This window comes from Mustelus asterias, chromosome 10 (assembly GCF_964213995.1).
Source record: "Mustelus asterias chromosome 10, sMusAst1.hap1.1, whole genome shotgun sequence".
NCBI classification, from domain to species: Eukaryota; Metazoa; Chordata; class Chondrichthyes; order Carcharhiniformes; family Triakidae; genus Mustelus; species Mustelus asterias.
Window position 1 is genome coordinate 73,552,668 of NC_135810.1, and position 59,980 is coordinate 73,612,647.

The window sequence follows — 59,980 nt, forward strand, 5'->3', positions numbered from 1 at the left end:
GGGGCCAGTGATTGGGGGTTGGGGCCAGCGTTAGGGGTTGGAGCCAGCGATCCCAGGTTGGGGGTTGGCAAAAGATTTGGGACCAATGATCAGGTGTTGGGGCTGGTGATCTGGGGTTGAGGCCAGCGATCGGGGATTGGGGCCGGCGATCAGGGGCTGGAGCCGGCGATCGGATGTTGGGGCTGACGATTGGGGGTTGGAGCTGGCGATCAGGGGTTAGGACCGGTGATCGGGGTGCGGCTGCCGATCAGGGGTTAGGGCCAGCGATCGGGAATGCGGCTGGCGATCCGAGATTGGGACCGGCAATCCAGGGAGGGGTCCATGGGCGGGGGGGGGGGGGGGCTGTGGTGATCAGGGGGATGATGTCTGTGGGGAGTGGGGGGGTGGTTTGACAGATCTTCCAGTATACCGTGTAAACAGTACACTTGAAGACTGGCGCCCCTAGCAGTCTTTGGCCAGCTTCCCGGCATGAATAGGCTCTGCCCACTCCCTCTGCTGGCGGGAATCACATTACAGCCTCTGTATTGCACAGAGTGCCATAAATTACCACTGCTTACCTTGTTGGAAAAACGGGTGAGTTTTCTATCCATCTCAATACACCACCCCCAATCCAAGAGCTTTAATTTTACATGCTTAGCTCTAATGTGGGACCTTATCAAAAGACTTCTGAAAGTCTAAATAAACCATATCCACAGACTCCCCTTCACCAAGTCTATTTAGAATTATATTTGCACCATCATTAGGACTGTCTATTTCTACCAGCAAAGCATCGCTCATATTGTCCCTGTCTCACCTCATCTGATTCTAAAACCCTCAGGCATGCCTTTGGGCCCGATTTTACCAAAATTCCGCGCCCGTTTTCGGGCGCGAAATCATGGTAAAGTTGGGCGTCGGGCCTAAAACGCGGTCCAGACCCGACCCAAGGCCAATCGCGCCTTTACCAACGGCCGATCCGGGCGCCGATCCGGCGTGCGCCCGAATCGGCCAGCGGGCCGATATAAATGCATTTGCATGCATTTAAATCAGTATAATGAAGCCCGCGCCCAACTTACCCAAGGATTCCGACTTTACGAGGCTCGGATCCGATCGGCGCCCGCGCATTTACCGTGTTGTTGAATTCAGGTCCGATAGGGGTTCAACTCAGCAACTGAACCGCCGAATCGCCCCCGACCACCCTTCGCAGACCGCCCCCACGAACTGCCCCGGCAGACCACCACCACCCCCCCCCCCCCAACTCAGGGAAGAGATGTCACATCCCCTCCCTACCGTGCACCCCCCCCCCACACTCAGGGAAGAGATGTCAGATTCCCCCCCCTACACCCCCCCCTCTCAGGGAAGAGACGTCACATCCCCCCCCCCCCCCCACCCAGGGAAGAGACATCACATCCCCCCCCCTAGCCCCCCTCAGGGAAGAGGTGTCGGATCCCCCCCCCCCAACACCCCCCCCCCCCCAGGGAAGAGATGTCAGATCCCCCCCCCCTCAGGGAAGAGATGTCACATACCCCCCCACCCCCACCCCCCCCCTCAGGGAAGAGATGTCAGATCCCCCCCCCCTACCCCTCCCCCCCCTCAGGGAAGAGACATCACATCCCCCTCCCTACAACCCCCCCCCCCCCCCCCCCCCACCTCAGGGAAGAGACGTCAGATTCCACCCCCACCCCCCCCCCAGGGAAGAGATGTCACATCCCACCTACCCCCCCCCCACCCCCCGCCCCCCCCCCCACCCCCACGCCCCCCCCCCCCCCCCCCCCCCCCCCCCCCCCCCCCCCCCACCCCCCCCCACCCCAGGAAAGTCAAAGGTCAGCGCTGCCTTTGACTTTCGCGCTCAGGCGCACTGAGTGCTGTCGGTGAACTGCGCATGCGCAGTTCGGTGCTCCGACAGATGCAAATGCGCTAGTCCCCGCCCACTGGACCCGTGCCGAAAAAAGGCGTATGGGGGCGCTGGCGGCTGCCGGGGGCGGGTCTGACTTACGACCGCACCCGGCACTTCGAGCCGATTTGGTAAAATTGGCCCCTTTGTTTTCTTCAGACTCAATTATTGCAACATACCCCTGGCTGCTCTCTCGCAATCTATCCCCCATAAACCTGAGGTCATCCAAAACACTGCTGCTGTGTCTTAACTCACAGCAAGTCCCATTCCCCATCACCCCTGTGCTCATTGACCTACATTGGCTTCCAGTCAAGCAACATCTTGATTTTAAAATTGTCATCCTTGTTTTCAAATCCCTCCAAGCCTTTGCCCCTGCCTATCTTTGCAATCTCATCCAGCGTCACAACTCTCTGAGACATCTACACTCCTCCAACTCTAGCCTTTAGTGCACTCCAAATTATAATTGCTCCACTATTGGTGCCTGTGCCTTCAGTTGCCTCAGCCCCAAGCTCTGGAATTCCCTCCCTAACACCTCGTCACCTTACTCCTGTAACACTTACAAAATCAAATTCTTTGACCAAGCTTTTGGTCATCTGACCTGTTATTTCCTTATATTGCTCAGTGTCATACTTTGTTTTACAAAGCACCTTGGGGCGTTTCATTACATTAAAGGTGCTATATAGATAGAAGTTGTTTTTGAAGGGTGACCAATTTTGAATAATAGACTCATAGAATCCTACAGTGCAGCAGGAGGCCATTCGGCCCATCGAGTCTGCACTGATCACAATCCCACCCAGGCCCTATCCCCATAACCCCATGCATTTAGCCTGGCTAGTCCCCCTGACACTAAGGGGCAGTTTAGCATGGCCAATCCACCTAACCTGCATATCTTTGGACTGTGGAAGGAAACTGGAGCACCCAGAGGAAACACAAGCAGACATGGGGACAATGTGGAAACTCAACATTGACAGTGACCCAAGCCAGGAATCGAACCCGGGTCCCTGGCGCTGTGAGGCAACAGTGCTAACCGCTATGCCACCATGCTGCCCCATTTTCTCACATTTTTATGCACTCAAAACTAGAACTGGTCTCGTAAAATACAAATATTTGTGGAGAGGCAGACTAAGATCTTAAGATGAATCTGAGACCATGTTGACAATTTCTCTGTTTTCTCCACTGATCTTTGTGATTTTATTGGTTTGTCTAAGGCATGTGTTCTGTTGTAGTTCCATTGAGTTATCAGTGATTAATGTGGATCACAGCATGAAAAAGTTGTTTCCAACATGTACAATTATTGATCAGTCTTTTATTTACTAGACTAATTTTAATATTATGCCTCATGATTCTGAAATGAATATGTATACTTTGTTGGTTTTAACTTAGAAAATGTATCAATGCTAATGTATTCTATTTCCTATACACAAAGGAAAAGGATCATTTCAATTAACATATGTTATTCACAGACTTATGGTACCTTAGAGATCTGTTTGTCAAACACATTTTAATCCATTGCAGTATTTCCATATGAAAGCTTTTTACATTAACTCTATAATTCCTGTAACATCGTGGGGTTATCATTGACCAGAAACTAAACTGGACTAGCCATATAAATACTGTGGCTACAAGAGCAGATCAGAGACTAGGAATCCTACTATAAGTAACTCACTTCCTGACATCCAGTCTGTCCACCATCAACAAGGCACAAGTCAGGAGTATGATTAAATACTCCACACTTGCCTGGATGAATGCTGCCCCAACAACAGTCAAGAAGCTTGATACCACCCAGGACAAAGCAGCCTACTTGATTGACACCCCATCCACAAACATTCACTCCCTCCAACATCAATGCACAGTAGCAGCAATGCATACAACCTACAAGTTGCAAAGCAAGAATTTACTAAGCTTCCTCAGACAGCATCTTCCAAACCCACGACTGCTACCATCTAAAAGTGGAGATGCCGGCGTTGGACTGGGGTAAACACAGTAAGAAGTTTAACAACACCAGGTTAAAGTCCAACAGGTTTATTTGGTAGCAAAAGCCACACAAGCTTTCGAAGCTCTAAGCCCCTTCTTCAGGTGAGTGGGAATTCTGTTCACAAACAGCTTATAAAGACACAGACTCAATTTACATGAATAATGGTTGGAATGCAAAACAATGGGAGTGGAGAGAGCATCAAGACAGGCTAAAAAGATGTGTATTGTCTCCAGACAAGACAGCCAGTGAAACTCTGCAGGTCCACGCAACTGTGGGAGTTACAAATAGTGTGCCATGAACCCAATATCCCGGTTGAGGCCGTCCTCGTGTGTGCGGAACTTGGCTATCAGTTTCTGCTCAGCGACTCTGCGCTGTCGTGTGTCGCGAAGGCCGCCTTGGAGAACGCTTACCCGAATATCAGAATATAGAATATTTGTTTCTTAAAGACTTGATTAGTTGTAAGTATTCGCATTCCAACCATTATTCATGTAAATTGAGTCTGTGTCTTTATAAGCTGTTTGTGGACAGAATTCCCACTCACCTGAAGAAGGGGCTTAGAGCTTCGAAAGCTTGTGTGGCTTTTGCGACCAAATAAACCTGTTGGACTTTAACCTGGTGTTGTTAAACTTCTTACCATCTAAAAGGACAAGGATAGCAGACAAATGGAAGCACCAGCGCCTGGAAATTTCCCTCCAAGCTACTCGCCATCCTAACTTGGAAATATGTCACCGCTCCTTCACAGTCACTGGGTCAACGTCCTGGAACTCACAGTGGGTGTACCTACAGCACATGAACTGCAGCAGTACAAGAACACAGCTCACTACCATCTTCTCAAAGGCTAGCCATCAACGTCCACATCCCAAGAATGAATTTTGTAAAGTCTGATTGAAGTCATGCCTCACCCAAAGAACAATGTTTGTGATTGCTAGAGGGCCATCATTGCTGCTCAGGACATTGCTTCAAGATAGTGCCTTGGCCCAATAATCATCCCTTGCTTTATCAATGACCTACACTCCATCATAAGGTCAGAAGTGGTGATGTTTGTGAATGATTGTACAGTGTTCAGTACCATTTGCGATTTCTCACAAACTAAAGCAGGCCTGTACTTGCATATGTTGGGACAACATTCAGGCATAGTCATTTTACTCTTAGCAGGTTGCTACTTTGCATCCTGTAGCTATTACACACTGTTGCCACCAGGCGCCAGTGGTGGAGGCACTGAAAGTTTAAGGTGGTGGATGGAGTGATGATCAAGTGGGTTAATTTGCTCTGGATGGTGTTGGTAGGACTACACTTAGCCAAGCAAATTCTGAGTATTCCATCTCACTCCTGAGTTGAGACTTGTACATAGAGAACAGGTTTTAGGAAGTCAGGAAGTGAGTTACTCGCCGCATAATTCCCAGCTTCTGACATGTTCTAGTAGTCACAATATTTATATGGCTAGTCAGGTTCAGTTTCAATGGTAGCCTCACATTTTGATGGTGGGAGTTCAGTGGTGGTAATGGCATTGACCATCAAGGGGAGACAGTTAGATTCTCTCTTGTTGGAGATGTTCATCGCTTGGAACATGTGTGGTACAAATGTTACTTGCCACTTTTCAGCCCAAGCCTGAATGTTGCCTGGTCTTGCTCATGTAGGCACAGACTGCTTCAAGAATCGCGAATGGTACTGAACACTGAGGAATCATTCACGAACATCCCTACTTCTGACTTTATGATGGAAGGAAGGTCATTGATGAAACAGCTGAAAATGTTTGAAACCAGGACACCACCCTGAGCAACTCCTTCAGTGATATCCTGGGACTGTAATGATTGATCTCCAACAATCACAACCATCTTCCTTTGTGCCTGGTATGGTTCCAATCAGTGGAGGTTTTTCCCCCTGATTTCCATTGACTCAAGTTTTGCCAGGGCTCCTTGATGCCACACTTGGTTAAATGCTGCCTTGATGTCAGCAGTCATTCTCAGCTAATCTCTGGATTTCAGCTCATTTGTCCATGTTTAGACCAAGATTGCAATGAGTTCGGAGCCATGTGGCGCTAGCAGAATACAAACTGATTGGTTCAGCAGGTTATTGCTGAGTAAGTGCCAGTTGATAGCACTGCTGATGATACCATTTTGCTGATGATTGAGGGCAGACTGATGGGGCAGTAATTGGTCAGATTGAAGTGATCCTGCTTTTTGTGTACAGGACTTACCTGCCTTCCATCCACATCATTGGATGAATGCTAGTGTGCCAGTATTGTAGCTAAACCTGAACAGCTTGATTCGGGGGACGCCAGTTCTGGAGCATAAGTTTTCAGTACTGCAGCTGAGATGTTGTCAGGGTTCATAGTCTGCTGCATCTGGCGTCTTCAGCCATTTCTTGACATCACATGTTGCAAATATTAATTTGTAGTTCCTGTGCACATATATACTATATTTCACAAAGCTTTTAGTTTTAGGAATTTAAACAATCGACTGTAGAAAATTGGCATATCTCTTTGAGAAACTGGTAAAAGCAGCCTGAAGTAAATTAAATTTAAACAAACTTGGAGTTTCTTACACTTAAAGATTGTGGCCTTGTTGATTTAGGTTAGAAATGTATTAGTCATCATACAGCAGGTGGCCTTACTTAGCTAAAGAATTGGAGACAGAGGGCGAGAACTTCCATCGAGTAAGTCACCACCAATTACCACTTTGTTACTTTTTACTTATCCAGGTCAAGAGCTGCGCATTTCTTGCCCCATCTTCCATCCTGAGCCTGGCGAGAAACGGTGCAGCGTAGCAGCCCCAGAGTCCTTCCCGTTCAGTGCTGCAGCATTGGTGGAAGTGGTGGAGGACGGTGGTGTAGTTGGAAGGTTGGAGGGTTGGAAGGAATGTGGAGAAGGTAGTCGGGGGGTAGATGGACATGGGATAGTTGGATAGGTAGGGGCACAGTTGGTGGAGTGGGGGGGGGGGGGAGGGGAAGTAACCTGGGGTATTTTCGGGGAGTAGTCAGGAGAGTATTTGAGGTATATGTTGTTGGGGGGCTGATCGGGGGGATGGGGGGTGTAGTTGGGTGGGAAGGTAGTTGGGGAGGGTGGTCGACAAGTAGTCAACGAGGTGTCCAGATGGCGGCAGGAGTGGGAGGGGTCAATACTTTGTTCGATGTGATTTTAATCCTTCTGGCTTTTCCTGGGAAACTATTCTGCTAAGAAAGTCAGAACCATCTAAATTCTCTGACTTTAAATTGGAGTATTGGAAGGTTCCAGGTGCAGGGTAATTGCCCATCAGAAGTTTAAATGTCCTGGGCAATTCCCGTGCTATCCTGGCATGGGGACCTCCAAGGGTCCCTATCTTCTGGGGTGCCTTGGCTTATGACCTCACCCCTCTCCCCCCACCCCCCCTCACTCCCGGGGAATGGAGGGTTAAGGTTCCGGGCCTTAACACTCAAGTTTTATATGAATTCATAGCCTGCAGGAAAGACTGGTTGAGAGAAGCAGCTAAGACATTGGGGGGAATTTTTCCATGCCGCCCGCCGTGGGAATTGAACTGGGTGGTTGGGGGGGGGGGGGGGGGGGGGGGTGGGAGGGGACTATGGAAAGGTCCGTTGATCTTGGGCAGGATTTGCTGGTTTTGGGTGAGCACTGACAGAAAAGCCCACCCATTGTGTCAGCTTTGGGTCTTATGAAGCTTGTAGAGCTTTGATAGTCATGAGACAAAGCCAGACCGACACTTGAATAGAATAAATACTACAAATATTATCCATGACATAGATTACTGGGAGCTGGTATTCAGTAGAAGACAAAGTTGGAAAGGAAAAAATTCATTTATCTGGAAGCTAAAGGATGAAATCTATCGTAATTCTTTCAGTGAAAGACATGTGATCTTGTTGCAGTTGGAATTCTGGAAGTAATCAGTTTGATTTCCATTTGAAAGCATAGCACTGGACTATTGAAAACCAAGGTGTCTTCTGATGTTTTAAGTCACTGAGCAAGAATTACAGGGAGGCTCATACTTGAACTGTGGAATCCAAAGTCATGAGGTTGGTAAAGAAATTGGAAGATTGCATAGCCAAAAACTAATGGAAGGACCCCCATGAAATCTTATTGCTTGGAGACTAGCTGGAACACTGAAAAGAAATCAGAATGAATTCAGGAGAGCAGTAATATACTTTTGAGTTGGTTCCAGGACAAGTGAATGAACCTTAAGATTTTGTAAGATAAGGAAGGGAACATTTGGGGAAGAAATAGTGTCAAGTTAATAGTGCTTACTTTGTTTAATTGTTTAATTGTTTTGACACGTAGTACAGTTTGTTTTTGTCAAAAAATGTCAAATCTTCTGGCATAGCTCTGTTAGTTAATTATTGGGTATTTGGATTTATTCTTTAATGGTCCCTAACAGGATTGCAACACCTGGAGTGAACAGAAGTAGCTAATGACTGACATCTGTGATGCTGTGATGTTGAGAATCTAAGGCAGAGGCTGAGATGCATCATCCGCTCCACACTGTTGGCTGAAGATGTTTCAGCCTTGCCTTTTGCACTGACCTTCTGTGCTCACTCATCATTGAGGATGGGAATGTTTGTGGTGCCACCTCCTCCTCTTGCTGCTCATTGCTTAATTGTCCACCACTGTTCATGATTGGATGTGACTGTGGAGCAATAATCCAATGCCTTCATTATTGCTTAACTCTTTCTATTGCATGTTGCTTCAGCTATTTAGCATGCATTTAGTCCTTTGTTGCAGCTTTACCAGGATGGCACCTCATTTTAAAGTATGACTGGTCCTGCATGCTCTGGCATACTCATCTGCACTCTTCCTTGAACCAGGATTAATCCCTTGGCTTGATACTAGAGTGAGGGATATGTTGAGTCATTACCATAGAATCCCCACGGTACAGAAGGAGACCATTCGCTGAGACTCGATGGGAGTCTGCACCGACAACAATCACACCCAATCCCCGTAACCCCACATATTTACCCGGCTAATCCCCCTGAAACTAGGGACAATTTAGCATGGCCGGTCAACCTAACCTGCACATCTTTGGACTGTGGGAGGAAACCGAGCACCTGGAGGAAATCCATGCAGACGCAGGGAGAATGTGCAAACTCCACACAGACGGTGACCCAAGCTGGGAATCAAACCTGGATCCCTGGCGCTGTGAGGCAGCAGTGCTAACCATTGTGCCACCCTGCCGCCCCGACACAATGTTACATATTGTGTGGAATACAGTTCTGCCGCTGTTGGCCCACAGTGCATCATGAATGCCCAGTTTTGAGCTGCTGGATCAGTTCTGAATCTATCTCAATTAGCACATTAGTAGAGCTACACAGCTCCATGGATGGTGCCTTCAGTGTGAAGACATGACTTTGTCTCCATCAGGATTGTGAAATTATCACTGCTACCAATACTGTCAAGAACAGATGCACCTGCGACAGGTAGATTGGTGAAGTCAAATATGTTTGTCTCTCTTGTTGGTTCTTTCATCACCTATCTCAAGTTGTTTGGTGTATATATGTCCTTCAAGACTCAGCAAACTCCCGTAAGTGGTTGTGCTCTGGAGTCACTCTTGATGAAGGACATTGACATTTCAGAGTATTACTTTCAATGTTTCTTCCGAATGGTGTTCAATATGGAGCAGCAGTGATTCCTCAGTTGAGGGAGGGCTGTATGTGGCAATCAGCAAGAGGTTTTCTTGCTGATTGAATTCCATGAGATTCAATGTTTTCTGCAATGCTGAGGACTCCAAGGGTTTCTCCCTCCTGACTTTATACCATTGTACTCCACCTCTGTTTCTGATCTTATAACAGAGGAGGTCAAGCTGATCAAAGAGGAAGGAGCAGGAAGAAAGGAAGAAAGGCTCTTAGCAGGAGGTCCTAGCCACTCAGGATCTTCATGGAATGATTCTTCCACCTCACCTTAACCTCGAAATGGTATATGTGATGTCTCTGTTTCACTAAGGAGGTATTTACAGATGTCATCACCTGTTGTGGCCAGACATGCAGCCTCAGAGAAGGCGAGGATATAGCAATGTTAGTGACTGTGAAAGTGAATGTGGTCATAAAGCTATTCACATTTGCCTTTATATTTTAAAGGATTAATAATGTAGACACGCAGATGAGTAATGTATGGAAGGAATGCAGAGTTATCAGAAAAGGATGAACAGGCTAAATCTCTTCTCTCTTGAAAAAAGGCTGAGAGGTGGACTAATAGAGTTCTTTAAGCTTAAAGGTTTTTATAGATTAGATCCAGAGTGAATGTTTCTTCTTATGGGGGAGAACATAACTAGAGGGCATCATTATATGATAGTTACCAAGAAATCAGGAGGAACTTTTATTATCTAGTGTTAAGTGAGAATGTGGAACTTGCCACCACAGGGAGTAGTTGAAGTGGATAATAGAAGAGGAGGCTAAACAAGCAAATAAGGGAGAAGGGAATAGAAGATAATGCTCAGACTGTTAGATGAGGAAGGACAAGACAAGGTTTGAGTGAAGAATAAACACCAGCATTGGCAGGTTGGGCCAAATCTATGGTGGAAATTCTACATAATCTTATATAATTTAAACAAATGTTGATGTTTACATTAATGTTTTTGTTCACGTTGGTTATCTTAGAATCTGGTTGTATTGAACTGGCTTAGGTTATTTTGTTATTCATTTTGGTTATGGGAATTTAGCTTCACATTTAGCTATAAAGTTATGGTGCTACATAGGCTGAGAATGAACAGATAGAACTTAACAGAAAAGATGGCAAAATAATGCAGAGGATTTAAATTTGGGTAACAATCCTTTATTAAAATTATACAATCAGTTAGGTCAGTTAGGTCAGTTAAGGCTAGTTAAATTTCTTGCATGAATCTCAGGAACGTTTGATTGTACATTCATAATAAGTGTTACATTTATTTAGTCCTCCCAGTTCTGAGGGCCATGTTAATGCTTCAACCTGTTGTTCCTGCAATAAAAAAAACAAACACCTTCTTAATAAGATTTGTCTCTATGTCATTATATTGATCTTTGTATTGAGTGGCCAGTGGCTATGTCGGCCTCCTCAGCTCTTTCAACTTTCCCATGGAACAAAGAGGGTAATCGTAACCCTATCTACCAAGCAGAAATCAGACCGATAGACTGCCAAAATTGTCCACATTATTTATTCATCATTTAGTCGCGGACAGTTGATCATTCCCAATTTTAATCTGTGCCACTGAACAACTGGCAAGGAGACCCGCCCAAAGATAGTGAATTCCTTTATTAAATACACAAGTTGGGTCCCGATGATGTCATCAGAACTCAAATGCAATTTTAACAGAACAATCTGAGCAAAAAGGTGTAGTGACTGTCCTGGCAAGTGGAATTACGAACCCTCCAGTATTGCCCTGGGATCTGCTGGAATTAAAGTTTAATCTCCTGCATGCTGCTAAGAGTAGAAAAATCATAGCAACATTAAAAACAATTGTGATTTTTTGTTCTTTGAACTTGTGTATTTATTAGTTATTTTAAAAAATAGAGATGGGAAAAAATAGACTCTTTGAGGTAGATGAGACAGGAGGTTGTGTGATTAAACCTCCAGGAATGCACTAAATCAGAAATAGTGACTGTAAGGCCGGGTGAAGATAGCATGACAAAGAACTGGGGCCAGAAGAAACCCATGCAAGTAAGTTTCCTCACATACTTATTGTGATTTTCAGGTTAGTATCTTTAGTAGCTTAAGTTTGTTTTTTGTTGTTCAGGAATTGTTTGGAGCTTCTAGCTCTTTTGAAAAAAAAGTTGCTGGGCATCTAAAAATATTCATTTTTGAATGCCTCTTCAAATTCTTTTCTTTCAATATGCCACACAAAGTTAGTTAAGTTACCAGTAGAAATTGCGCCACATGTTGAAAGAGAAATCACTCAGCAAATTGACTCTACAAAACTACAAGCAATTTAAGTTGCTTGAGGTTTTAAATCCTGCACCAACACTTTTTACCCCAGGGTGTTTTTCTCAGTGAATTCAAGAGGTGCTAACACCCCACTAAGAATATATAAGTAAGTTGATCTCATGAATCCCACTGAGGTCACTGGCCATCAAGTCTGGCCACTGGTTATTTCAACTTCTTACCAGGTCCTGAGGAAGATTGGTGCCTTCATAAATGTTAGCATTGGTGATCTCTATTCAGCTGCACCACGGTTATTATCATTCTTCCATTAGTTGTTGTATCAATAGTTGTCAGTACCATAGCTTTGCCTACCTTAATAATTCTATCTTTACAGAACATTTTAGATTTATTTTGGCTGCATCGCTTGTCCAGTTGAAGACATATTTCTGTGTGACCATTAATGCCAATATTTATACAAGCAAGGTACATTTCCAATTTGCCAATTTTGCTGCTATTGATTTTTGCATTAGGATAAAGGATTTAAGATTATCCTTTGATAATTTTCATCTCTCCTTTTATCATTGTACTATGCTCAAATTTTTCTCCTGCCAACTCTTGATCTGCAATATCCAAATGCTTATTTACATACAGTATATTACTAAAGATTTATACCTCTGTTTCCAATGTGCTTTGAATGAAACCTAATTACTGTTTTTCTTATGTTCAACAGTAGCCCATCTGGCTATGTGTATAAAATTTCTTTGATTATTTTTATATGATTCAGCGACAAGCTATGTTCAATCATAGAGGCAAATGAAAGAATAAAGAGATGAAGCAGACATAGGGTAAAAATCCAGTATTCATGAATATCTATAGCACTTTAAAATTTGCATCTCTCCGCTCTACCGAATTTTCCTTCCCCTGTGCTACTATTTTGTCATGCTTTTGTCATACCTGAGGCAACACCTTACTTCTGAAGCACCCAAAAACAAAGGATTTAAGAACCCAAGAATGTTTGTTACATTCAAACTTTAACCTTCTACAGAAAAAAACTGCTGCCTGTCACCTTTCTACTATATATGCTGCACAATGATTTGAATAGATTTATTACCGTCACATGTATTAGTATACAGTGAAAAATATTGTTTCTTGCACGCTATACAAGGCATACCATTCATAGAGAAGGAAAGGAGAGAGTGCAGAATGTAGTGTTACAGTCTGAGCTAGGGTGTAGAGAAAGATCAACTTAATGCAAGGTAAGTCCATTCAAAAATCTGACAGCAGCAGGGAAGAAGCTGTTCTTGAGTCGGTTGGTTCATGTCCTCAGATTTTTGTATCTTTTTCCTGACGGAAGAAGGTGGAAGAGGGTATGTCTGGGATGTGTGGGGTCCTTAATTATGCTGGCTGCTTTTCCGAGGCAGCGGGAAGTGTAACAGTGTCAATGGATGTGAGGCTAGTTTGCGTGATGGACTGGGCTTCGTTCACGACCCTTGGTAGTTTCTTGCGTCTTGGACAGATCAGGAACCATACCAAGCTGTGATACAACCAGAAAGAATGTTTTCTATGGTGCATCTGTAAACATTGGTGAGAGTTGTAGCTGACGTGCCAAATTTCCCTCATCTTCTGAGAAAGTAGAGGCGTTGGTGGGCTTTCTTAACTATAGTGTCTGCATGGGGGGACCAGGACAGGTTGTTGGTGATCTGGACACCTAAAAACTTGAGGCTCTCGACTATTTCTACTTCATCCCCCTTGATGCGGAGAGGGGCATGTCCTCCACTACATTTCCTGAAGTCAATGACTATCCCCTTCATTTTGTTGATGTTGAGGGAGAGATTATTGTCATCGCACCAGTTCACCAGATACTCTACCTCTTTCCTGTACTCCCTCTCGTCATTGTTTGAGATCCGACCCACAACGGTGTTGTCATCAACAAACTTGAAATTTGAGTTGGAGGGGAATTTGGCCACACAGTCATAGATGTATAAGGATATAGTAAGGGGCTGAGGACACAGCCTCGTGGGGCACCGATGTTGAGGAAGATCGTGGAGGAGGTGTTGTTGCCTATCCTTACTGATTGCAGACTGTGGGTTAGGAAGTTCAGGATCCAGTCACAGAGGGTGGAGCTGAGCCTCAGGCCATGGAGTTGGGAGATGAGTTTCATGGGAATAATGGTGTTGAAGGCTGAGTTGTAGTCGATAAATAGGAGTCTGACATCTAAGCATCTGGATCTGCCTCCTGAGGAACAGCCTCCTCATCGTGTTATTGTTGTGATCGAGCACTATGATGTTGAATGACAGCTTTGCCGTCACTTCATATTTCAGATTCTGCCCATTCACATCCTGGCTCAATAGGTTGAGGGCTCTGACAAGAATATTAGCAGGTTTCTCTGGGGAGGAAAGTGGTCAAGGATCCACCCTCCTAAAAAAAAGGATGGATTTGAGTCTTCCAACTTTATCTAAAACTAGAGGGCATAGGTTTAAGGTGAGAGGGGAAAGATACAAAAGTGTCCAGAGGGGCAAATTTTTCACACAGAGCGGGGTGAGTGTCTGGGACAAGCTGCCAGAGGTAGTAGTAGAGGCGGGTACAATTTTGTCTTTTAAAAAACATTTAGATAGTTACATGGGTACGATGGGTATAGAGGGATATGGGCCAAATGCGGGCAATTGGGATTAGCTTAGGCATTTTAAAAAAAAGGGCGGCATGAACAAGTTGGGCCGAAGGGCCTGTTTCCATGCTGTAAACCTCTATAACTCTATGACTCTAACTCCTCCTACTTGGCAGCCCAACTCCACGACAACATTGTCTGGAACGGGACCGTTCCAAGAATCTCTGGTTCGGCATGAACACAAATGCCACCCTACCATGTTTGTTATCCACTCCATACTCTCTTCCCTCACAAAGCCCCCAATAAAAATGGTACACAGAGGTATCCAATCATATATCTAACCCAGGCAATCTAGAAAATAGTTGCAACATATTTCTTCTTGGTTCTTTGTTCATGGTGGTGTAACAGTGGATTATCAGGGGATTTATGTGTCATGGTCACCAAGGTTTGGCATGAGAACGATGTTACTCATTTGCCCAAGCTTCTTCACTGTGGTGAACCATCGTTGGTTACCACTGTGGGGTTATTCCAATGTTACTGTTGGGTTAGGGTGTTGACACTGTGGGGTTGTTATAATGTTGTTGTTGGGTTAGGGTGTTTACACTGTGGGATTAATATACCTGTGGTGGATGCTGTTATGGCACATCCCGGTCGGGCCCCGCCTCCTGGGGAGAGGTATAAGACCCTCTGCTCAGGCGGGACCCCTCCAGTCTGGAATGGTGTACTCGTGTTTAGATAGTTCCATTGTTTGTCAATAAAAGCCTTCAATCGCTGAAGCCTTGTACCTCGTGCTTGATTGTTGCGCATCAATTTTATTGACAAACACAAAACTCTCGACAGTAAAGAGAGTATGGAGCAAATGCTGAAACCAGAGCGTCTGACACTGGACCCACGTGCGGTCGGTGCCTCTAACACCTTCAACCACTGGCTGAAGTGTTTCGAGGACTACCTGGCGGCCTCTGCAGCAGTTACTACGGACAACGACAGACTCCAGGTCCTCCATGCGAGGGTAAGCGACACGGTCTATCTCGCGATTCGTGCGGCCACCACTTACCCGAGGGCCATCGAGCTTTTGAAAAAACGATACACGAGACCACCCAACGAGATTCACGCTCGTTACCTCCTCGCTACACGACGTCGGCAGTCGGGCGAAACCATGGAGGACTACGCCAATGAGCTCTTGCAGCTTGCCAGGGGCTGCGACTGCAAAGCTGTGTCGGCTGAGCAGTACATGTACGACCTCGCCCGAGATGCGTTTGTAGCAGGGGTAGGGTCCTCGTACATCCGGCTTAAGCTATTGGAGAAAGGGAATCTCAACCTGACCCAAGCGATGGAGATGGCTGAGATGCTGGGGGCAGCGTCGAAAAGCTTGGCTCTGTACCCCGAAGACCACGTGGAGACAACGTGGCAGGAGCAAGCACAAATCCCTCCTCGCCCCACGGGCTCGCGCTCCCATATCGACCCGACGACGGCGGTAGCTCCAGGCGGCCAGCGGTGCTATTTTTGCGGAGGAGCCAAGCATCCACGGCAACAGTGTCCAGCTAAAACGGTGATCTGCAGTCAGTGCGGTAAAAAGGGGCACTACGCGAAAGTCTGCAGGTCGAAGCCCAAGAACGGCAGTGTAGCCTGTGACCCTCCAGAACGGAGACAATCTCCTTCGGCGTCGCAGTACCCACGAGGTCCGACCACGTGCGAATCCAGGACGACGCCATTGTGGCTGGCGGAGGAGGAGGATGACCACCAGGAGTCGCTACGCTTGGCGCCCTCACCCACGTGCGATTCATGGGGGCGGCCATCGTGGTCGACGACGACCAGGAGCGACCAGCAGGGGTCCTCAGTATCAACCTCGGCTGCCTGCAGTGACGTCCAAGGGCCAACGGTGGCGTCGATCACTCTGGACAAGACAAAGCATCACAGGCTTGACTGTTCGATGATGAACTTCAAGGTAAATGGTCGTACTGTGTATTGTCTGTTTGACAGTGGGAGCACCGAGAGTTTTATTCACCCTGACACTGCAAAGAGGTGTGGACTCCGGGTTCTACCTGCCAAACAGACAATTTCTATGGCATCACGGTCCCGGTCTGTACCGATCCAAGGACATTGTGTGGTAACCCTGGAGGTGCAGGGCACAATTTACAAGCGATACAGGCTCCTTGTGTTGCCGCACCTTTGCGCGCCAATTCTCCTCGGACTAAACTTTATGGTCCACATGAAGAGTGTGATCCTACAGTACGGTGGGCCACTCCCTTCGCTGGCAGTGGGGAATCAGCCGCAGCCTCCAAATTGTCCAAAGCGCCCCGCATGCAATCTTTCCACACTAAAGATCACCACACCCTCTTTATTTAAGAATCTGGTACCAGGCTGCAAGCCCATCGCTACTAAAAGTAGGCGTTACAGCGCTGAAGACCGGATCTTCATCAGATCTGAGGTTCAGCGGCTCCTCAAAGAAGGGATCATACAACCCAGTGCTAGTCCATGGAGAGCGCAAGTCGTGGTGGTTAAAAGCGGGAACAAACCCCGGATGGTCATCGACTACAGTCAGACCATTAACCGTTATACGCAGCTGGATGCGTATCCTCTCCCGCGCATATCTGATATGGTCAATCAGATTGCGCAGTACCGGGTGTTCTCCACCATAGACCTTAAGTCCGCCTACCACCAACTCCCCATCCGCCCAGAGGACCGACAATACACGGCTTTTGAGGCGGATGGTCGTCTGTATCAGTTTCTTAGGGTTCCATTTGGTGTCACCAATGGGGTCTCGGTCTTCCAGCGTGCTATGGACCGAATGGTGGACCAGAACGGGTTGCGGGCTACCTTCCCGTACCTGGATAACATCACCATCTGCGGCCATGACCAGCAGGACCATGACACAAACCTCCAGAACTTTCTGCGCACTGCGTCTCGCCTGAATCTGACCTATAACAGGGAGAAGTGTGTATTCCGTACGCGCAGGTTAGCTATCCTGGGATATGTGGTGGAAAACGGGGTCATCGGCCCTGATCCAGACCGTATGCGCCCCCTTACTGAACTTCCCTTGCCCGCTAGCGCAAAAGCACTGAGGAGATGTCTCGGCTTCTTTTCTTATTATGCGCAGTGGGTCCCCAACTACGTGGACAAAGCTCGTCCGCTCATCAAGTCCACGACTTTCCCACTCACGCCGGAGGCCCAATTGGCCTTCAAGGCTTTGAAAAGCGACATTGCGAAAGCCACGATGCATGCGGTGGATGAATCCATCCCTTTTCAGGTGGAAAGTGATGCATCGGATTTCGCCCTGGCCGCCACACTGAACCAGGCAGGCAGGCCCGTCGCGTTTTTTTCCCGCACCCTTCAAGGTCCCGAAATTCGGCATTCAGCGGTGGAGAAGGAGGCTCAGGCTATTGTGGAGGCCATCAGACACTGGCGCCATTACCTGGCGGGGAAGCGGTTCACCCTGATCACGGATCAACGATCCGTGGCGTTTATGTTCAGTAATACGCAGAGGGGCAAGATCAAGAATGATAAGATCTTGCGGTGGAGAATCGAGCTCTCCACCTATAATTACGATATTATGTATCGTCCAGGGAAACTCAATGAGCCCTCGGATGCCCTCTCGCGCGGAACATGCGCTATCATGCAGGAGGACCGCTTGAACGCCCTCCATAATGACCTGTGCCATCCTGGGGTCACTCGGCTCTACCACTTCATAAAAGCCCGCAACCTGCCCTACTCGGTGGAGGATGTCAGGTCAGTAACGAGAAGCTGTCGGATTTGCGCGGAATGCAAACCGCACTTTTATCGACCTGACCGGGCACAATTGGTCAAGGCCACTCGCCCCTTCGAGAGGCTGAGTGTGGATTTTAAGGGCCCCCTTCCCTCAACGGACCGGAATGTGTACTTTCTCAATATCATAGATGAATACTCCCGGTTCCCGTTTGTTGTCCCCTGTGCAGACACGTCGACTGCCACAGTGATTAAGGCATTCCGTGATCTTTTTACCCTGTTCGGGTACCCCTGCTACATACATAGCGACAGGGGCTCGTCGTTCATGAGTAACGACTTGAGGCAATTCCTGCTCTCATACGGGATTGCCTCTAGTAGAACCACGAGCTACAACCCTAGGGGTAACGGACAGGTGGAGAGAGAGAATGCTACAGTCTGGAAGGCTGTCCTATTGGCGCTGAAGTCCAGGGGCCTTCCAGTCTCCCGTTGGCAGGAGGTCCTTCCAAATGCGCTTCATTCCATTCGCTCCCTCCTGTGTACGGCAACCAATGCTACTCCCCACGAGAGGATGTTCTCATTCCCTCGGAAGTCGTCCTCGGGGATCTCCTTACCAGCCTGGTTGACGTACCCAGGACCCATCCTTCTGCGGCGACATGTGAGGGCCCGCAAGTCCGACCCCTTGGTCGAACCGGTCCAACTCCTCCACGCCAACCCTCAGTATGCCTATGTGGCATATCCTGACGGGCGAGAGGACAGGGTCTCGATTCGAGACCTGGCGCCCGCAGGGGACGTAGCAACTCCTGTCGCTCCCATACCCCCTGTCACGAATCCCCTATCACTTCTTTCTTCCCCGGACGTGGCGCGGTCAGCACCGGGACCAGTGCATAACAGTTATACTCCCATGTACAGCTTGCCTGAGACTCGGAGATCGGCGCCACCACAGAAGGTACCGGGATCCCCTGCACCACCGCTTCACCAGGGTCAACCGGCCCGTGAGTCCTCGAGGGGACAGCCGGACACTGTTTTGGAGAGAACGCCACCGCAAGCACCTGCTCCGGTGTCACAACCGGTGTTGAGGAGATCACAGCGACGGTGCGGTCCTCCAGACCGGCTGGACTTGTAGATTTTTTTGTATATATGTAATCTGTTTTCGCACCCCGCCGGCCTTTGTTTTCAAAGGAGGGGTGAATGTGGTGAACCATCGTTGGTTACCACTGTGGGGTTATTCCAATGTTACTGTTGGGTTAGGGTGTTGACACTGTGGGGTTGTTATAATGTTGTTGTTGGGTTAGGGTGTTTACACTGTGGGATTAATATACCTGTGGTGGATGCTGTTATGGCACATCCCGGTCGGGCCCCGCCTCCTGGGGAGAGGTATAAGACCCTCTGCTCAGGCGGGACCCCTCCAGTCTGGAATGGTGTACTCGTGTTTAGATAGTTCCATTGTTTGTCAATAAAAGCCTTCAATCGCTGAAGCCTTGTACCTCGTGCTTGATTGTCGCGCATCATTCACCAAGCCCAGATCCAAATCACATCACCAAATATGACTACTTCCAGCACCTTAAGATTCATCATTTCATTCAGGAACCCACTATGTTCTGTAAAATTAAATTAAACTAACTTCATTACACTGGTCCTCAGTGTGTCACAGCTGCCTGCTCAATTCGACCATCTTCATAAATATGATATATCCCCATGGGGATGAGTGAACTGACCATGATACTGTGACTGTACTGAAGGAAACCAATCAAGTGGGGGAGTAAATAGGAAGATGCTGGTAGTCCGAGGGATAGACCCAGTTCTTGGTAGTTGAGAGCATGAGTCCAGAAGCCTGCAGGGTTTGGGACATCTGCTCGGGGTGGGAGAGGAACTTGCAGTGGGAAGGGCAGGATCCCATGTGTCATGTTCCACATGGTTACCAATGACATGGGAAAGACTAAGAAAGAGGCTCTGCTTCAGTATTATGAGCAAATGGGTGTTAAATTAAAAAGCAGAACCACAAAGGTAATAAACAATCTCTGGATTACTACCTGAAGCACAAGCAAATTGGCATAAGGTAAATAAGATTAGAGAATTGAATGCATGTCTCAAAGATTGGTTTGAGAGAAATGAATTTTGATTCATGGAGCATTGACACCAGTACTGGGGAAAGTGGGAGCTGTATCGTTGGGACAGTCTTCACCTGAACCATGCTAGGACCAATGCTGTTGCAAGTCATATAAAGTCATACAAATAGGGTGGCAGAGAGGGCTTTAACAGTGGGAGGAGGGATCACATGATCATGAGAGGGGAGAAGTGGTAAATTAAAGATAAATGACAAGACAATTGAGCAGGATAGTGATATAGAGAATGATAATCAGAAAGTGGCAGGAAAGGGCAAAGTGTTTGAAACTTAAGAGCAAACCAGCAGGTAAGAACAGGAGTTTGCAAGAATGGTAAAAAGAGAGAATTAAAGGCTCTGTACCTCAGTGCATGCAGCATTTATAACAAAGTGAATGAATAGATAGCACAAATAGATATATATATGTGTAACTAGATAGCCATTTCAGAGATGTGGTTGTATGATGATTGAGGCTGGGACCTAAATATTCAACCATATTTGACATTTTGGAAGGACAGGAAACTAGGAAAAGATGGTGGTGGGGTAGCTGTGTTAATTAAGGATGACATTAATACAGTAGTGAGAGATGATGTTAGTTCAGAAATCAAGTTGTAGAAATTGTTGGGTAGAGATGAGAAATAGCAAAGGTAAGAAGTCACTTGAAGGTATGGTTTATAAACCCTCTAACTGTAGCTACACTGTATGAGGGAGTAAACCGGAAGAGTGAATGGAAGCCTATAAGAAAGGTACTACAATGAGCAAGTGTGTGTGAGCAAGATTGTTTAAGCAAGAGTGTGTGTGTTTGTCAGTGAGTGTGGGTGAGTGAGAGTGTATCTCTGTGTGTGAGCGAGAGAGAATGTATGTGTGTGTGTGAACGAGAGTGTGAGAGAATTTGATTCACTCCCAGTTCCTCACTCACACTCACACACCAAAGCACTCATATCAACTCACAGTGGGCGAGGGTGAGTGAATAAGTACCCTGAGACTGAGAGTGAGCCAGAAATATACAAGTTGACCCTCTCACTCTCTAATGGTCATTTTTATTAATTCCTCAAGATTTGACATTGCTTTATTTTTGCTTAGCAAATTGTTTCTTTTCTTCAGTCTTCAATATTTTATTGGTATTCATGTTTAATGTTATGCCAAACCTTATCATTTCCAAATTTGTTCATCAGCCCTTTAAGTGTTAAAAGAATTGAAATGTGGCCTCCTGCACAGAAAAATTAGATAAGACTGCTCTATTGGGTTATGTTTACACAAAGGAAAGACTGCTTTGGCATTATATAAAATTATTCCAAGGATCTGGAATATATGTTTCAGGGTAATCAATATATTGAGGAATTTGTCTTGGCAATAGAGCACAAAATCATGTGAAGAGAACAATTTTAGTTCCTTTGTTGCATGCGTTTTACACTTGAGTACTTCATATATCATCTGTTGTTGCTTCGTGCACCTTCAATGGCTCTAGGGTCTAACATTGTGAACATCTAAATAATTTATCAGTATATGTCTTCTCACCAAAGCTATGTTCAGGGCTATTCAGTTTCCTTTCAAATTAATATGACTGCTGAAGTTAATGGCTCACTCTCTGATTTATTTCCTATTGACGCAGTGGTTCTACACAGTTCTGTTTCCTTCCATTCCAAACCACCTTCATAGTTACTAAACACATCTAACTCTATCTACTCTTATGCTTGTGGATTCCATTCTACAATCATAAACTTCTGTCAAATCACATGATCTCATTACAAACTAGCTTACAATCCTCTGTAATTCAATATATCATTGCATTCTGCCTCTTTGTCCAATTGAAAAATTTGTTTCTTTCAAGTAGTTAAATATGTTGTTTTGTCACATCCTTCACAAATCTAACAAACCATTAAGGCCATAGTCAGTTCCACCATAGTCCTTTCAGTTATAGACATCCTTTGATCATAAATTAATCTCTAATGTTGCCTCCATTCCTAAAACAGCCTCCAAAATCTTGGTTTCCTCTGTAACACCAAACATTTTCTTTCTTTTCTCAGCAACTAATTTTCTCTATAAAGTTTCTGTTTGTCCAGGACTTTAAAAATTGCTCCCTTATTTAGAGAGTATCCCCTGACACCACCCAGCTCCGCTTAGGGTCCAAGAAAAACCTTGTCATGTAAATTGGCAATCCCTCTCCTGCTTTAATCTCCAACCCCTCTCTCTGTTTCATCCCATGTTACTTTTATTTTGAGAAAGACTTGCGTTTATATCGTGTACCTGACAACCATCGGCTGTGTCCAAGCAGGGCGGCACGGTAGCACAGTGGTTAGCGCTGCTGCTTCACAGCGCCAGGGACCCGGGTTCGATTCCCAGCTTGGGTCACTGTCTGTGTGGAGCTTGCACGTTCTCCCCATGTCTGCATGGGTTTCCTCCGGGTGCGCCAGTTTCCTCCCACATTCTGAAAGACGTGCTAGTTAGGTGCATTGACCCAAACAGGTGCCAGACTATGGCGACTACGGGAATTTCACAGTAAAACTTCATTGCAGTGTTAATGTAAACCTTACTTGTGACTAATAAATAAACTTTAAAACTTTTAAAATGCTTTTTGAAGTGTAATTGATGTAATGTAGGAAACACCAAAATTATTACTATAAACATCAATACCCCTCTGAATTTTCCTTTTATGTTTTTCCTAAGGTGCAAAGATTTCATCCTTCATGCACATCTCATTATTAATATAAGATTTCAAATTATATTTTTATATAATTATATTTGCATTAAATTTTCTCCTATATTTGTGAGATTTAACTGATTTGTTAAAAATTGACAATTACATGTTGAGAACTTCTCTCAGACGTCTATGTCATTTCAAAGTGATTATTCCTAGATAATATATTATGACTGAAAAGCAAATTTAACATAGACTGCATGCATTGTCCTGAAGGATTCATTGTACATAATGCATTTTGTAAGATAAAATAGGGGAAGGTTTCACATTGGGATGGAGTCAGAAAGCATCTCTTTAATACTTAGTTAGTGGTAGACTCCTCATTGTTCAAATATATCCAAGCTACAAGAGATATCATCACCTTCTGTGCGTCTTCTCATGGCTGAAGAATTCAATACAGGATCAGCAGGATGTCCACGGAACTGGCAGTTCATGTCACCGTTGCCGGTGCTTGAGGAAACTTCCTCAGTTGCACCACCTCAGGCCTTGCTCTGGGCATGTCCAATATGGTGAGCATGGCATAGATGGTCCTTGACACATGCTGACACACACTACATGTCTCCATATGGGCTGGTCAGCAGCAATGTTTTTGCATGAGAAGTGGTCTGCATTGCAAAAGTTTGTGAGGCTCTTTTTATATGGTGTTCTTAAATCATTTGTACCTTAATGTTGTTCACTCTGAGACAGTTCCCCATAGAAGATCTGCTTGGGAATTCTGTACTTTTCCATGCAGACCCAGGTTTCTGAGTCATACAGCATGGTGGAAAGGTTTGTTTTTAATCTTCACCTTAAAGTCATGCTGTTTCCAGAAACAATCATGGAATTGGCCAAAGGCATTGTACATTGATGTATTCTTCAATAGCGCCATTGCTAGAGAACTTATTACAAGTGTGAGAATTATTTTTATCATCATGTGACTCATTTCATTCATGGTTATGTTTTTAAAAATTCATTCCTGGGATGTGGACATTGCTGGCTAGGTCGATGTTTATTACCTATCCCTTATTGCCCTTGAACTGGCTTATTCAATCATTTCAGAATCAACCACACTGCTGCAGGTCTGTTAGGTCAGACCAGGTAAAGGTGTCAGATTTCCTTCTCTAAAGCGCATTATGACAATCAAGAATGGTTTCATGGTCTTCATTAGACTTTTAATTGAATTCAAATTTCACCACCTGTCATTGTGGAATTTGAACTTAAGTCCTCAGAGTGTTATCCTGGGTCTCTGCATTATCGGAGACAATGGGTGGAATTTTACAATGGACGCCCTTTTTGCAGTGGGAAAAAGTCGTAAAATCAGATGTGAACGACTAGTGGGAATAGTACCTGTTTTCGTGCCCATTCCCATTCCAAAATGGGCGAAACGTCAATTTGCATTATTTTGCATTCATCACAATGTAATCAGCGAGCTTCACTCCCAATCGTCCCAGCTCACCTGCCTGAACAACCTCATCCGCTACAGCCGGATCGGTAGATGCAGTAAGTTGCTGCCAATGCATGCCACCCCCTATAGCCAGTGAATTATTTGAGTGCCTTGATTTTCTCAGTAGCACTGCATTGAGGGCCTCCCTCACTGACATCAAAGTTCAGGGTCCCTCCGCCCACCAGCAGGGTAAATACATCCGTGTTAGAGGCTAATTAGAGACAAGTTAGTCACAGGTGTGGGGTGAAATAACATTAATTGTTGCCAATAAAAGTGCCTTCAAAATAAGTGATAGTATAAAAAACATGTGAACATGAGACTTCAAAGTGCCTAAATATTCTATAACTTTACGTGGCCTACCACTACGTCTCAGTGTCTCCCCAGGATGTACATCGGAGGTGGAGGCGGCCAGCTGCCTACCGTGCCCTGTGGCCTGTAATGCCCTTGGCGACCGTCCATGGAGGGCCTGGAAGTTGAGGGCCCTTGCTGGCTTCCAGGTGTCAATGACACCCTCTTCATCCCCCTGCCCCTTAGATGCCCCAGTGTTAGGAAGGAGGGGAGTCAGAAGGTGTAGCCACATTTGCAGTCTCCTGGACGGAAGACCCCAATACAGACTCGAGCCCTTCTTCTTCCCTTGGGGTTCCTGTGGGCCCCCAGTTCACTCCATGGGACTGCAGTGAGTTCCAGAAGCTCCAGCGTCACCTGGCCCTGCCAGTCCTGGAGGACCACCTGCGTTCTTGCCATGGTGGATGAGCCCTCTGCGATGGCCCTCTGAGTCGGGGGCCACCTGTCAATGGCAGCAGCAAGTGCCCTCTGAGACTGTGCCATGAGGTCGTGAGGTGGAAACTCGCGCAAAACTGGTGCTGGCCTTGGTGGTCCCTTCATTGGCTTCCTCCGAGCAGTCCTCCAAGCTGTCAGGGGCAGGATGGGTGGCTGTGTTGCCAGATGGCCCAGGCGTGTTGGGGTCTCTTCCTGCAAAACAGGACACAAGGTTAAGTGCAAGAGAGAGAGAGCAATCTGGGCTGCATTCAACTTACTTGAGATATCTCCAATGAGTGGAGGATTGGCAGGTGCTCACTTCTATGCTCCAGCCCGACCATGCGGTCACTGATGGTCCTCATCCCCTCCTCTCCCACAAGCTCCAGTGCCCGCTCTTCAATGGGGGTGAGGACCCGGATCTCAGGTACACTACTCTAGTCTTCACCCTCTCCTAGCAATTTTGGGTATTGTTCTCCTGTAGGGACAGAAGGAGCCAGGTAAAATCTGATGGCACGAGTCCTGGAGGCTATCAGGGTGTGGCCCTCAGAGTGCAAGGGTTGTGATACTCTTGGGGGGGAGGGGGCGGTGTATGGGGGTCAGGAGCTGAAAGCACGCAGTGTGCTGGGGATGGGGGGATCTGAGGGCCATTTAGGGGGAAGATGCAAGATGAGGTTAAACACTCAACCTTGCTGCAGATTAGGTCATTCAGTTTTTTGCGGCACTGCTTCCTGGTTCCCTTGCCCACTGCCCTGGCACTAATGCATGCTGCCACCACCTCCAAGGCTGAATTTCCATCCCTTCCCCTGGGATGGTGCCCTGCTGGGGGAAGAGGGTGTCCCACTTTGCCTTCACTGCCTCCAGCAACCTGGCCAGGTCAGCATCAGAAAAATAGAGAGCTGTCTTCCTGGAGTCCATTTCTTCCTGCACTACCTGCCTGTCTGTCCATCCTTGGAGTTTTTATGGCGCTCTCCCTTGTTAGGTCAGATCAGCTGCAGTCAGTTTGGGGGAGTCACGTGCCCATTAGAGCATTCTAGTGGGTTTAATGCTGTTTACCTTGTTACCATGGAGGGGAAGCCAAGTCAGCACTTGCAGATGTGCTGATGGAGGGGGAGGGGTGAGATTTGTGCCTCTGTGATGATCGGAGGCAGGGGATAGAGAGGGTCATGTCAGTCAGCCATTGAGGCCAGGGGGTGATGAGGGTGGCCATGTGCAAGGGGGTCCGGGGGAGTGGGGTGTGAAAGGGGGGTCAGTAATGTTGGAGGGCTCCCTGATGTCTGTGGGGGTGGGGAAGGTGAGGCTGTATCTGGCTTGGGGGTTTTCTGTCAGGAGAGTTGGATTGTTTTAGCTTTTTCTGCGCATGCGCAGTTTGTGGCTCCAAATTGAGCTGCTTGCTGACTGGTAAACTAAGCCCCGCCCATTGTCCATAATGGCTAGAAATGCTCTCACCCATATTTTCAAAGACTGAGTGCATAAGATTGGGAGTGAAAACGTGCCCAAAAATTGGATCAGGAACTCTCCCGTTTTCACACCAGTTGGAAAAAATATCATAAAATCCCGCCCAATACCACTGTGCCACTATCTTCCCTGGTGCTTCATGGTGAATACCTGGTATGATGTTGGCTGAAATATAACCTCCATCTTGGAGATACTGATTATAAGATCAAAGTTTTTGGCAGCACTTGAGAATTTGCTTGTCATAGTCTGGATGTATTGTTTTGTGGGCTGCTAGGGCACAGTCACCTGTGTACATAAGCTCTGTAAATACTGACTCTGTGACTTTAGTGGAGGCACACAGTTTGGAGAGATTGAAGAGATTCCCTGAAAGGAGCCTAATGTTGATGCCTGCAGGCATATGTCTCTGGTTGTTTCTATAAACATTGCAGCAAAGGAGATACAGAAAAGTTAGAGACTTGGGGCTTGATTTTACTATCAAGTTGCGCCCATTTTTGGGTAACTTGGTAAAGTTGGGCATGAGACGAGTAGTGCGATCCGCGCCCGCCTCCAGGCTGGTTCCCCCTTTACCCAGACCCGAAAATGGCCACGATCGGGTTCGTGCCCGAAACGGGAGCAACGGCCATTTAAATGCATTTGTATGCATTTAAATTGACTTAATGGGCTGCACGCCCAACTTTACCGGCACTTCCCCCTTTACCACCGCGTTCGCCCATCCAGAATCGGCACGAAACAGACATGCTCCGTAAAAGTCTGATTCAGGCGTTCCAGTTAGTGAGGAGGTAAGTGCTGAGCGTCCGACAGCTCTCTGCTTGAGATTGGGCGGGAGGTGGGTCTGCTGCCACTCTGCCTGAGATTGGTGGGGGTGGGGGGGAAGGGAGCTCTGCTGCCACTCTTCTTGAGATTGGTGGGAGGGAAGGGGGGCCCGTGATCAGTCTGGGTGGTGGGAGGGTGGGTTATGAGGGGGTCAGCAATGTTGGGGGGGGTTGGGGCAATGTCTGTGGGAGCCAGGGGGAGGCATTAGCCGGCACAGAAAGAATGTGGCGGGGAGCCGCTTTCTATCATTTTTTTTCTGCGCATGCGCAGGTGGAGGCGCCGATCGGAGCTGCAGGATTTTGGGTGTGTTAAGCCCCGCCCACAAGCTTCTGCAGCGCAATTCGGACTCGCTGATATTTTTTCAGGCAGAGTGCATCTGGGGGCGCCTGAGAACGGGTCTAAATGGTCGGATCTGAAACACTCCCAGTTTCAAGTTTGCCCAGCACTTAGAATCAAAATGGTAAAATAGGACTCTTGGCTAACTTATTGGCAGACACGTCTTGTTTTTCAAACCTTCAGAAGGTTGAAATGTAATATGCTATGTAGTATGTTATGGCATCTGTACCTCTTGTACTGCCATTCTGCATCCTGAATGGAGGTGATGTATAGAGACTCTGACTGGGGAGACAGAAGTCCATGTCTACATTTTATGAAAAATAATTTGGTTCTGGTGTAATATTGCTAAGAATATGAGTTGATTGGTCATCATTTTTGTACACCTGACATTGGCAAGTTGAACATTCTACAACTAAATAGAATATGCTATATTTACTTTACAGTCAATAATCTGACACTGTTTACTCTTTCACTATCTAAAGATTAGGAGAATAAACTAGGGTGAGTTATTGGAATAACAAGGGTTTCTATTCAATCCCTGAGCAACTCTCTATCATCGGATATTATTCATACAAACTCATAGTCTAGATCATAGGTAGTATTCACTCACATATGTCATATTTGATACTGAGCATGAGAAAAATATCTGACTAATGCCTAAAAGTGAATACCTAAAGGTCCTCTTGTGATGGAATCAAGATGCATGACACCGTCTCTCAGTAGATTTGTCTTTCTAAAAGTTGCAGCAACAATCTTGAGTCAGAACTGAACTTGATTCAAGTGGAAAGTTGAGTGAGATGTTCTGAAGGATGCTTTCTTCCATTGCTTGTGTTCAACATCCCCTGAATCATAATTCCAAGTGTTATTAAATACAGATTAACAAATGCTCATGGGATCATTTGGACCTGATAGGCAGTTCCCTGATATGTTTTCCTATCTGCATCCTTTAAACATTTAAATTTAAACAACTTGGAGTTGCAAAACAGGTGTGCACAGGGTTACCTTCTGGGCTGTATTACAGATCCAGTCAGATTATTGAGCCATTCATACTGAAACCACTGGTCCCGAACTGGCAGCTGCAATGTGAATACAGCACTGTATGTTCTTCCAAGGATCTCAAAACTGTGGGACTCCTTTGCTGCTTCATTTTTTCCTCCTCCTAGAATTTTCAGAGGGTGGGGGGTTAGGCCCAGGCCAGTGACATTGTTTATGCTTGATTTATCTCTTTTGTTTTCAAATTTTCTTCCACATTTGTGGCACCCCAATTGCTACCATTTGGCCCTTCGCCTTAGTTCTGTGGATGAAGATATTTCATAAAATTGTTTTTACTTTTATCTAATTCAGGGCGGTTGGAAATGGTTTTGTATTTAGTTTTAAATTAATTTTATGCAATGTAAATGTTTTGTAATATTCAAATTAAAATGATCATTTGCTGTCATTCACCCTGTCCTTCGGCATTAAATGTCCATACTCATCCATATCCACTTGTGAGAGTAGAATGAAAATATATTGACATATATATAATGCGCATTCCAATGAGAAAGGAAAAATGCATGGGAAGGGTCCATCATCTGTGGTTAACTAAATAAGTTCAAAGCAGTATTAAACTTAAAGTAAAAGCATATATTTGCACAAAGACAAGCGGCAGGTCAGAAGATTGAAAGGAATATAAGGAACATCAAAGAATGACAAAAAGATTGATAATGAAGGAAAAATTAGAGTATGAGAGAAAGCTGGCCAAATAAGATAAAGACAGTAAGAGTTTCCATAGATACTTAAATAAGAAAAGAATGAGCATTGTTCCTATAGGAAGGGCATCTGGAGGATTGGTAATGGAAAGTAGATCTATGGTGAATGAATTAAACAGGTATTTGGCATCTTTCTTCACTATAGAGGACATTAATAACATCCCAGAAATAGCTGCAAATCAGAAATGGAAAGAGTAGAGAAACTCAGGGAAATTATATTCACTGGGGATGTAATATTGAACAAATTGTTGGGTCTGTAGGCTGACAAATCCTTTGGTCCAAATGGTCTTCACCTTAAGGTCTTGAAAGAGGTTTTGAGTGAGATAGTTGATGCATTGGTTTCAATTTTCCAAAATTCCCTAGATTTGGGGAAGGTTTCATTAGACTAGAAGATAGCAAACATAACTCCCTCATTCAAAAAGGCAGGGAGACAGAAAGCAGGAAACTGCAGGCTAGTTAGCCTAACATGTCATCAGGAAATGTTGGAAGCCATTATTAAAGGTGTTACACAGGATACTTGGAAAAATTCAAAACAATCACGCAGAGTCAACAGAGTGGTGTGAGATTGCACAGCTCTGAGGTACAGAGGGATCGAAGGGAAAGATTTTCCGGCAGCGCTCACTCCAAAACCGGAAAATCCCACCCGAGGTCAAGGGACCTTTCCATGGTCCGCTCCTCGCCCACTCCAATTATCGTGGTGAGTGGGATGGTAAAATTCGCCCCCAAGTATCTTAGTGCATGAATCACAAAAGGCTGATATACAGGTACAGCAAGTAATTAGGAAAGCTAATAGAATGTTGTACAGGGCATTGGTGAGGCTACTTCTGAAGTTTAATGTACAGTATTGGTCTCCTTATTTAAGGAAAGATGTAAATGTATTAGAAGCAGTTCAGAGCAGGTTTACCAGGTTAATTCCTGGAATGTGTGGGGTCTTATGAGGAAAGGTAGGGTTGTATCCAATACAGTTCAAAAGAGTAAGAGGCAATTTGATCCTTTAAGATCCTGAGGAATCTTGACATGGTGGATGTGGAGAGGATGTTCCCTCTTGTCAAACAATCTAGAAGTAGGAGTCACTTTTTAAAAATGAGTTGCTCATTTAAGACAGACTATTGTTTCCTTTCAGAGTTGTGAGTCTCTGTAACTCAGAAGAGAGTGGAAGCAGACTCCTGATCATTTTTAAGGCAGAGCTAGATAGATTCTTGATTAACAAGGGGGTGAATGATTATCAATTGGTGGGAATGTGGAGTTTAGGTTCCAAGCAGATTGAATGGGAGCAGGCTCGAAGGGCCGAGTGGCCTAGTTGGTAAGACTGCGAAACAAGAGGAAATATTGTAAGAGACATTTATGTACAGCATTTCTGTGACTCAAATCTGTAATCTTGTGTGACATTTGATTGAACTCCCTTCTGTGTCGTAAAGAAGTAGTTTTTGCCTACCTTATTAACTTTTTAAATAATGGTTGGGGCGTGCTGATGGATCAGCGGGCATATTGCCTTATAAATAAGAAAGCCGTGTCACTTTTTACTCGGCTGTTGGGATACCCGCTGAGCGCTGATTGGACACCTTCGCACACAGGAACCGAAGAAGCTATAAATGGACGATTTCTCACATCTGCTCGGTGAGTTTCCAGAAGCGTTACATCGCTGTGTGTAATATCATGCTGAACTGTCGCTCTGCGAAAACAACCCTGCGAGCATCAGGCAAAATCGCCACCATGCGGAGCCACTCTCAGATGCATCTTTTCCTGGTTTTGTGCTGTCTGCCTTTAGGTTCAGGTGCGTAAGTTTTAAAAAATAAGTTTAGAAAAGTGCACGAAAAATGTAGATTAGCCCGTTTTTAATGATCTGAAAAGGCAGATGTTTGACAAAAGGTTAAACTTGGAACGGAAAACGCCGTATGTTGGCTGTAAATCAATTCAATCTGGATAACCTGTTACATTTTACACGAGTGACTATGTGTAACTTTGCCATTTTAGACTTGCTTCGTTGTTTAGTGGAAACATGCCATTAATATCATTACAACTGTATTTATTTTTGAATGGTTTAAATCAATGATAGTTATGAAATAATGATAGATTTGGGGGTTTGGGTCCAGCTATTCTGTGGTTGAAATTAGATTTGATTTAAGGTTTAAATATACTGTATCTTCACAGTACCAGGGGCAGGAGAGATGGGCTGAATAGCCTCTTTCGGAACTTTAGCTGTTAATGATCCTCTGTTTCTAATCAGGCGTTCAACGTTCAAAACACGATCGGATAATTCCGTTTGTTGTAGGATTCTGATTTGCAAAATTGGCTTAATTTGTAGATTCGTTGTGAATCGATTATCATGGACATTATCGCTCAGATAGAAATGATTGCAACAGTGTTTTTAATATTAGTAAGGGTGGAGGCTTTGTCACCATCAGAACTACACTGGAGTTCAAACAAATTGCATCTTACTGTCAGGATATGTGATGTCAGTAACTGATCTGATCTCTCAAACCTCCAATGTGGCGAATATTCTAAACCAGAGCAACACAATAAATAATTTAATTTAAATAATTTTAATTTTAATAAATTCTTACTATTTTAGCTGGTTGGACCCGAAGACAGATATCAAAAAATGTTAAATATATTTTTATAAACTCTTCCAATTTCATAACTGTTAGGTGATAAACATCAGAGTATCGATAATAATCCGTACACAATATCGCTCTCTCCAGCGTTGCCAATATTTGTTCTTGAGGGGCAAATACCAACTTTGGCTAAAAGTGAGGGTCTTTCAATTGTACTAACGGGTAAGATATTTTACACATTCATCTGCAGGAACTCACCAAGACTCCTTAAACAGCACCTTCCAATCCCACAACTAGTATCATCTAGAAGGAAAAAGGCAGCATATACCTGGGTTCCCCTTCAAGTCACTCACCATTTTGAGTTGGAAATATATCACTGTTCCTTCACTGTCACTGGCTCAAAATCCTGGAACTCCTTCCCTAACAGCACTGTGGATGTACTTACATTACATGGACTCCAGCCATTCAAGAAGGCATCTCACTGCCACCACCTTCTCGAGAGCAACTAGAGATGGGCAATAAATGCTGGCCTAGCCAGCAACACCCATATCCCATAAATGATTTTTTTTAAATTTTGCTCTTCTAGCAAAAGACCAAAATATGAATTGACACCACTGAAACATATTTCAGACCAAGGTATTAACATTCTTACACATTCTGCCGCAACATAACTTCAAAATCTTTCTTCCATATGATACCATAAACTGAGACATCATTTGTTCTCTGCAGTGGATACAAACAAACCCATGGCACTATATCCAGAACGAACAGGTAAGTTATTCCCAGTGTCTTGGCCAATATTCATCCCTCAATCAAGTAACAAAAACAGCTGATCTGGCTATTATCACATTGCTGTTGTAGAAGCTTAACGTATGCAAATTGGCTGCGATGTTTTTTTACACAACAACATTGACTTTGAAAGCACTTAATTCACTGTAAAGAAGTTTGGGATGTCTGCTGGTCATGAAATTAGACAAATACAAGTTCTTTTTTTCTTCTCAGTCTAATTCAGACTCCCATTTTCCATAATGGCTTCATTGTCCTATCATTCACACAAACACTAGTCAGGCTTCATTAACATTATTTTACATTTGGCCACCAGTAATGGGGTAAGTTGTACATAAATGGAGCAATATTTGCCAAAGATGTATCTAAATGAATAAGATACAAACAAGGAAATTACAAGTGGTTTGATGTAGCAAAAACACTGCCCCTTGGAAAAATAATTGTGCCCTCCAATTGCCAGATGTGTTATTCAGTGATTTGCACCATAACTGCAGTTTTTGAAATGGGTCTTTTTTATTGAGTCAAAGTGAGTGAACTTAAAGTGACACTACTTGATATAGATAGTCATTCATATTCCTCAATTATTTTAATTAATTAAGATGTAGGTTTGAGTATAATGCAGTCCTCACCATTTTACACCCTTACCTGCTCTTACACTAATATTCTCAAATGAGAAAGACATACTCCTGCTGATGGGACCATTAACAGTAATCATGGAATCAAAATGTCAATTTATCTTTTTCCCCAGGATTCGTAGTCTTTCTATCAGTTACACTGGACAAACAGGAAAACTCCTGTGGAAAATCACCGTTAGGTTTTATAGGAAGTCATGGTTACTGAAGTTAATTTAGCTTTTTATTTCCTCAGGCAATATAGCACATTTAACGTCAACTTTGGCCAATTGCTGGTCAACTTTAGCTGCACTCACATCTCTTGAGTCAGAAGGTTGTGAATTCAGGAGTTATTCAAAATTTGTGCAGCTAATCCAGCCTGTCAATTTAGTGAAGTACTGAGTGGGTGCTGCCTTACTGGAGATGTAAGCACCTAATTGTATTGACCCAGGCACTATAATTGATCCTTATTGATTCATGCTGCTTTATCATTTTAAGCACACACTTTCCATTAACAGCACCCCTTTTAAAGGGTATGTTGGGAATGGATGTCAAATATTGTGTATCTATCACATCACTTAAAGGCAGCCAACACCTCTTAAAGGCGAGGTGCATCCTTACTACACAGAGCAGAAAAGCACTTATGGAATTAGGTAGTACCTGAAGCACCAAAGCAATTACGGGTGGCACGGTAGCACAGTGGTTAGCACTGCTGCTTCACAGCTCCAGGGACCTGGGTTCAATTCCCGGCTTGGGTCACTGGCTGTGTGGAGTTTGCACATTCTCCTCGTGTCTGCGTGGGTTTCCTCCGGGTGCTCCGGTTTCCTCCCACAGTCCAAAGATGTGCGGGTTAGGTTGATTGGCCATGCTAAAAATTGCCCCTTAGTGTCCTGGGATGCGTAGATTAGAGGGATTAGTGGGTAAAATATGTAGGGATATGGGGGTAGGGCCTGGGTGGGATTGTGGTCGGTGCAGACTCGATGGGCCGAATGGCCTCTTTCTGTACTGTATGATTTCTATGATTTCTATGATTTCTAAGGTTCAGGAATTGTGTCTTGGAGCCCATGATTTAGGCAATGGACAAGTGACAGGCAAACTTTGCTGATAGGAGGTAAAAAGGTCTCCAGTCATCTGCGGTGATGGGAATACAAAGAGATCACAGAACATGTGAATGTCAGGAACTTAGAACCCAGGACATGCTGCAATGCTAGAGGAAGTTCAATGATCTCACTGCAGTTGTTAAGGTGGTCATAACCCTGCTGGACATTCAAAGAGTGGAATCTATTTCTATTGAAAAAGATTCCAAAGTGGCAATGGGAAACAGACTACACAGGATGGAGACATTCTATGGCAGTTTTACACTAGGGAAGTTTGCTGTTGTGTCCATAACTCAGTGATCTCTTGCCCGCCTTGCTCTGCCTATTGGGTATGGAATGTAGACCTTCCTCCTGATTTACAGATCATTGGTGAGTCATTGGCAGTACTGTCCATGTCCTGGTTTAAGGTTTGAGTTCTAGTTTCATGAGGCGACAGTCTCTTTGTTGAAGTGAAGACTTCACACATTGCACCTAGGTGATGTTAAGGTTTGAGAAGTGTTCCCTGAAGACTCATTGTGAGTATGGCCTCACATGAAATCCTCTAGTCCTCCCTCTTTCCCAGGCTGCACTGGTTCTTTCCTGTCTTCTTCACCACTTCACTTCATTTGCCCAAAAGGCAGATTTACTAGCTAAGTCCGTCATATAAGAACACAGGAATTAGGAGCAGAAATAGGCAAATTCAGCCCTTCAAGCCGGCTCTGCCATTCAATCAAATCATGGCTGATCTCTCCCTGGTCTCAAACCCACCTCCTCACCTCTTCCCCATATCCCCTTATCCCTTTTTTAATTAGAAATATATCTATCTCCTTCTTGAAACCATTCAATGATTCTGACTCCACTGTGCTATGGGGCAGCGAGTTCCATAAATTCACCATCCTCTGCGAGAAATAGTTCCTCCTCCTCTCAGTTTTAAATCTACCGCCTTTCAATCTATACCTGTGATCTCTTGTTCTAGATTGCCCCATAAGATGAAACATTTGGTCTACATTTACTTTGAGTCCCTTTTTAAAATTTTATATATCTCGATCAGATCCCCTCTTATCCTTCCAAACTCCAGTGGGTATAAGCCCAAACTGTTTAATCTCTCTTTATACATCAACGCTTTCATCCTCGGAATCAATCTGGTGAACCTCCTCTGAACTGCCTCCAAAGCCACCACATCCTTCCTCAAATAAGGAGACCAAAACTTCCTAGAATACTCCAGATATGATGTAGCCAACACCCTATACAAGTGCAACAACACTTCTCTACTTTTATACTCCAGTCCCTTTGCAATAAATGCCAACATCCCATTTGCCTTTTTTATTACATGCTGCACCTGCATACTGACTTTGTGATTCATGAACATAGACACCCAGTTCCCTCTGTCTTGAGGCATTTTGAATCTGCTTTCTATTTAAGTAATAATTTGCCTTTCTATTTTTTCTGCCAAAATGGACAGCCTCACACTTAACCACATTAAATTCCATCTGCCAAATTTTGGCCCATTCTCCTGGCTTATCTATATCCATCAGTAAAATCTATATCCTCTTCACTGCCTGCTTTCCCACTGCAATAATGCTAATTTAAGATAGACAAATCAGCCCAGTACCAGCACAAAGTTGCTAACAGAATTCAGTCATTAAATACAGGAACACAGGCAAAAAAGAGCCAAGAAGTTGATCAGTAGCCAAGGAGAATAAACCAGCAACTTACTTGTATGGAGCAGATGGGCAGTTTAAATAGCTTTCCTCCAGTGCCGTTGCAGCCTATCAGCATTGTGCTTTGCCTGGTGAGATTTTTAAGTGATAAGTTAGGTGATGTGAAGATCAACTCCTCAAAAACGAAAAGTGCAGGATCCACATGTATTCTTTGATGGGATGTGAATTTTGCTGGTAAGGCCAGCATTTGTCGCCCATCCCTAATTGCCCTTAAATTGAACGGCTTGGTAGGCCATTGCAGCGGCCAGTTAAGAATCAAGCACATTGTTGTGGGTTCGAAGTCATGTGTAAGCCAGTCCAGGTAAGGACAGCAGATTTCCTTCCCTAAAGGACATTAGTGAACCAGATGGGTTTTTAATCAGTAATCACCATTACTGAAACTAGTTTTTCAATTCCAGATAATGAATTTAATTTAAATTCCATCAGCTGCCATGGTAGGATTTGAACCCTTGTTCCTAGAACCTTAGACTAAACCTCTGAATTATTAGTCCTGTGGCTTGAACACTATAACCCCTTTTGGTCATCCTTTTAAATGCACTGGATACCTAGAGTATTCTGATCCTATATGGCAGGCTTTTGAAGTGGAATGAATGTGCAGCTTCCAGTTTTATTGGACCTTTCTTCCTCCACCATTACCAGAAGCATGAATTAAACAACTATTATCTCATTGCTCCTTGAAGAACTTTGTTATGTATAGTCTGGCTGCAAACTTTGAATTGCTTTGGGACATCCTGATAATACAAAAGCTGCTATCTAAGTTTTTTCTTTCTATAACAGCAGACAAAATTTGGTGACTGGTGGTGGACTTCCAACTCTGTATCTTCTCACCCTCTACCGGGCAAGTGTTGGAGCTCCTAAAAAGGAAAACAATAGAGGAAGGCAGAGAGAGGAAAGCAGGAGGGTAGATACTAGGTGGAGGTTCACAATGACATTCTCTTCTTTCTCATTCTGCATTATCTATCTACAAGCAGTAGCATGAAATCTTTATGTCACTTCTACTGAAAGTGCCATCTGAACTCTGTCCTTTAGCGTGGCATTCTATTGTTTTTCTTCCTCTGAATGTCCCCTTGTGGAAGAAGTAGTGGGGGAAGATGCACCAGATTCTTCTAGCATTGGCCCTGACAGTACTCCACCACACAAACACAACAAATCATTGACCAAAAGAGAAAATGCTGGAAAATCTCAACAGGTCTGGCAGCCTCTGTAAGGAGAGAAAAGAGCTGACGTTTCAAGTCCAGATGACCATTCGTCAAATCATTGTCTCCCTTCCAAATTGCAATCTAGAGACAGTCATCCTGTTAAGAACACGGCTGATGTCAAATACCAAGGTATTCCAAATCCCAGGAGGGAAGCTTGAAACACTTGCTCTCAACTGTATTTTGCAATTTGGTATAATGTGAGAAAAATTAAGAAAATCAGAGAAGGATGTCTCGGACAACTTTGTGATGATGTTAAATGAAATAAAGGTTTCTTAAACAATAGCATTCACAACAAGAAAATCAACTAGAAATACACTTAACTAACTCAATGGCTCTACACTGGGTGGAATTTTCTGTCCTTTCCACCTGGTGGAATCTTCCAATCCCACCAATGGCTACCTCCAACCCCAGCAGGTTCCCCAGCAGCAAAGGGTGCAGACTAGGCAATAACATGTATACAGTGGCTGGACTGGAGGATCCTGCTGCTGGCCAGTGGCGGACCAAGGTGTGAGAATGCAAACTGCTGCACAGTGCATGAGTGATCAGGTGGTACTGGAACATGAGGCATATGATATAGCTGGCCAGAGTGTCAGGATACATTCCTGCGGAAGAGTTTGGGCATCGCAGGTCTCACCAGAGTCTGTTCGTAAAAGAAAGATGCTTGCAAAGGATGCAGCATAAGTTCAGGAATTGACCAAAACCAATTGAGAAACAAATTTTGTGAATGCCTGCTAGACTTCTTGAACTCATTTCTGCTTTTTATGTAGTGCCTAGCAATGCTGGACACCCATTTGACTCTCAGCGTAAATTTGATAGTAACAATGGAACATATCCTAATTCATTACCATTTAATTGAAATGTGTCTTCCCATTTAGGGTAGATGCTAAAGTAGATGGGAATCCAATATAACACGTCGTCACATTTCCTGGCCCCATCCACCTGAATACTGCTGAAAAATCGTAGGGAAATTCAGATAGAAACTGCCTGTTGTATATGAACTAAATTTTATCTCTAATATTTTTCTTTACTCACTTGGTTACGTACTACTTTCCCATTCACTTGTCATGGTCCTATCTGTGAATGCTATATTTTTAATGCGTGTTCTTCACCCATTTTCATCTGTCACACTTATTTGTCCCCGTTGGCAGGTTCTCCACATCACTTCCAAGACTATTTTGAAGAATGGGACAATAACAGTGCAGAGGTAAAATTAATGACTTAAATAAATGTTTGCTGGATATTAAGGTTGATATTGCCTAACTTTAGCAATAAATTACATTCTCTCGGGATGAGCAATAATAATTTAAATGTACTTGTGATCTTGTTTTCTCCACCATAGAATTTGGCTTTGTGTTTCACTCACTGGAGAGCACTGCAGATGCAGCCTCAGGTAAAAGAAGAGCTTTTATTTGTTTCTCTGGAGAGATAGATGAGAAAGCAATGTATTTTAACTGTAACCTGCCTGATGAATTATTTATTGGAGATATTTTAATTGCAATAAAATAAGTGTTTTGTTTCTTATTGTTAATACATGGCTGGCAACTACAAATCCTGTTTCCCTTTTGACAAAAACATGGTCAAACATTCTTCTGACATTCACTGCCTGTGATCACTCTTCATGAATGAGGATTTGGATGTAATATTGAATTGCTGCTGAGTCTCAACTTCCCTGTAAAACTCCACCGATCTTTGACGTACAATGAGAAGGCATTGTACTTTGCAAGTAGTGTATCTGTGACTTGCCTAATGCAACAAAGGTTCCCTGACCAGCAGATATTAGCCATGTCCTCTGTGGTGTCCTGAAAGCTTCTGGAAGCAAAAATATTTTAATAGTAATTTTCAGAATGACGAAGATAGTGGTGTCAGCTGTGCAATGAGATACAGGAGAACATTGATTTCCCTCACTATCTCCGAAGTAAATCTCATGCATCAAGTGATACTGTTTCTCTGAAAGAATCAAAAACTGGCAGGAGGGACACAGAGCTTCAGCCCAAAGGATGCAATATCTCAAGCACAGGGTCTACAGGCGGGGGATCAGCTTTCCCAACTTATCAGAGCAGCAGTGCCTCAGCAGCCTCAGGATTTCGCAGCATTTCACTGCTACTATCTAGAACAAGAGCCATCATTTTACCAGAATGGGATAAGTTGCAACACCAAGACTATGTCTGACTTCCTGAAGCCTGGAGAAACAATGTAGGATGCAGTCATTCTGTCCCCCTGTCAGGATCCCTTTAGGTACAAGTCCTTCCAATGACAGTTGCTACCATCATCATGCTGGCCCACTGTGACTGGTTGGGGAACACAAAGAAGCAGGAGTCTAATGCCTTGACTGAATTAAATAGCTCTGGCAAAGCCCACTTCTCTGAGAAATGTGCTCCCGGCCCACTGCCACCACCAGCCTCTGTTCCTCCCCCACCCACCTGCTCCTCTTCACTGCCGCTGCAATTCTAACTGTTTCATTAAAATTTTGCCCGAAGTCTTTCTCTCTTGACTGGAAGATAGGTAAAGTTTGTTTAGCAGTACAATTGCATCCCAGTTTCTAATGAGCAGAAGGAACTCCTCAGAATTAGCATTATTTTAAAAATGTCACGAAGAGGTAGCTAGTGTGATAAATTTAAAACATCATACTGGATCAGGGGCCAGTACTTGTCTGAGAATAAATATAAGGTATATTTGAGTAAATAAAACTTTTCTCTAAATCTGATACTGTCCCTGGACCCCCAAAATGCAAATATTCCATTTTCCACCAATAACATCCTTTGCATTGAGTATGAACAAAAATAAGATAAGTTTGTTTCATTTCCCTTAGCTGGAAGAAAGAGCACTTTGGATTAGCAGGAAATTTCATCTTGAGATGAAGGAAGAGAAAAGGATATTCCAGGTGATCTGTTCCACCTGATATTCAATGCCCATTTATATTCTCCAACATTGAATGGCAGTGATACATGAATTGGATAATTACAATGTCTAAATAGCCAACCTTTTAGGTACAAGGAAATGAGCAAAACTAATACTATATTGGAACAAATGACCTACCATAATCTGAGGTGGCACAGTGGTTAGCACTGCTGCCTCACAGTGCCTAGCACTGCTGCCTCACAGTGCCAGGGATCTAGATTCAATTCCTGGCTTGGGTCACTGTCTGTGCAGAGTCTGTGCATTCTCCCCGTATCTGCGTGGGTTTCCTCCAGCTGCCTCGGTTTCCTTCCACAGTCCAAAAGATGTGCTGGTTAGGTGAATTGGTCATGCTAAATTCTCCCTCAGTGTACCCGAACAGGCACTGGAATGTGGCGACTCGGGGATTTTCACAGTAACTTCATTGTAGTGTTAATATAAGCCTACTTACATAAACTTTAATGTTGTGTTCATGCTAAGTAATATATATGAAATGTTTACATTTCAGTTCACTAAATTTGTTATGGAATTTTGCAATGCCATCCTACAAAATATGCCAAGAACTGAGGCAAGTATTTGACATTAATCCACTGAAGTTATTTCACACATGCTTTTCAAATTTGGATAATTACCATTTTTAAATTTTCAAAATCAACGATTTATTACTGTAACTAATTAATTACCGAATGTTGTATCATTACACCCATTCTAGGGTGATGATAGTGTGGGCCTGTCTAAAAGAGTGAGTATATTTTATGATTTTAACTGAAGATTAAAATGATGAAATTAGTCTCATTGTACATTAGTGAAGTCCTGTTTTTCTCTGATACAGTTTTTATTTCATTACTCCAAAACGCAAAAACCGCATCTGAAAAATACAGTAAGTATTTTGAGTTAACAGGAAACTATCCCAACACACTAAAATGTTTTGTTAGTGCTCAGATATCTGTGTTGTCATATTGCCGTAACGTTCATCTAGAAGGAATTAAATGATTTCGCTTCCCAGTGCTACTTTAATTACCAATAGTAAATAAATACTTTCTGAATCCATAACAAAAGAACAAGTTAGTTCATAAAAGTTCAAACTCAAACATTTTGCCCTTTAATTTAAAGTTAAAAATGTTTAACTGCTAAGACTGAAGATGAAACTTTAAAATAATCATGCTGTTTTGATGCCAATAAGCCTTAGTGAATCTGTCAATGGGATAAATCTGCTCAGCGGTTTGTCTGCAAAAAATATACCAGGGCTATATTGTTTGAAAAGTTAACAATCTCTTATTGTTGATTGGTGTTTATCATGTCTTTTTGTTGTAGTTGTCCGCTGTGCACCCATTACTGCATCTTGCTCCAAAGCTCTCTGAAAGAAGAATGGACAGATCTCTCAATTCCGTATGCATTTTTTTTCTTCCATTATCTTTTTAAATTATTTTTATTATGATACATGCCTTGACCAGCTGTACTCAAAACTCAAATTTATATCATGTGGTTTTTATAAAGAACATATAATCTAAAAATGATAAATATTTTAAAAAACTATATGATGTTTCTAATATTACCAAAAAGCTACTTTGTATTGATCATGACCAGAGGTTGAGTCTGATTTGATATGAAAATTAGAGCATAATGCTCAGTGGTGCTAAGTTTTAGAGAGACGGGCAATGGTTTGTGTAGAGCTTTCTTAATATCTGGTTTTGATTTCAAATTATCAAATTGAGAATGCCTCCAAAATCAAATAGGAAATGCAAAAGGAGAATTTTCCTGATGGTGTTTGGATTCTCCCCCACCCACTGAGGTTAGAGACTGGAATTGAACTGGAGGCAGCCTCCAAGTGGCAGATTAGAGAGCTATAAAGTCTCCCCTTCATCACCCCAACATGGATCTGCATGGGGTGTGAAGGCCACAGCCATGGACCCATCCTGTGGAAGGATTTTCCCTTCACACTAGTGGCCTCACAACTGTGGACAAGAAGAATTTTTAACCTTTTACAATGCTGCAAAAAATAACTTCAGTTTGAGATGTCATCGCGCTCACCTCCCTTTCTCAGCAACACCCACCTCTCCTTGTGGAGCTGCTGGCCAGAAACACATTTAGATGAGACTTAGATGAGGAGGCCTCCAGGAAGATCATGAAAAACAACCTGCCATAGCCACTGCAGGGCTCCTGAACGAGGGATGAGGCCAGCATTGAGATTGTGACCCAACAGGAAAAATTCAGCCCTACTTAAGGAATGAATAGCAGCACATTTGGAAAATAATTATCTAATCAAGCAGAGTCAGCATGCCTTCATGAAAGGGAAATCATGTCTGACTAATTTATTAGTGTTTTTTGATGAAGTCTCAACCAGAGGGGATAGAGGAGAACCAGTAGATGTGTTGTATTTGGACTTCCAGAAAGCATTCAACAAGGTACCTCATAAAAAATTGTGTTGGAGGTAGTACATTGGTGTGGATACAGAATTGGCTAATGGGCAGAAAGCACCGAGTGGAGATGAGGGTTTTTTTTAGGTTGGCAACCTGTAACCACAGGGATCAATGCTAGGACCGCAACTGTTTACAATATATATTAATAACTTGGAGAAAGGAAGCAAATGTACTGCAGCCAAATTTGCAGATGACACAAAAATAGGTGAAAAGGAAAGTGGCGAGAGAGATACAAACAGTTTATAAAAAGATATTGATAGGCTAAGGAAGTGGGCAAAAAGTTGACAAATGGAGTATAATGTGGGAAAATGTGAGGTTGTTCATTTTGGAAAGGAGAACAAAAGAACAGAGTATTATTTAAATGGAGAAAAACTGCAGAAAGCTGCAACACAAAGGGATTTGGGGGTGCTGTGCATGAAACACAGAAAGCTAGCACACAGGTGCAGCAGGTAATGAGGAAGGCTAATGGAATGTTGGCCCTTATTTCATGGGGATTGGAGGATAAGGGTAGGGAAGTCTTGCTGCAACTGTATGAGATACTGTTGAGATCACATCTGGTCCCCTTATTTAAGGAAAGATATTTCATTGCAGGCAGTTCAGAGAAGGTTCACTAGGATGATCCCTGAACTGGAGGGATTGTCTTATGAGGAACGGTTAAACAGGTTGGATTCTACTCATTGGAATTTAGAATAATGAGAGGTGATCTCATTGAAACATATCGGATTCTTAAGGGGCTCAACAGGGTAAATGCTGAGAGGATGTTTCCCCTCATGGGAGAGTCTAGGAACAGAAGGTATAGTCTCAGAATAAAAGGGATGCCAATTTGTGAGTGTGATGCGCTATCAATAAGGCGAAAGACTACCGGTGTGCCAATACAAGTGTAGGCTTTTATTCACAACAGAATCAGGAGCAGGTCCCAACAAATAACCGACCTGGACTGAACAAGGGGGGAGGAGACAGCCACCTTTATACTAGGTGCCGAGGGGAGGAACCAAACTGGAAGGGGATGTGTCCAGGTATGACAAGCACACACAACGGTGGTCCATATAGGACAAAGGCACAACTGTGGTCCACCACAGAGTGGTCCTGTCAAGGTCCTATACAATTGCCATAATACAAGTTTACACTTGTACTCCAATTCCTTTGTAAAAGATGCTCATTCTTCTGTCCCCTTACTAAATGTGTCTCCTGAAATGTTACAGTCTTGCTGTCCACACCTGTGCCATCCTGTTGACTTTGCTGACATCTCTCCTAAAGAGAAAATTATCTCCACTATATCTATCAGACCGTTTGCTCTTGGAATTCTAATGAGAGTTTTGAAGTGTCCTTCCTATCACCTTCAAAATATTTGCCATCAAATGTGTGCCTGCCACAATGATTGGATCCTCCCCTCCCATAGCAAGTTCCCAAGCAAATGCCCTGAACACTGGCACCGGACAGGCAACACAGCCGTCTAGTCTGACTGCTCTTTGCTGCAGAGAACAGTGTCAATCCTTATGACTGTACTATCCCCTGCTACCCCTACATTCCTTTTTGCTTCCCCCACTTGAATAACTTCCTGTACCATGGTGTCATGGCCAGTTCGCTCATCCACCCTGCGGTCCCTACTCAACCAAACAAGCTGAAAAACCCTCAAACCCATTGGACAATTGTAAATGCTGAGCCCCTTGTGCTTCTACCCTCTGAGTCCCCTGACCTGCCTCACTCGCAGTCACACTCTCCCGTCCTGACCCCTGACCAAATCAGAAAACCCTGTCTAAGAGGTGTGACTGCCTCCTGGTATAAAGAATCCAGGTAAGTTTCTCCCTCCCTGATGCATCACAGGATCTGTGGTTCAGCCTCCAGCTCGTAACTCTGAGCTAAAGCTACTCAAGCTTCAAACACTTACTACAGACATGTTTGACCTGGATCAAACTAACAGCCAGGAACTTCCATGTGCTGATGCTGTGACACAGTACCTATCCTGCCATCCTTAATGTGTTCTAATTAACTATTTAATTATTTTATTCAATTATATATTTTAATTTTATGTTTATATATTTTGTTAACTTTACCACTAGTTGCTATATAATTTGGACCTTAGGATAGAATCACTTACCAGATATTCACCAAATAACTAGCTTTGTCTTCTATATCAGATTAAGGTTGCTTCCTGAAGACTGAGAAAGTCAGAAAGCGAAAAAAGCATCTTTTTGACTTCCTCCCCTAACTCCCTTAATTACCCAACTCCTAGCACACTATTTTAAATCACACTCAAGTGCTAAACTGCATTAAATTGGTTGGCTTTATATGCTGCTAAGACAAAAGCTAGCTGAGTCAGTCACACAGGGACCAGTTTGAGCTGCCCATAATTAGCTATGGCCAACAGCCCTCCCAGTGCAGGCCTTGTTAAAACCTGCTTAAGGCTGTGAATTTTAGAATTTAAACTCTTGATTCAGTTTAATGCAAAACAAAATTTGATTTTTACAAAAGATTTAAGAAGTTAAGACTCCTTGGGCACTATCCACCAGAACCCAGTCCTCAGTCAATCTGAGTTTATATGGCTAGCTCAGTTCAATTTCCAGTCAATAGTAACCTCCAGGATGTTGTTAGTGGAGGATTCGGGGATGGCAATGCCTTTGGATATCAAGGGGTGATGATTAGATTCACTCTTGTTTGAGATGGTCATTGCCTGGCACATACATGGTGCAAATATTGCTTGTCACTTGTCAGCCCAAGCATGGATATTGTCCAGGTCTTGCTGTTTTTGGACATGGACTGCTTCAGTATCTGAGAAATCACAAATAGTGCTGAACATTGTGCAAACATCCCCACTTCTGTCCTGGAAGGAAGATCTTTGATAAAGCAGCTGAAGATGGTTGTGCCTAGGACAATACCCTGAGGAATTCCTGCAGTGACACCCTGGAATTGAGATGATTGATCTCCAACAACCACAACCATCTTCCTTCATGCCAGGTATGACTCCAACTAGCAGAGGGTTTTTCCCCTGATTCCCATTGACTCCAGTTTTGCTAGACTATTTGATGTCACACTTGGTCAAATGCAACTCGATGTCAGGGGCAGTCACCCTCACCTCACCTCTGATCTTCAGCTCTTTTGTCCCTGTTTGAACCAAGGCTGTAATGAGGTCAGGAACTGAGTGATCCTGGCAGAACCCAAATTGAACATCAGTGAGCAGGTTATTGCAAAGCAAGTGCCACTTCATAGCACTGTTAATGACATCTTCCATCCTTTTACTGATTACTTTTACTGGGCGGCACGGTAGCACAGTGGTTAGCACTGCTGCTTCACAGCTCCAGGGACCTGGATTCGATTCCCGGCTTGGGTCACTGTCTGTGTGGAGTTTGCACATTCTCCTCATGTCTGCATGGGTTTCCTCCGGGAGCTCCGGTTTCCTCCCACATCCAAAGATGTGCGGGTTAGGTTGATTGGCTATGCTAAAATTGCCCCTTAGTGTCCTGAGATGCGTAGGTTTGAGGGATTAGCGGGTAAATATGTAGGGATACGGGGGTAGGGCCTGGGTGGGATTGTGGTTGATGCAGACTCGATGGGCCAAATGGCCTCTTTCTGCACTGTAGGGTTTCTATGATTCTATGACCGGGAGTAGAGTGATGGGGCGGTAATGGGTCGGGTTGGATTTGTCCTGCTTTTTGTGTACAAGACATACCTGGGCAATTTTCCACATTGCCGGGTAGATGCCAGTGTTGTAGCTGTCCTGGAACAGCTTAGATACGGGCACAAGAAGTTTTGGAACACAAGTCTTCAGCACTATTGCCGGAATATCATCAGGACCCAGGTTAGAACAGCGAGTGATTTTTAAAAAGTCTTCCATTTCAGAAATAACAATCTGTACAAACAGAATTCAGCAAAAAGGTAGGTCTAATATTTTCCTAAATAGTATGTCATAATGTTTTTTTCTGCATTATACTAAGAGATTTCCTACATATAACATGATTTTATGTTGCAGGGAGCTCCGGGAAGGTCATTTTTTCTGTTTACAATATATATAATTGTCATATTGTTCTATTTGATGCAATTATAGGATAGTGACATTACAGCTTGCTTATGTCTTTTTCAAGTGAGTTTTTATGTTTTTGTAATGTTGTTACATATTTTGATCATTATATTTTATATGGTTAATTCCAGCCTCGTAATGGAAGAACTTTCGATGTGTTTTCGCAATAAACAAAACATCATCTGAAACGTATGTATATTTACACAAACATCTTTTCTGGTAGAGTAGAAGCAGAAAGTCAATTTATTGCACTCCAATACTTTAATTTTATAACAAATAAAGGTGTATTTATTGGAGACTGAATGGTGAAGTGTTTTAACATGCTATCCATTCAGTTCAGGGAACTGGGTTTGAATCCAAAGCAGGCTGATGGGGTGAAAGCATTATTTCTAAGTTACCTTTGGGATGATAAACTATATGAACTGAGTATGAGCTGCCACAACTCACAGGGGTTCACAACACTATGTTACAAACCACATTGACGTTAAATGCAAGGGTATCCCAAAACCCAGAAGGGTAACTTGGAACATCGGTCCATAGTGGTGTACATGTTTTGTTGGTATTATGTGAGGAATGAAATACAGTCCAGTGAAGAAACAGTCCAGTTGCTGTGTGAACAATTAATAAAGAATATTTATTAACTTAAAAGAAAAACAAAAACACACACAAGGGCTGGAGTGTTACCACTCCGCTTGCCATGGGAATCGGATCGAGCAAGGGGCAGACAATGGAAAAACCTGTTGACCACGGGCGGGATTTTACAGCTTCAGGACGAGTGAGGCCATAAAATCCTGCCCAAGGTCTATTAACCTCTTAAGACACTTAAAGATACTGATGGCTATGCAGACACAATTTTACATGAAACTATCCCTTGGTCCCCAAAGCTACCTCCTTTTACCTGAACTCTGAGACACCCCTTTTCCCAAACAACATCCAATATTCAGTAACTATATGAGCTAAATCCAGCAAATAATTATCACAACCAGGTTAAGGTGGGCATGTCTGGGAAATAGTCTTCTGGTTCAGTGAAGGCAGAAAATTGTGCCTTCTCTCGGGAGACTATGGGTGGGATTTTCTGGCTGCGAAATGGTGCGCTGAGTTTTCTGTCCCACCCTCTATGATTCCCACGACGCATGTGGCTGGAAAATCCTGGTGTGTAGCTGCAACTTGCTATAGCTCTTATGTTTAGCTGTTTCTCTCCCTTCTCTTCCTGTTTTTCTATAATTAGGGTTCTATAATTATGCCTGTTGAGTCAGCTTTTGGTAGATACATATCAATTTCCTCATCTCTCCGTTTTGATGTTACCACTTCTAGAGACCGCTTCTAGTTACCACTTCTAGAGACTTCTAGTTCACTAGTTACATATCTAAAATATTTATTTCCCACGGATAGACTACAGAACAAAGAAAAGTACAGCACAGGAACCGGCCATTTGGCCTTCCAACCCTGCGCTGATCATGATACCTGCCTAAACTAAAACCGTATGCACTCACGGAGTCCGTATCCTTCCATTCCCATCCTATGTATTTGTATTTGTCTAGTTGCCCCTTAAATGCCCCGATCGTACCTGCTCCCACCACCTACCCAGGCAGCACATTCCAGGCATTCCCCACCCTCTGTGTAAAAAAAAACTTGCCTCGCACATCTCCTCTAAACTTTTCCCCATGCACCTTAAACCTATGTCCCCTAGTACTTGACTTTTCTACCCTAGGATAAAGCATCTGACTATCCACTCCGTCCATGCCACTCAATCTTATAAACCTCCTTCAGGTCACCCCTCAACCTCCATCGTTCCAGTAAGAACAAATCAAGTTCATCCAACCTCTCCTCATAGCTAATACCCTCCAGACCAGGCAACATCCTGCTAAACCTCTTCTGTATCCTCTCCAAAGCATCCACATCCTTCTGGTAGTGTAGTGACCAGAATTGTACACAATATTCCAAATGAGGCCTAACTAAGGTTCTGTACAGCTCCAGCATGACCTGCCAATTTTTATATTCAATGCCCCGACCGATGAAGGCAAGCATGCCATATGCTTTCTTGACTATCTTATCCACCTGCATTGCCACTTTCAGTGATCGGACTAATTCACATTATTTCTCCAGCCATCTGCCTCAAATCAACTCCCTGTTTTGACTTTGTTTTTTAATCTTAATTTTCCCCAATTCTTAACAACAGCAACAGTTTGTAAATTGTCACTAAATTTCAGATGACCCAGGAAGAACATATGGGGCTGAGCCGCAATGTCGATGCCATTTCCAGGTCCCAACCCACTCCAAAGGGAGGCAGTCACGAGATGCAGTTTTTCCAAAGTTTGATTACAATTCACTGGAGAGAGCTTGGGAGGGAGACGAGAGATAGAAATTTAAAGAGCTGACGACAGCCATTGTGGCGGCCATGTTGAAATGATGGTGGAGATGGTGAGAGATAAGTAAGGTACCTTGTTTCTGGAGAGTGAAAGGAGAAGGCTACCCAGCCAGAACAAGCATTTCAGGCTGAGGTGACTGACCAATTAGCAAGATAAAAGGAGCTGGCAGCACTGATAAATGCCGCAATCTCCTCCTGATTACCACATACCATCCCTGCTCAGCTGATGAATCCATACTCCTCCACATTGAAAACCATCCAGGACAAAGCACTGAGAGTGGGAAGGGCACATAATGTACTCTTGGTGGGGGACTTCAAAGTCCATCACCAAGAGTGGCTCAGCAGCACTATGACAGACTGAGCTGGCTGGGTCCTAAAGTGGAGATGCCGGCGTTGGACTGGGGTAAACACGGTAAGAAGTTTAACAACACCAGGTTAAAGTCCAACAGGTTTATTTGGTAGCAAAAGCCACACAAGCTTTCGAAGCTCTAAGCCCCTTCTTCAGGTGAGTGGGAATTCTGTTCACAAACAGAGTTTATAAAGACACAGACTCAATTTACATGAATAATGGTTGGAATGCGAATACTTACAACTAATCAAGTCTTTAAGAAACAAAACAATGGGAGTGGAGAGAGCATCAAGACAGGCTAAAAAGATGTGTATTGTCTCCAGACAAGACAGCCAGTGAAACTCTGCAGGTCCACGCAACTGTGGGCGTTACAAATAGTGTGACATGAACCCAATATCCCGGTTGAGGCCGTCCGCGTGTGTGCGGAACTTGGCTATCAGTTTCTGCTCAGTTTCTGAGCAGAAACTGATAGCCAAGTTCCGCACACATGCGGACGGCCTCAACCGGGATATTGGGTTCATGTCACACTATTTGTAACGCCCACAGTTGCGTGGACCTGCAGAGTTTCACTGGCTGTCTTGTCTGGAGACAATACACATCTTTTTAGCCTGTCTTGATGCTCTCTCCACTCCCATTGTTTTGTTTCTTAAAGGCTTGATTAGTTGTAAGTATTCGCATTCCAACCATTATTCATGTAAATTGAGTCTGTGTCTTTATAAACTCTGTTTGTGAACAGAATTCCCACTCACCTGAAGAAGGGGCTTAGAGCTTCGAAAGCTTGTGTGGCTTTTGCTACCAAATAAACCTGTTGGACATTAACCTGGTGTTGTTAAACTTCTTACTGGGTCCTAAAGGACATAGCTCCTAGACTCGGACTGCGCCAGGTAGTGAAGGAACCAACAAGAAGGAAAACCACACTTGACCTCATCCTCACCAACCTGCCTACCACAGATGCATCTGTCCAACAATATTCAAGAAGCTGGACACCATCTAGGACAAAGCAACCCGCTTGATTGGTGCCCCTTCCACAAACATTCACTCCCTCTACCACCATCTAAAGATGCACTGCAGGAACTCAGCAAGGTTCCATCGGCAGCACTTTCCAAACCCCCAACTGTCACCACACTCACAGTCACAAGGGGAGCACCGCAGGGAAGTGGCTGAGAGTGATGGCCACTGCATCATTCATTGTACTTGGCGGTTTGCTTGAGTGGTTTTTATTTATACTCATGTGGATTGTTAATTTTTAATTACGTTGGAGATGCTCTGTCTGGTCCCATATGTATGAGCTTTCATTGATAACAAAACTGCAAAGGAGGGAAAAAGCGGTGAGGCAAAGCAATGGTTTTGAACAAAGACACTGAGACTGTTGGGGAGATGTTTACTATAGATTGTCAATAAGAACATAAATATTCAACCTTGTGTGTTTTATGAGTGTGTTCTCAGAATCAGAAGAAAATGAGAACCAGAGGGTGTAATCCTGATAAATGAGCAATGCTCAGGTGAATTGTGCCTGCATTAGATATGCCTTATCATTCATGTCATTCTGAGACTGCCGCGGCTACCTGCATAGCATGGGCGCCACCCTTCTCTGCATCCTCCTCCTTCTCTTCCTCCCCATGAACTGCATTAATCTAGTTCTTCACCCTCTTCAAGGTCCAAATCTTTCTGGAGGGCTGTGTTATGGCGCGTGCAGCAGCCAACCACAGTGCATGAGACCCTTGGAAACATGCACTGCAAAGCACCACCCAGCTGGGCGAAGCACCAGAATCACTTTTTCAGAAGCACAATGGTCTGCATAATGGTGGTTCTTGGTTTTAGAATCATAGAATTCCAACAGTGTAAAAGGAGGCCATTCAGCCCATCGAGTCTGCACTGACAACAATCCTACCCAGGCCCTATCCCCGCCACACCATGTATTTACCCTGCAAATCCTTCTCACATTAAAGGGCAATTTAGCATGGCCAATCCACCTAGCTTGCACATCTTTGGACTGTGGGAGGAAACCGGAGCATCTGGAGGAAACCCATGCAGACAAGGGGAGAATGTGCAAACTCCATACAGACAGCCACCAGAGGCTGGAATTGAACCCAGGGTTCTGGCACTGAGACAGCAGTGTTACCCACTGTGCCATCCTTTATTGCCTCTGTGCCTCATCATTGGAGTTTCAGTAGTGACATGAAGAACTGCAGCATTCTCAACACAGTAAGAAGTTTAACAACACCAGGTTAAAGTCCAACAGGTTTATTTGGTAGCAAAAGCCACTACCAAATAAACCTGTTGGACTTTAACCTGGTGTTGTTAAACTTCTTACTGTGTTTACCCCAGTCCAATGCCGGCATCTCCACATCATTCTCAACTGCCAGAGGATGAAAGTGTCATGTTAATGCTACAATAGTGAGCAGACACATGCAAAACACATTTGTTGCTGCATAGTGGAAGCCTTTCCTGTTGATCAATCTGACTGGTCACTAGGTGCATTAATGGCCACATGGTACTATCAGTGATCTCATGGATCTGTGGGAATCCAGCAATAGACAATTCCCACTGTGCTTTTGTGCATGTTCAGCTGTTTAAAATATGTCATTCGCCCTGCTTACAAATAGGGCACCAGTGACTTGCAAGGTGCAATGTGCCGAAAACCTCCAAGGTTATCCATGTCTGGGATTCTCCGTGCCGCTGCAATGAATGGCGTTTTGGTGAAGAATCTGCCCATAGTGTGCAGCTGTTTGAGAGTCACCATGGTCCACGACTGATCCTTGGAATGAATCAGAGGTGAAGAAGTTCAAGGTCATAGTGGCTTTAACAGCTACTGACATGACACAATGAGCAGTGCTGCCAGGGGTGAGGTCATCCTCAACAAGTGCACACATCTCAAATACCATCCACATGGATAGGCAATATATTTCCATTGGGAATGCACTGGAAAAACCATTGATTTTCAGCCTTGTGTTCTCCTTTCTTTAAAAAAATAATATTTTTAATAAGTAAATGAATTTGGTCATATTTTTTGCGTAAAATCTCAACCACACTGCATATAGCTCCTAAAATGCAGTGGAATCTGATGAAAATGGTTTATTGCTTACATTGCACCACCTTATCTAATCTGAGGATATTCAGACAACATAACATTGATTTGCACTTTTGAATATTGTGCAATATTACAATTATAACAACTATACAATTAAAATTTATTTTTATTTACAGATTGTTTGGAATAACCACTTGGGAATAACAGAACTGTTATAAGCTGAAATCGATCTTCATCCCTTGAAAGTGTCTAATAATCATTAACTGTAAGCAAATTGTAACTTTGGACAATTTGTGGTGAATCGCAAGATTGTTGAAGAAAATTTCAGATGTGCTTTCTACTGTCAATAATAAATATCTCACACAGCATTTGTTATTTCCTATTGAAGTATTGTTCTGCTTTTGGATCTTTGGATTTTCATAGAATAGTTTGCAGGATTAGCAGCACTCCCAGAAAGTGGTGTATCAAATGAGGAAAGCTTCAGTCACTTGACAAGTCTGCCTCTCTCCCAGTGGGGCACAAGGAAAAGTGTTAACACTCTGACATCAATAAAATACTAGCATTGGTGTAAAATGGCCCAAAGTGGGGCCTTGATTAGAATAATTCATTGCTAGCTATGATTGTAACACTACATTCTGCACTCTCTTGTTTTCTTCTCTATGAACAGTATGCTTTGTCTGTATAGTGCACAAGAAACAATACTTTTCACTGTATACTAATATATGTGACAATAATAAATCAAATCAAAATGCCTTCTGTGGTGTGGAGGTTTTCTATCCATTCAGGGAGAGTTCTTCGGAGGCAAAAATGCATTGAAGTGCAGAGCCGAAGTTATTCCCACTATTTTCCTCACACACACACAGCACCCCCGCCGCCCCCGCACCCACCGCACTCGACAGGGCTGGATAAATCCTCCTATGTTCATTACCTGATTAAGTAACGTTGGAGCAGTGCTCCTACTACCACTACCTTACATTAAGGCCACTAACAACGAATGCATAGCACCAAATAGTGCTCAATGAACAATATAGTTAACCATAGGTACACATTGATCTGTTCTGCCATAAGCTACTACCAGACTCTTCATTTAGGCAATTGGAAACAATGCTTGTCCTAATCTCAAATGGCCCTAGCTACATAGGAACAGGAGCAAGCCAGTTAACCCCTAAAGCCTGTTCCATAATTCAAGGCTGATCTGTGACCTAACTCCATATACCCACCTTTGCCCCATATCTTTTAATATGTTTAGTACACAAAACTCTAATCTCAGATTTAAAATTAACAATTGATCTAGCATCAATTTCATTTGTGGAACAATGTTCAAACTTCTACCATCTTTTGTGTGTAGAATTTAGAAAACATTGATCAAATCACCATTTAGCTTTCTAAATGTCAGGGATTAAAACCCTAGCTTGTGCAATCCCTCTTTGTAATTTAACCCTTGAACTATAGGTATCATCATGGTAGATCTATGCTGTATTCTCTCCTGGACCAATCTATCCTTCATAAGGTATAGCACACAGAACTGTTCACAATATTCCGTGTGTAGTCTTGCCAGGGCTTTATACAGCTGAAGGTTCTACCTTCTTGCATTCTGGTCCTCTGTATATAAAGACTGACATACCATTAGCCTTTTTGATTATTTTCTGTACCTCTTCATGTTTTAATGTTCCATACACCTGGACCCCATGTCTCTTTAGACTGCCACTGTCACTAGTTTATCACCATTTGGAAAGTACTCTGCTCTATCCTGTTTATTGGAAGTGGGTGACCATTGAAATGCACTTGTCATTGTTTTGACAATAATTTAATCTATCAATATCTCTTAATAACTTTATGGCATCTCCCAATGGGCATATTGACATCATAGGTGCACCCCTCCCAACATCCTGTGGAAAATCCAGCATATTGAGAAAGTAGTGGGCCTAATAATCTCACTGCCTTTCTGATGGTGCCCACAAGAAGCCTAATCATTTTCATGCTGCTCCTCATTACAGTACATTCAGTGAGCTGCCAGCATCAATGAGCAGTTAATTACAGGGGTGGGTGGGAAACCCAACATTTCCTCTGCAAAGCACTCCAGGAAGAATAGAAGCAATCCTGCTGGTTGGGGATGGAGAGGATGTAGGCATGGGGGGACCAGCAGCAGGTGGGAAACTTTTTGTCAAACCAAGAGGAGCATCCAATGTTAAAAGTTTCTTTCCCACAGTTTGTGTGTGACTGCAGCAGACTCTTCAAGAACAGTTCATTCAGCTGCTCAATGAACAGTTTCCATTACAGCTGGCATACTCAAAAAGACGTGCAGTTTAGGTGCATTGGCCATGCTAAATTCTCCCTCAATGTACCCGAACAGGCACCGGAACAGGCACCGGAGCATAGCGACTAGGGGATTTTCACAGTAACTTCATTGCAGTATTAATGTAAGTTTACTTGTGACACAAATGAATAAACTTTAAAACAAACAACAAACTTCCTGATATCTAACATCAAGTAGAATCCCAATTTACGGACTGAAGTTTACCAACCCTACACAGATAGGCTGGGAGGTGGGAAGGCTGGTAAAATGTTGGGAAGGACCTCAGAAGGGGAGCCTTACATGTTGCCGCTGTCATAGCCAAGGAGGTGAGAAGTTCAGTGGCCCAGCCATCCAGCAAATAGCCACTTTAGTGCCCAATTCAGTATCATTTTCCACCATTGTCAGCATTCTGCCCAAGTCAGGAAAAGTGGGAAGAGGGCACTGCCCTGTGAACAGTTTGCCAGAAAAACCCTGGAAGTCTCCTGGCATGTTGCTATGGGGGGAACCATCCATTGTGGCCATTCCATTGCCCAGAGAGAGGACCCCCCAGTGGCAATGGCCGACCAATGACTGCGGCACAGTTTGAAGGTAACCCACTGCCCATTCTCATCACCAGCACCCTCTCCCTTACCCTGCAGTTTCAGCAGTAGCTACATATAAAGGTGCCATGCTGCCAGCATTGGGCATTGAAAAAATAACTGGATGACAGTCCTCACAGCAGCCTGCTAATTGGCCACTGCTGGCAAAATGGTGCCCTGGGATCCTACCAAATATTGAATAGGTACATTATACTGGCCAATCATCCAGTGTACATCGTACTGTGCAGGTATTCAACTGCACTAATCATACAGGCAAGTCTGTAAATTACTGCTGCCAATATACTCTGGTTAACTATCAGATCGAGGCTGATTTGCAGCTCTGAATCGCCTCCAGCCTGATCTATCTCCTTCGTGCTATGTCAGTGCTCCTTTCCTGGTGACTCATGGTAGAGTCATAATTGAATGATAATTATGTGAATGTATTCCAGTAACAATATATTATACACTTTTAATCAACGTCATTTTGATATTATGGTCTTGGTTGTTCTGTGAAAATATGCTGCTTGGTTACTCTATAGGTAAAGAGTCTGAAGATCAAAAGTACCTATACTTTAGGGCAGGTCAAATTATTTATAATGACCGTCAACTCATAGTCTATACTTTTTTAGTTTTGTGCATGGGAAAATGGAAAATAAAAAGGCACATGCCATTATTATTCATGCCTCTCCAGAGTGTCTTATACATGGTTTCTCGAGATAATGTCAGCACCATGATCTTCAATACCCCACTACTGGTAGAGTTGTGCCCACAATGATTCAAGTTACATTTTGTTTATTTTCCTTCTTGACATCAGAAAATATGTTCTTACACAATGAAGTCATATTTATGCCACTAAAGTTCGAGGCAATGACCATCTCCAACCATTTCCCCTTGACATTCAGTGGGATTACCATCACTGAATCCCCCACTATCAACGTCCCAGGGGTTACCAATGACCAGAAACTGAACTGGACTAGCCATATAAATTGTGTGGCTACAAGAGCAGGCCAGAGAATGGGAATTCTGTGGCGACTAACTCACCTGCTGACTCCCCAAAGCCTATCCACCATCTAAAAGGCGCAAATCGGAGTGCGATGGAATACTGTCCACTTGCCTGGATGAGTGCAGCTCCAACAATACTCAGGATGCTCAACGCCATCTAGAACAAAGCAACCCGATTGATTGGCCTAGAAAGGCAGTAGGTGCATGAGAATGTCACTGCTGGCAAGTTCCCTTCCAAACCACACACTGTCCTCACTTGGAACTATAACCTGGTTCATCTACTGTCGTTAAGTCAAAATCATGGAATTCCGTTTCTAATGAAACTGTGGGTGTACCTACACCAATTGTGCTGGTTCAAGAAGGCAGCTCAGCACCACCTCTCCATGGAAAATTAAGGATAGGCACAAATGCTGGACTTGTCAGTGGTGCCCACATCCCATGAATAAATAAAAATTAAATTTCATAAAAGACCACTGTGTCAGTGAAACATGCCAATCATTGGTCTCCTTACTGGTCTCCAAAACCTTTGTTATGATAATGATTACATCATGTGCAATATTCCTATAATTTCCATTTCATTTAAGTCACATGCTTGTCTTTGGATATACTAACTGCCTGCTTTACGTGGAAAATCCCAAATCAAACAAAGATATTGATAAACTTGCTGCCCTTCATCTGCAGTTTGGGACACTTTCTAAAGTAAAATTAAATATTATCCTCCTCCATTCTCAGATTTTTAATGAATAAGATAAAAAATAAGTTACTTAATAATAGATTTATAGACAGATTTATAGTTTTCACAGCAAACTTAGAGTCATAGTCATAGATGTTTACAGCATGGAAACAGGCTCTTCGGCCCAACTTGTCCATGCCGCCCTTTTTTTAAAACCCCGAAGCTAGACCCAATTGTCCGTATTTGGCCCAAACCCCTCTTTGCCCATCTTACTCATGTAACTGTCTAAATGCTTTTTAAAAGACAAAATTGTACCCACCTCTACTACTACCTCTGGCAGCTTGTACCAGACACTCACCGCCCTCTGTGTGAAAGAATTGCCCCTCTGGACACTTTTGTATCTCTCCCCTCTCACCTTAAACCTATGCCCTTTAGTTTTAGACTCCCCTACCTTTGGGGAAAGATATTGATTCTCTAGCTGATCAATGCCCCTCATTATTTTATAGACCTCTATAAAATCACTCCTCAGCCTTCTACGCTCCAGAGAAAAAAGTCCCAGTCTATCCAGCCTCTCCTTATAACTCAAACATCAAGTCCCAGTAGCATCCTAGTAAATCTTTTCTGCACTCTTTCTAGTTTAATAACATCCTTATAAAACTAACTTCCCAAAGTACTAGTGAATATTCCCAAATGCCATGTAATAAAATAGAATTTGATCTATTCAGTTATTGTAAGTCAATATAGTTCTGATATATTGCATGTAACATGAGGCCCACTTCTACAACAGTGTATTCCCAACTTGCCATGAGTAACGTAATGTATGATTTGCTAATAAATTTCATCCGTACAATTCTGCACATATGAGCATATCTTATCACATAACAATTACTTCTTGTGACATATTCCTGCTGTGCTTAGCAGCACGGGCGGTACGGTAGCACAGCGGTTAGCACTGCTGCCTCACAGCACCAGGGACCCAGGTTTGATTCCTGGCTTGGGTCACTGTCTGTGTGGAGTTTGCACATTCTCCCTGTGTCTGTGTGGGTTTCTTCAGGTGCTCCGGATTCCTCCCACAGTTCAAAGATGTGCAGGTTAGGTGGATTGGTCATGCTAAATTCTCCCTCAGTGTACCCGAACAGGTGCTGGAGTGTGGCGACTGGGGGATTTTCACAGTAACTTCATTGCAGTATGAATGTAAGCCTACTTGTGACTAATAAATAAACTTTTTATTTCCACATACTAACATTTTCTGTCAGTTCATTCTGTCACAGCTAAACTCAGGAATACTTGATTCACAGCCTTACCACTGGACTGAGTATTTAACCCCTGCCACTGGACTTAACAACTACTTCTTCTGACACTGGTGCATTGTGATGGCCTATATGTTATCGGTGAGATGCACAGGGGCCAAATTTACTCATGATAGGAAAATGTGTAAGAAAGCAAGGATACATTATATCAGTCCAACGATGTGCGGGTTAGGTTGATTGGACATGATAAAAAATTTCCCTTAGTGTCCTGAGATGCGTAGGTTAGAGGGATTAGTGGGTAAAATATGTAGGGATATGGGAGTAGGGTCTGGGTGGGATTGTGGTCAGTGCAGACTCGATGGGCCGAATGGCTTCTTTCTGTACTGTAGGGTTTCTATTTCTATGGTTTCTACATATTGTAGAGGCGGATTTACAGTTTGTGGGGCCCCTTGCTCACTTCCATTTCTGCCCCACCCCCATGCCCCTCCTGATCCCACCAACTGCTGTGGAAACATCCTCCACAGGGAAGATGGAAAATCCAAGCCTCTGACTTCCACAGAGAGAGTTCCAATTCCTTTTACCATGCAGGACTTAGCCTCCAATCCTCAGCCAACAGCAGTATCCAACCAATCCAGATTCCACAGGCATGGGCACCATTCATCAAAATGGTGCACTTCTACAGAACCTTCTCAGCTCTGCTCACCATGACCTTGGTGGTGTGGATTCACCAAGATCATACTTCTCAGAACCCCCAGGGATAACCCTGTGCACTGTATGACCAATGTAATAAATTATCCCAGAAACAGCTGTAATGCCTTTGTATTTGACTGCTGCCAAATCCTGAATCTATTGGCCTTTGTTTTCAACTTATTAAAGATTTTAAAGTGTGATTTTTAGGGAATGGAGTTTTGGAAACCCTCAGGTGACAATCATCTGGGACAATTGTGAGAGAAATTCATGGAAGATCAGTTGAGTGCCATCGGTCATTTGGTTCAGAGTGGGGTGTTATTTTTTGAAAACTGTACACATTTGTAAAGGTAAGTGGAGAGTAAAGGAGCATTGTATTATAATCATACTTCACATGTTTTTTTTCTTGTTGTTAAAAACTAATTAGCGGTCATAGGATCCCTACAGTACAGAAGGAGGCCATTCGGCCCATCAATTCTGTATCAACCACAATCCACCCAGGCCAGATTGCCACAACCCCACATATTTATCCTGCTAATCCCCCTGACACTAAGGGGCAACTTATCATGGCCAATCAACCTAACCTGCACATCTTTGGACTGTGGGAGGAAACCAGAGCACCCAGAGGAAACACACGCAGATACGGGAAGAACATGCAAACTCTGCACAGACAGTGACCCAAGCCGGGAATCGAACCCGGGTCCCTGACGCTGTGAAGCAGCAGTGCTAACCACCGTGTCACTATGTCACCCTGTGACTCTGTTCTCCACGTTTCCTAAAAAAAAGTAGCAGTTACAGTCTTCTGAGACAGGGTTCCATTCTGGGACCTTCTCGTCCAATAGTAACACCAACTGGGATTGTAACGCTACTCCTATTATATTCTTACATTCTTATATCACCAAATTATTCCAACTGAAGCAACTTACAGAATGCTCAGCGCCCAAGGCGCCGAAACCAAATTAGGCTGGATGGAAATGTAGGAAAGTTTCAATATATTAAGCATTCACTTTTTCAAAGGTTTAATTTCAACTCTCCACGCCATGCAATCTGCTCTTTTTTTAAACCACAAATGCAAATAAATATTTAGATAATGACATAGCCCAATGGAAATAAATTTGCAACCACCCAGCATTCTGTGAATTCTAGAGCAATATTATTAAATATTATATA

The 59,980-nt window shown here is 43.8% G+C and overlaps 1 protein-coding gene across 2 annotated transcripts; it reads left to right on the forward strand.

Moving 5' to 3' along the window:
• The first annotated feature begins 30,923 nt into the window (after nt 1–30,923).
• Nucleotides 30,924–53,077, forward strand: nms (neuromedin S). 2 transcript variants are annotated; one of them, XM_078222805.1, is made up of 9 exons: nt 30,924–31,072; nt 38,395–38,450; nt 38,586–38,636; nt 40,650–40,709; nt 40,854–40,883; nt 40,974–41,021; nt 41,456–41,530; nt 46,708–46,765; nt 52,501–53,077. In XM_078222805.1, exons 1-8 carry the CDS (start codon nt 30,955–30,957, stop codon nt 46,744–46,746), a joined length of 477 nt encoding a protein of 158 aa, XP_078078931.1. In that variant the 5' UTR covers nt 30,924–30,954; the 3' UTR covers nt 46,747–46,765; nt 52,501–53,077. The 2 variants fall into 2 exon arrangements, with proteins under 2 accessions (XP_078078931.1, XP_078078932.1); XM_078222806.1 differs by lacking the exon at nt 40,974–41,021 and having other exon boundaries at nt 52,501–53,076.
• The last annotated feature ends 6,903 nt before the right edge of the window (nt 53,078–59,980 follow it).

Excerpts from the sequence above, each read along its gene's own strand:
- nms (XM_078222805.1), top strand. The coding sequence starts at position 30,955 with ATGCTGAACTGTCGCTCTGCGAAAACAACCCTGCGAGCATCAGGCAAA. Across the intron at positions 40,710-40,853 it reads AAAATATGCCAAGAACTGAG|GGTGATGATAGTGTGGGCCT; the intron begins GCAAGTATTTGA and ends CACCCATTCTAG. Across the intron at positions 41,022-41,455 it reads AACCGCATCTGAAAAATACA|TTGTCCGCTGTGCACCCATT; the intron begins GTAAGTATTTTG and ends TTTTTGTTGTAG.